The following is a 72,089-nucleotide window of genomic DNA, read 5'->3' as shown; positions in this document are numbered from 1 at the left end:
TTCTCGCTATAAATTATAGAACATTTATACGATTGGTACTTTGGTTGGTATGTTTTCATCCATCACTGAAGCGGTTAAATATGTTATAAGAGTGATGCGCCATGTTGGCTCTACACAAATCAAGCATTTAGTATGTTGAATTTTTTGAATGCATTTAGTATTATGTTTTATTTATGTTTAGATGTTACATATAAAACTAGCTAGCAAAGCTCAAGGCTTGTAGCTTGGCTTATAACTCGTTCGATAAAATCTTGAATTAAACTAATAAAAAACTTGATTTAAAATGACATGGGCCAAACCAACTCAATCTTAGGCTTATTTAACTTCAAGCTCGAGCTCAAGTCAAGCCAAGCTGCCTCATTTAATTTCGAGTTCACACTCAAACCTATCCTGGCTCGACTTGTCTCGCGGACAACCTATTAATGGGTACAAAATCAAACTGGTGGCACTTTAAAGTGTTACAAGTTGAATTGTACTTGACCATTCTAAAACAAACAAAAACACTCAGATTTTTTGTGAAGTTTCCAGTCTTTTATTTTTAATAAAGCTTACGTTATCTCTACCAACAAGATTGATAAAACATTTATGCCATTCTTACCATTTCCACGCATAAATTGATTTTATATTACACCACACAACTTATCTAAAAATAAAGGCTAGTGGAAAGAATTTTGTGAAGATGCAATGAATTAAGTAATACAAGACAAAAGAAAGGAGACTTAGGTGGAGTTGTTATAATTACATTTGTTTTTATTAAAGCATGTGTCCAAAAAAGCCATTAAGACTAAACACCAAGGGTTGAATTTGTAACAATACCATAAAATCAAGATTACCTTACTATAATAATATAGTGGGCCCCACTTGCAAAAGTTTATTTCGGCCGCCTGCTTTGTCGCCTCCGTCCACCACCGTCGTTCATCACCCCCTTAAATTCTCTCTTTCTCTCTCTATTTTTACTTCTGGGTTTCTCTTCTTTCCTCTTATTATTATTCCTTCTTAAATTTCACTCAATTTTATAATATAAATATAAAATATAAAACTTGCAGGTTTTAGTCTTTTAGGGTTTGTTCTTGTTTGTCGAAATTGCCGCGAAAATTGAAGGAAATACAAAAGGGGTTTGTTTAATTTTGTGTTTGTGATGGCGGGTAGTAACGAAATCAACGCAAATGAAGCTAAGGTGAATATTATTATTATTATTATTATTATTATTATTATTGTTGTTGTTGTTGTTGTTGTTGTTGTTGTTGTTGTTGTTGTTGTTGTTATTATTATTATTATTATTATTTTTTGATCATATATAAAATTTATTATTATTGTGATCTGTTGTGTTTCTCTGGTTCCTTTTGTTTTTGCTTGTTATGTTCCTCCCAAAATGGTTAACTTTCTTTTGTTGATTGTTTGTGTTTTCTGATTGACGTTTTATTTTTTTTGTGGGTTTTTTGTTGACTAAAAAACCCATGATTTCACTGTTCTTTATCATTAAAATGATAAAAATTTTAATAATTTGTGTGAAAACTGAAAAATAATGTTTTTTATTTTATTTTTTTTGTAGAAAGTTGTTCCGTTGCATACATGGATCTTAATCTCAAATTTCAAGCTAGCATATAATATGCTCCGGCGACCGGACGGCACGTTCAACCGGGAGTTAGCCGAGTTTCTAGACCGGAAGGTTTCAGCGAACACGGTTCCGGTGGACGGTGTGTACTCCTTCGACGTGGTTGACCGGTCAACGAGTCTTCTGAACCGGATTTACAGATGTGCTCCACCGGAAGATGATTCCGGCCGGCAACTCGGTGCCGGAATTATAGAGCTTGAGAAACCGCTTAGCACAACGGAAGTCGTTCCGGTTATTATTTTCTTCCATGGTGGAAGCTTTACACATTCGTCTGCTAATAGTGCTATTTATGATACCTTTTGCCGGAGACTCACCGGACTTGTTCAAGGTGTGGTGGTTTCCGTTAACTACCGCCGGTCGCCGGAGCACCGGTACCCGTGTGCGTATGAAGATGGGTGGGAAGCCTTGAAATGGGTTCATTCAAGATCATGGCTTGTGTGTGGTAAAGAGTCCAAAGTTCATGTTTATTTAGCTGGTGATAGCTCCGGTGGTAATATAGCGCACCATGTTGCGCACCGGGCTGCGGTTTCCGGGGTGGAAGTGCTCGGGAACATATTATTACACCCGTTGTTCGGCGGTGAGGAACGGACCGAGTCCGAGACGAAACTTGATGGGAAATATTTTGTTAAGTTGCAAGATAGGGATTGGTATTGGCGCGCGTTTTTGCCTGAGGGCGAGGATAGAGATCACCCCGCGTGTAACATTTTTGGTCCTCGCGGTTCAAGTCTCGCGGGTGTTGAATTTCCGAAAAGTCTTGTGGTGGTTGCGGGTTTGGATCTTGTTCAGGATTGGCAATTGGCGTATGTGGACGGGTTGCGTGAGTCCGGGCAAGATGTTAAGCTTTTGTATTTGGAGAAAGCGACGATCGGGTTTTATTTCTTGCCGAATAACGAGCATTTCTACACGTTGATGGAGGAAACGAGGAACTTTGTTAGAAGCGAGTGAAGAACGCGACGAAGCGATAACACAGTCGTCTGACATCATTAATTACTATTAGTACTAATTATCTTGTGAGATTGAACCGATCAGTGATCGTGATCGGTTCGTGTTTGTTGGATTATAATGTGGGAGTTCATGGTAAGAAATCCCTGCATAAATTTAAGGTTTTACTAGGTTGCTAAGGGAAGCTAACTTTGAAGAACAACAATGGTGGTCTTTTGTAATAGTACTAAGTATTATTATTTCATTTTGTTGATCTATATTACAAGTATATAGTTATAAACGTTTATTATGTTGTTGGTTTATGGTTTGATCTTGAATCTTGTACCAACCTAGTTAGATTACTTGAAGCTAAAGGTGTTTGATTTTAATACGCCAAAAGTTATTTGGGCCTAAACTTATCATTATGACGACTTTACTAGAATCACATGTGTGGTATTAAATTAATGTATTTCACTATTCTGCGCTTATTTTCTCTCAAATTTAAGTGAGGGTTCTACAAAGAAAAGATATTTATAGAACGTTATAGATTATTGAAATATCAAGAAAGTTCGGTCGTCCAGATATAAATAGCTTTTTATGGCCGAGCTTTCTGAAATAAAAAGTCAGTCTTCGAAATGTGGGTTTTATTTAAAATTGGTGACGGAGCAGGCCACCATGCGTTATCATTTATCTGTGACCAATTTTAGAAAAAACCCACATCTCGAAGACTCACTATAGTAACAAACCCCTGACTCACGCAAACTTTTTGATATGAACGAGGCTCAAACCAGTAATCTCCGTCAGAAAAATTGCAAAGGTGTGGCTTGATTTTTATTTTTTTTATTATCTGTTTATTTTTACTTTTCTTTAGTGTGATGCTATGTTGGATAAATATTACGCCTACAAGATATGTGATGATGCATAACTGTTTATTTCCGTTTATGTAACTTTTTATTTCCATTGTAGCATAAATGCATGTCTCACGCGATTGACTTTATGCATCATCTTTTCACTTTTCACTGGTATATAACAGGAAAATGTCATTCTATGACGAATAGGACTATATATCATCTTTTTTACTTGTGTATATTGCATGATAAGATAAAGTCTTTTGTGACAAATAAGAGTGAGAGGCAATATTTCTAGTTATGTGGCAATTTCATGGGGCATTTTGTTATGTTGCATAGTATTTGTTGGACGTGATGCAAATTAGTAAAGTACGTGAACAATACTAATGATGTATGATTATAAATTGTCACACCAAGGACTACCTAAGCTAGTCAATGTATATTTTCAGAAATAGAGGAAAAATTATTACAATAATCCTAAAATTTTCTTTGCTATTGTTTTGTGTAATAATAATAATTAGATATTATTAAACAATAAATAAATTGTTATTCATAGCGAACGTTTATTTGTTTAATGATATTGTTTGCATCTTTGTGTAATTTGGAATTGTATTAATGATGATTACATGTATTATTAGCCGAAATGCGTGCGTATGCATAATCAAATAGTACTGATCATATCTAAATATACTATTAAAACAAAATTATGTGGACACATGACACCATTCTAGGTGTTTGGTTTGCTGATTCACAAGCAATAGGCCAGTACCTTTTAGACCACGTGTCTCGACATGTGAACCATTAGTCTAGTTTCATCCAACAACATCAACACGTTGATGTATATCGCCAAAACACTCTTGTGTTGTATTCTAGCGTTATTTATCTTTCAATTTCCTTGATGGGACAAAACAATTTGTGTCGGTGAACTAACGACATGATAGGAGGGCAATTACTACAAAACAAGGAGTTGTGCAACAACTACGAAACCATAGATGTATGGTTTGTCTACATTTCGCATTCACCATTAGCTTTATTATGAATTAGATTTTACTGAATATGGATATTTTTATTGTTGTACGAAACCATCTGTATGTCCAAATCTTCAGTTGCAAGTTCTTTTAAAACGGAGGTAAGAAACCCAACATTATTTAATTAATAACTTATTATTTTAGCTCGACATATGTCAGTACAAACAAGGGTTCCTTATGAAGTTGAACCATCATTCTTTTAACCTTGTCTTCTTTCATGGTAACGATAAATGTATTAATATGATTTAATGCATTTGAGCCTATGATGTTGGTCAACTTTGTTCTACATAAATTTTGTTATTGGGACAAATCCAAATTGCATTACCAAAGTTTTTCCAACTATTGAATTTGATAATGGGTGTGCCTAAACAAAACGTATTTGGATGATTATGATGTATGCAAACTTATATATGAAGTTACATACTAAAAGTTATAGAAAAAACAGAATGGTCACACTTATGATAAAGCTTAACTACTGAAGAGGTAGGTCCCAGCAGAACCCAGTTGGACCCGCAAGACTCACCTTCAACAGGGACGTCTGCGCGGTTGGACACGCAAGACTCACCTTAAACAGGGACGTCTGCGCAGTTCGACCCGCAAGACTCACCTCGAAGAGGGACGTCTGCACAGTTGAACTCGCAAGACTCCCTTAAAAGAGACGTCTGCGCAAAGACCAACTGGATCCGCAGGACCAACCATGCTCAGAGACGCGACGTCCTTACGCGCAGTACGCAAGCTGCTCCCGCAGGAAACGCCTCCCAATGGTCGACGTACTCCGCCTATTCCCGCAGCTACGGATACTAGCCATCAGGGAAGGCTACCCGCACAGCAAGGCTACACGCACAAGGCACTAACTCTCAAATAATTCAGTTGTCACCTGAAGAGGAAATGAGCAAGCCGAGAAAACTCCCGCCCAAATGAGCCAGTCCGTACATTACTGGAGGATCTTTTGTACTGTACCTGTCAAGGTATGGACAAAAGATCTGACCAAAGCTGCGACAGCTCACTGTGATAAAGGAATAGTACACAGCCGGCCTGGTCACTATCAGCCGCTGCCTACTCACCAACCCCTGTCACTATCAGTCGCTGCCTATTCACTAACCCCTGTCGTAGCACGTGCATAGCCTGCAGTTGGTGGGAAAGGAATAGTACACAGCCGGCCTGGTCACTATCAGCCGCTGCCTACCCACCAACTACCAGCATGGCACGTGCGTAGCACACAGTTGGTAGAACAGGAATATACTATTCAGCCGGCTGTACCTGCTTGGAAATGTAAGGCCCCGTTACCGGTAACCCTACTTTCGTGTTGGATTTACTCATAAACACAGTTCTAAATATCAGAGTTAATTAAAAACTTTACGCGGAATATAAAACTTCCATAAAACATTACATATCAATTCATAATCATGTCTTTAAACATTCCTCTTGTCTTTCAAAATCAAAACGTAACTTATAAAACATATCGGATCTTCAGATGCCAGGCTTTAGTCTTCTGCCATGTGTTCTCCACTCAAGCCAGCTGTCTCATCCTACTCACCTGCGTGCATACTAAAAGTCAGCTACGCTGAGTGAGTTCTAGTTAATCATACACTACCATACAATACCTTGTTACATACATACGTACTTAACCTCATAACTTTCTTTCGTACACACATAAGTACTCATACCTTCATTCTTACTTACATACTTTCTTTCTTACTTACATACTTTCTTTCTTACTTACATACTTTCTTTACATTCATAATCATACGTTTTAAAGAGCCTTTCGCCCTATAACCTCACAGATATTATAAGGGTCTGGTCCCTAACATCACAGATATTATAAGGGTCTGGTCCCTAACATCACAGATATTATAAGGGTCTGGTCCCTATCATCACAGATATTATGAGGGTCTGGTCCCTATCATCACAGATATTATTAGGGTCTGGTCCCTAACATCACAGATATTATTAGGGTCTGGTCCCATGTTTTCGAATATTAGTAGGGTTCGATTCCCCCTTCGTTACCATACAACCATACAACCGTCATTTCCTTCTTTTATTAACTTTCTTACGTTCATACACATAAACATACATATCATACTTGCCATATTTATAACGTTACAACCTAACAGTACGTGCAATATCCGAAGATCGTTCACGAACCATCAAGCAATCATTCATACATATCACATATATCACCTATGGCATACACTTATCACTTTGGATAGGTGTATTAACAACACATCAAGTATGCACACAGCCCCGAAAACATAACAAGGAATGGGGCTAGAAACTCACCTGGATCCTGTTACGCTCGCCGTTGATTGTAATTCCTTTCTTTAACTGGGCTCGGCTAACTGTATAATATTTACACATATCAATTACTACTACTACTATTACTACTACTCATTTTCGATAACCGCCTTAACACATTTTCCATTAGTTTTTTTTAATTTATTTCATAAACGAACTTCACTTCAGGCGAATCTTGGAAACAACTTGGTTCTGGCTTGATTCGATCGAATAGGGACATATTCGATCGAATCTGAGACACACTCGATCGAACTAGACACACACTCGATCGAACCAGTTGGGAAAACTCGTTCGGCTTGGTTCTGGCTTGATTCGGTCGAATAGGGACATATTCGATCGAATCTGAGGCACACTCGATCGAACTAGACACACACTCGATCGAACCAGTTGGGAAAACTCGTTCGGTCGGACATGGCACTTGTTCGATCGAATAGGAACTCGTTCGGTCGGATATGAAGCTCATTCGGTCGAATAAGATGGAGACCGTTCGGTTGCTTCCCTATTCGATCGAATGGACTGATTCGGTTGACTCATTCGATCGAATAAGTCTGATTCGACGCCTTCAAGCTGGGCGACGGAGAAACCTACGGGTTTTCCAGATTTTCCAGATTTTTGACCCAAAATCGAAGTTTTTGACATGGAAATGTTCGGGATTGAAAGGGCTATCGATTCCCAGTGATTTTAAACATCAAAAGTTGCATTTTGACACCAAAACAAGACGGTTTTTGACCCGAAAACTCAAGTTACGAAAATGGGAGTTTTTGCTCGATTTGAGGCCGAAAATGGTTATGAAAACGGATGATTTTCGAGAGGGACTTACCAAAAACGATTAGGAACAAGATTGTGGACTCGGATTTGTGATTTGAGAACTTTCTCTCTCTAGCTTCTCTCTCTAGAATTGAGAGTGTTTGGGTGCGGGAGTGAAAGGGAGTTAGTGAAATGGTATTTTGGGCTCGGGATGGGTATTTATATCTCTCGAGCCCACGGACCCAAGGCCCATTCTCATTTAACCCATCTTACGTAATCTAAGCCCATGACCCGTTCCTTTCTCGACATTAAATAACTAAAACGTGAAATTACTAAACATAACTTTCTTTTATTTATCATATAAAAATTTTAGGATGTTACAAGTCTTCCTCCCTTAAAGAGGTTTCGTCCCCGAAACCTAACTATTACATAAACAAACTAGGGTAAAACTTGCGCATCTCATCCTCGACTTCCCAAGTAGCATCTGATCCCTTGCGGTGTTTCCATATCACTTTGACCAAGGGTATAATCTTGTGACGAAGCTGCTTCTCCTTGCGATCAACGATCTTTATCGGTTGCTCGATGTAGTTCAATTGTTCATCAACCTCGATGTCCATTAAGGGCACGTGAGACGTGTCATCAGCTAGACACTTCCTCAGATGAGAAACATGGAAGGTTGAATGAATTCCTTCTAACTCATCGGGTAAATCCAGTTTGTAAGCTACTTCACCCACACGTTTTACAATCTTGAACGGTCCAATGTACCTCGGACTCAACTTTCCTCTTTTCCTAAAACGGATAATCCCCTTCCAAGGCGAGACCTTAAGCATCACATAGTCGCCAACGTTAAACTCAATTGGTCGTCGCCGCTTATCCGCATAAGACTTTTGTCTGTCTTGAGCGGCTTTCATTCTTGCTTTGATCTGATCGAACTTTGAAGACGTTTCTTGAACCACTTCTATACTTCCCATTTCCTTCTGACCAATCTCACCCCAACACACCGGGGTTCTACATCGTCTACCGTACAGCATCTCAAACGGTGGCATACCAATACTCGAATGGTAACTGTTGTTATAGGAGAACTCTGCCAGATGCAGATGATCATCCCAACTTCCACCAAAATCTAAAACGCAAGCACGTAGCATATCCTCAAGGGTTTGGATCGTCCTTTCAGACTGTCCATCGGTTTGAGGATGATACGCCGTACTGATGTTCAACCTCGTCCCCATAGCTTCATGAAATTTCTTCCAGAACCTCGAAGTAAACCGTGTATCCCTATCAGACACGATCGATAACGGTACTCCATGCTTGGTTACAATTTCTTTAATGAACAAGCTTGCTAACGTTTCTGACGAGATGGCCTCTCGTATGGGCAGAAAGTGAGCACTCTTGGTCAAACGGTCCACAATCACCCAGATGGTATCATGTTGCTTAGCTGTACGAGGTAGCTTAGTTATGAAATCCATGGTGATGTGTTCCCATTTCCACTCAGGTATCTCTAGCGGTTGCATCTTCCCACAAGGCTTTTGGTGTTCGGCTTTGACTTGTAAGCAAGTTAAGCACTTACCAACATAATCCACTACATCGCTCTTCAATCCTGGCCACCAGTAATCTCTTTTCAAGTCTTGGTACATCTTTGTAGCTCCTGGATGGATTGAGTACCTTGACTTATGAGCTTCATCTAAGATTCGACTTCTAAGATCACCATGGCGTGGGATCCACATACGGTCGAACCTAGTCTTAACTCCATGAGTGTTTTCCATCAACTCATCTTGCTGGCCATAAATCCTTTCCTTCTTTACTAACCCTTCATCTATTAACACTTCTGACTGCACCTTGATGATTTCTTCAAAAAGACTTGAGTTCACAATCAGCTTGTATGACTTCACTGTTGCAAGGACTTCCTCATTCTTACGACTTAGCGCATCAGCAACCACGTTAGCTTTACCGGGGTAATACTTAATCTCACAGTCGTAATCCTTTATCAATTCTAACCATCTTCTCTGCCTCATGTTCAGTTCTTTCTGCTCGAAGAAGTACTTTAAACTCTTATGATCGGTATAGATAGTACACTTAGTGCCGTACAGATAATGCCTCCATATCTTAAGAGCATGTACTACAGCTGCTAACTCCAAATCATGCGTCGGATAAGTACTTTCATGGACCTTCAACTGTCTGGACGCGTAAGCTATCACCTTCCCTCGTTGCATCAACACGCAACCTAATCCTTGATGCGAAGCATCAGCACAAACAACGAAATCCTCGTCACCATCGGGTAGAGTAAGGATTGGAGCTTGCGTGAGTCTCTTCTTCAATTCTTCAAAGGCTTCTTCTTGAAATTTTCCCCAGCTGAATACTATCGACCTTCGGGTCATACCGGTCAGCGGTGCGGCTATCTTGGAGAAACCTTCGATGAATCTCCTGTAGTAGCCGGCTAACCCTAGGAAACTTCGTATATCAGTCGGATTTTGCGGAGTCTTCCAATTCGTTATCGCTTCAATCTTAGCTGGGTCCACGGTAATCCCTTCAGGATTAATCACGTGACCTAAAAATTGCACTTCTCTTAGCCAGAACGCGCACTTCGAAAACTTGGCGTACAACTTCTCTTTCTTCAGTGTCTCCAATACCTCTCTCAGATGCTCAGCATGGTCAGACTCGTTCTATGAATAAATCAATATATCGTCAATGAAGACGATAACCGACTTATCCAACATCGGCCGACACACCCTATTCATCATGTCCATAAATGCTGCAGGAGCATTTGTTAGACCGAATGACATTACGAGGAACTCGTAGTGTCCATACCGCGTTCGGAACGCTGTCTTAGGGATGTCTGCCTCCTTCACCTTCAGCTGATGGTAGCCTGATCTGAGATCTATTCGTGAGAACCAACTTGAACCTTGCAGTTGGTCAAACAGATCATCGATCCTTGGCAAAGGATATCTATTCTTTACCGTAAGCTTATTCAACTCACGATAGTCTATGCACATTCTCATACTTCCATCCTTCTTTTTCACAAACAAAACCGGTGCGCCCCACGGAGAAACACTCGGTCTTATGAAACCTTTATCGAGGAGTTCTTGCAGTTGTGACATCAATTCCTTCATCTCGGACGGTGCTAGACGGTAAGGCGCTTTCGCGACGGGCTGGGCTCCTGGTATTAAATCTATCTGAAATTCTATTTCCCGCTCCGGTGGCAGCCCCGGAAGATCCTCAGGGAATACTTCTGGGTAGTCGCGCACAATAGGAACATTCTTCATTTCTTTCGTCTCGGCCGTAGCGTTGACAACATACGCCAGGTAGGCACCGCACCCTCGCCTTAACAAACCCTCGGCTTTTATCATCGAAATGACATTAAGTCCATAACTCTCCTTATCACCATAAACCGTCACCGCACTACCATCCAATGACTTTAACCTTATCATCTTACTTTTACATACTATCTGAGCCTCAAACTCAGACAACCAATCCATACCCAAGACTACATCGAACCCTCCTAAGGCCATAACATACAAAGTAACAGGGAACTCATGTCCCTCTAACTCTATCTTACAATTCTTCACCATTTTTGTTATTTTCACCGAAGTGTCACTTGCGGTTTCTACTACAAAAGTTTCAGACACTCGGCAGCCTTTCATTTTAGCTAGTTTACTAAACGTCGTAGCTACAAAACTTCTATTCGCACCAGAATCAAATAATACAGAAGCGGAAACATCGTTCACTAGAAACGTACCTGTGACGACATCCGGAATCTGCCTGGCTTGTTCCTGGGTCAGCATGTAGGCTCTAGTTCTGGGCCTAGCTTGATCGGCATCCTTCTTTCCACTACCTCCAGCTACACCTTCAGTGCACTCCCTTGACATATGGCCTGTCTTGCCACATTTGTAACATGCTGGCTTCGCACTGCACTCATTGGCATAATGCCCTACCTTCCCACACTTATAACAGGCATTCGACCCCATTCTGCATTCTCCACCATGAGCCTTTCCACATTTGAGACAAACATTAGAACTTTTACCCCACTTGCACTCACCACCATGCCTCTTTCCGCAGGTCTTACACGATCTCTTCTCCCACACTTTTTGTTTCTTATCCCTGGAGTTCCATAACTGAGTACCGGGTCGTTTAGCAGGAGTGACCCCTTTCTTCTCTTTCTCTTCGTCCCTTTCCACCCTATCATCCGCGGCCACGTCAGCATAGACCATTTCCGCGAGTCCAACAGCCGAATCAAAAGTAGCAGGTTGAATCGCCCTGACTAACATGCGGACCTTTTGTGGCAACCCCCTCACATAACACTTGATTCTCTTGACCTCAGTGTCAACCATGTCAGGCACCAACCTAGATAGTCGGTTGAACTCCGTGGTATACTCACGATGCGTCATCATACCGGCTTTTAAATTCTGGAACTTCATCTCCGTTCTTTCAACCTCGGCATCTGCACAGAACTTCTTCATTACCAACTCTTTCAAATCTTCCCACTTCATCCCTTTGATCTCTTCACGGGTCTTCCTCTGCTCCACACTCTCCCACCAATACATAGCCTCATCTATGAATGACTGAGTAGCATAGCCCACAGCTTGGTCGGGACGGCATTCGCTAATGCGGATAACCTTGTCCATAGCGGTTATCCACTGGAGAGTAGCGATTGCGTCTCCTAAACCAGTCAGCTTAGGCGGGTCACAACCTTTGAAGGACTTATAGCTGCACCCACCTTGTCCTCCTCTCCTATCATCGACTTTCACAGACTTATCCCCACTCGAGGCCCCTCTTTCACCTTCCCCATCCCTTCTACCATCACCACCCGCTCCTTCAGCAGTTCGTTCACGGCTTCCAGCAGATCCTTCGGGATTCAGGTTCTTCACAGCAGCAACTACAGCCTGAACAATGGCTGCTTGAACTGCAGGGCTAAGTTGAACTTCCTCGTTGTTGTTCTGGTCTCCTCCAGCTGCGCTTCCTTCATCTTCGGTGTGGGAAGCTTCTTCTACCGAGGGTTGCCGGACAAGACGAGGCCTGCCACGACGTCCAGTGCGACCCCCAGCTTCAACAAATTCTCCAGCTCCAGCCATCAGTATCCTATATGAGAAAACACAAACATCATCACTCAAGGAACTATCTAGTACAAGGATAGTAAGGCTAACAGGTAATAACAGTGGCCAGTTGTGATTAGCTGATCACGTTACTTTCCGTGTCCTATACACTTCCCTTTATGAGTCTATTTGTGCTGGTTCTACTTAAGCAGTTTGTCAAATCAAACAATCAATTATTCCTATCCCTGACGTTCACATATCTTTCCTTTCTCATTAATATATATCATTTAATCATACACCTTACCTTCACTGATCTTGCTTGAGCGACACACGGCATTCTTGAACTGGCATCTTCTTTCCTTTCTTACTTAAATCCCATTCTCTGATCGAGTCTAAGCATGTAGGATGCTTAAATCTCTCGAACTTTGCTCTGATACCAACTTGTAAGGCCCCGTTACCGGTAACCCTACTTTCGTGTTGGATTTACTCATAAACACAGTTCTAAATATCAGAGTTAATTAAAAACTTTACGCGGAATATAAAACTTCCATAAAACATTACATATCAATTCATAATCATGTCTTTAAACATTCCTCTTGTCTTTCAAAATCAAAACGTAACTTATAAAACATATCGGATCTTCAGATGTCAGGCTTTAGTCTTCTGCCATGTGTCCTCCACTCAAGCCAGCTGTCTCATCCTACTCATCTGCGTGCATACTAAAAGTCAGCTACGCTGAGTGAGTTCTAGTTAATCATACACTACCATACAATACCTTGTTACATACATACGTACTTAACCTCATAACTTTCTTTCGTACACACATAAGTACTCATACCTTCATTCTTACTTACATACTTTCTTTCTTACTTACATACTTTCTTTCTTACTTACATACTTTCTTTACATTCATAATCATACGTTTTAAAGAGCCTTTCGCCCTATAACCTCACAGATATTATAAGGGTCTGGTCCCTAACATCACAGATATTATAAGGGTCTGGTCCCTATCATCACAGATATTATGAGGGTCTGGTCCCTATCATCACAGATATTATTAGGGTCTGGTCCCTAACATCACAGATATTATTAGGGTCTGGTCCCATGTTTTCGAATATTAGTAGGGTTCGATTCCCTCTTCGTTACCATACAACCATACAACCGTCATTTCCTTCTTTTATTAACTTTCTTACGTTCATACACATAAACATACATATCATACTTGCCATATTTATAACGTTACAACCTAACAGTACGTGCAATATCCGAAGATCGTTCACGAACCATCAAGCAATCATTCATACATATCACATATATCACCTATGGCATACACTTATCACTTTGGATAGATGTATTAACAACACATCAAGTATGCACACAGCCCCGAAAACATAACAAGGAATGGGGCTAGAAACTCACCTGGATCCTGTTACGCTCGCCGTTGATTGTAATTCCTTTCTTTAACTGGGCTCGGCTAACTGTATAATATTTACACATATCAATTACTACTACTACTATTACTACTACTCATTTTCGATAACCGCCTTAACACATTTTCCATTAGTTTTTTTTAATTTATTTCATAAACGAACTTCACTTCAGGCGAATCTTGGAAACAACTTGGTTCTGGCTTGATTCGATCGAATAGGGACATATTCGATCGAATCTGAGACACACTCGATCGAACTAGACACACACTCGATCGAACCAGTTGGGAAAACTCGTTCGGCTTGGTTCTAGCTTGATTCGGTCGAATAGGGACATATTCGATCGAATCTGAGGCACACTCGATCGAACTAGACACACACTCGATCGAACCAGTTGGGAAAACTCGTTCGGTCGGACATGGCACTTGTTCGATCGAATAGGAACTCGTTCGGTCGGATATGAAGCTCATTCGGTCGAATAAGATGGAGACCGTTCGGTTGCTTCCCTATTCGATCGAATGGACTGATTCGGTTGACTCATTCGATCGAATAAGTCTGATTCGACGCCTTCAAGCTGGGCGACGGAGAAACCTACGGGTTTTCCAGATTTTCCAGATTTTTGACCCAAAATCGAAGTTTTTGACATGGAAATGTTCGGGATTGAAAGGGCTATCGATTCCCAGTGATTTTAAACATCAAAAGTTGCATTTTGACACCAAAACAAGACGGTTTTTGACCCGAAAACTCAAGTTACGAAAATGGGAGTTTTTGCTCGATTTGAGGCCGAAAATGGTTATGAAAACGGATGATTTTCGAGAGGGACTTACCAAAAACGATTAGGAACAAGATTGTGGACTCGGATTTGTGATTTGAGAACTTTCTCTCTCTAGCTTCTCTCTCTAGAATTGAGAGTGTTTGGGTGCGGGAGTGAAAGGGAGTTAGTGAAATGGTATTTTGGGCTCGGGATGGGTATTTATATCTCTCGAGCCCACGGACCCAAGGCCCATTCTCATTTAACCCATCTTACGTAATCTAAGCCCATGACCCGTTCCTTTCTCGACATTAAATAACTAAAACGTGAAATTACTAAACATAACTTTCTTTTATTTATCATATAAAAATTTTAGGATGTTACAGGAAACCTACCTTCGGCTATAAATACTCCAACACCTTGGAACGGTATTATGATCTCATACCATCATATATGCTCTAGTCATTTCTCTTAATATACACTTATATTCAAGAGCAATCTAGTCTGATTCTCACGCCGGAGGGTGGTCACAAAGAGGTACCCCCCCTTCTCAGTGACGAGCTCACGGTGTCTGTTTTGCAGGTCATCTGAAGAACAACCATCTTTGCCGGACCTAATCCCTCGTGGGAAACATCTACTTAACCCCCAGATTATCCGTAATCTGCCCGGGGTCAATTAGTGTTTCTTCATTGGCGCCATCCGTGCATAAAAGCTAAAACTTATTATTTTTCAGTTTTTTCAAACTTCTGGAAAGATGGTTAAGGTTACTCCGTTGCCAAGGCCAACGAGTGACCAAGAAACCCCGGTAACCACAACCCCAGCTACTGGGGGGAACACCGGTGAGTACACAAATTTTACGAACACTACCCCGGTTACCCAAGCCGGGGCAAGTGCAGTAAATTTTACGAATACTACCCCGGTTACCCGAGCCGGGGCAAGTGCAGTAAACAATCCTTCACTGGGATTCATTGATACCCAGGTAGAAAGACAACAGACGAGGCTCCCCCGCCAAACACTTGAACAAGTTAAAGCGTGGGCGGAAGCACGTCAGAAGGAATTCCAAGCTGAGTTGGACGAACGCTTACGTTCCATCCAACAGGCTGACGAATTTGGAAGCACTCGACAACAGCTCAACATGAGCAGTGAGTGCGAGTACTCGGACTATGATCGGGAGGAATCCGACACCGACGCAAACCCTCGCCATAGGGCGAAAGGGAAGCGTAAGGAAACGGACTTCCAACCGAGAAGGAATTTCGAAGAAACCTTCAAACCAAGGAATGCGGGGGGAAACCCACGTGACTTCTCCAAAACCTTTAGACCAACTGCTGCAAATGCGGGAACGTCCTAGTTTGCAAGGGACATTGCGGAAGCAATCGCCCCGAGAAGTGCCAAACAGATGTCCAACATCGGCACTTATGATGGTATATCCGACCCAGACGATCATTTGAACAGATTCATAGCGGGGGCAACCGTCAGCAATTGGACGGAACCCACGTGGTGTTACATGTTCCAAATGACGCTTGTTGGGGCAGCCAGAGCGTGGTTCGACCGTCTACCGGTCCACCACATCTACGATTGGGCAGACTTCCAACAGAAGTTCAGCCAACACTTCAGTCAACAAAGAAAGTACACTGAAGAGCAATGGACGATCCTCAACTGCATCCGAGAGGAAGATGAATCTTTGCTAGACTTCATCACTCGCTTCAACTCAAAGAAGCTGAGTCTGGGCACTATTAGCGAAGATCTTGTTCGCGCTGCTTTCATCCAGGGCGCGAAAGATCCAGAGCTCATCCGCACCTTAACGGGTAAAGACGGCATGCCATCCACATGGGATGCCATCATGACAGTAGCCAAACGCTTCGCGGAAACGGAAAAGCAACTGGGTAGAGATCTTCCCCAGAGCACAAACCTCTACACCCAGAAAACAAGAGAAAACAACATCCTTACCGCCCGACTAAACAAAAAGAGGAAGCTAGGCATTTGGCAGTCAAGGGTAAACTTTGACACCTCATCCAGCTCTCGCCATCTGTTAGGCGGAAAGGATAACATGCAGTCGAACCGGAACTTCAGATGGACGCCACTCACCAAAAGCGTCACCGAGATATAAGCCACCGAGAGGCTCCCATGGCCAGAGGCTCCAATTATCCGACAGCGTCCAAACGCTGATCAAAGCAAATTCTGTAACTTCCACATGACAAAAGGCCACACCACTGACGAATGCTTAGACTTGAAGGACATCGTCGAAGCATTTGTCAGAGACGGGAAACTCACGCACCTCGTGGCGTAATGAACGCTGAGCAGGCTAATGCGTGTAGAACCCCAGTTGGGGAAAACACGAATGAAACTGCAGCCTCAATGTTGGAGACTACATCCTGCGTAAACAACGAGATTCCGAACCAAGTGCATATCGGCTCGAGAGGCTCGATGACACTCCCATCCCAAGAACATGGAAGGGAGCTCAATTACACAGACTGCATGTAGATCAATTCCAAACTTGTAAAGAAAAGGCCCAGAGCCACTTCTAATGGAAATGATTCTCCTTACCACATTGACGCTGATGGTCTTACATTTACACTTATGAACTTTCCGGACGAATATGCCGGTATTCACCGCATAAATATGGAAAGAGGTCGTTGCGTGTAGACGGCGGCAAAACCTGCATACACACAAAAAACGGTAAAAATTTCTAAGGAAAAGATGATGAAAACCTTCACGCAGGTCAGTTATAGGTAAAGGTTGGTCATCCCACTAAATGAAAGTGACGGTCCTACCCGCACAATCATGATAGAGGAAACTCTATTAACCTATTGACAACCGCGCGTCGACAGGTTAACTTATTCAAAAACACTTAGAAAATTGCTAAGTTAAACTAAAATATGCACGAGCAAGTCATATAACGTTTATAACGCAAATCAAAGATTCAAAAGTAAGTGGGACCATACCCCTTACCTTGGCAAACAAGTAACTATAAGACAGGTGCGGGTATAGTGTCAAGGCAAAACCCTTCACATACTTAGCACCTGCAGGGAATTGAAGCCAAGAATACCTCGGCAACCAAGTAACTATAAGACGAGTGCGGGTACAGTGTCAAGGCAAAACCCTTCACATACTTAGCACCCGCAGGGAATTGAAGCCAGGAATACCTTGGAAGTAAAGTAACTATAAGACGAGTGCGGGTACAGTGTTAAGGCGAAACCCTTCTCATACTTAGCACTCCGCAGGGAATTGAAACCAAGAAGGATCTTCTGAGCCATGCTTGCGGAAAGGGATATAACATCCCCGCATAGCGGGAACGTTGAGAACTAGATTGTTGGAAGCTCCAAGATGGAATTGGTTGTTTAACATAATTGATCACTATGTTTAAAACTACCAAAACCCCGTGGAGAATCTACACAAATGAAACTCAACGCTCCCGACTTGCGGGGAGATTACACACCTACCCGCATCATACCCAAATATCAAGCAGAACAGTGGGAAATTCTGCACGTGACATTAGGACTTCCGCGGGAAGAATCCCCATGGAAAACCTTAAAACTAAACCCTTTTCAAAACCCCTTGCTTAAGTCCAAAAGTTCACCTCACTTATTAACAATTCATGAGAAGAACATTGGACTGGGGGGACTTGAAGAGGTAGGTCCCAGCAGAGCCCAGTTGGACCCGCAAGACTCACCTTCAACAGGGACGTCTGCGCGGTTGGACACGCAAGACTCGCCTTAAACAGGGACGTCTGCGCAGTTCGACCCGCAAGACTCACCTCGAAGAGGGACGTCTGCGCAGTTGAACTCGCAAGACTCCCTTAAAAGAGACGTCTACGCAAAGACCAACTGGATCCGCAGGACCAACCATGCTCAGAGACGCGACGTCCTTACGCGCAGTACGCAAGCTGCTCCCGCAGGAAACGCCTCCCAATGGTCGACGTACTCCGCCTGTTCCCGCAGCTACGGATACTAGCCATCAGGGAAGGCTACCCGCACAGCAAGGCTACACGCACAAGGCACTAACTCTCAAATAATTCAGTTGTCACCTGAAGAGGAAATGAGCAAGCCGGGAAAACTCCCGCCCAAATGAGCCAGTCCGTACATTACTGGAGGATCTTTTGTACTTACCTGTCAAGGTATGGACAAAAGATCTGACCAAAGCTGCGACAGCTCACTGTGATAAAGGAATAGTACACAGCCGGCCTGGTCACTATCAGCCGCTGCCTACTCACCAACCCCTGTCACTATCAGCCGCTGCCTATTCACTAACCCCTGTCGTAGCACGTGCATAGCCTGCAGTTGGTGGGAAAAGAATAGTACACAGCCGGCCTGGTCACTATCAACCGCTGCCTACCCACCAACTACCAGCATGGCACGTGCGTAGCACACAGTTGGTAGAACATGAATACTATTCAGCCGGCTGTACCTGCTTGGAAACCTACCTTCGGCTATAAGTACTCCAACACCTTGGAACGGTATTATGATCTCATACTATCATATCTGCTCTAGTCATTTCTCTTAATATACACTTATATTCAAGAGCAATCTAGTCTGATTCTCACGCCGGAGGGTGGTCACAAGGAGGTACCCCCCCTTCTCAGTGACGAGCTCACGGTGTCTGTTTTGCAGGTCATCTGAAGAACAACCATCTTTGCCGGACCTAACCTCTCGTGGGAAACATCTACTTAACCCCCAAATTATAGAGGGGTGGTTATTGTGGTTTGCATATATTGGAAGGATGGTTGTGGGGGTAATGTTTAAGTAACGGGAGTGGGTGGGTGGGTGGAGCATGGTGAATCAAGAAGATAAAATGTGAAATGATTGGGGGAGTGAGGAAAAGATTGAGGTTGGAAATTATTGATTTTGATTTGATTTGATTTGATTTATCATTGTCATGTTTATCAAGGGTTTTAGTTGTTTTTTTACAAAAGGTGAGGATAAGGATAAAACAGCTTGCTTGTTTACAACACATGATTGAAAATGGGTTTTTAATTTATGAATTATGAAACAAACAGTTTTGTAAAATGTGAAATGATTGGGGGAGTGAGGAAAAGATTGAGGTTGGAAATTATTGATTTTGATTTGATTTGATTTGATTTGATTTGATTTGATTTATCATTGTCATGTTTATCAAGGGTTTTAGTTGTTTTTTTACAAAAGGTGAGGATAAGGATAAAACAGCTTGCTTGTTTACAACACATGATTAAAAATGGGTTTTTAATTTATGAATTATGAAACAAACAGTTTTGTTTTTCTTGTTATTTATCATATTATTTTCCTTTTATTAGGCAGATAGGGTTTAAACTTGCCCACTCTCTCTCCTCTTTTACTAATTGGATACTAAGAACATTTCTAGTGGATTTTTAATCTTCATTTTCAAAATTTAACTAAAAAATATAATTTTTTTAATTTATATATCATTTTCTAATAATCTTTCCCAACTCATTCTCCATTAACATCTCTATATTTTTTTTTTCTCTTTTTTTCATTTATAATACTAACTTCTAACTATTTTGTCTTATTATCATTTTCAATATAAATTGATTTTTAATATATATTTATAAAATGGTAGTTGGAAATTGAGTATTATGGCAACACTCTTAATTTGGAGGCTTCCTATATCATTTCACTAAAATTTAGAGATAGAGGTTGGAGATAAAGAATGAATTGGATTGATTATTTAGATGTTTTTTCTAAATTTTAGAAAAGAAGATGGGTATGAAAACCCTTTGAGAATGCTCTAATACATTAGTACCCTCTTGCACTACCCTATAAGGGGTGTTTTCATTAGTGAACAAGTACCCTAAAGGAGTATCCGAATGGTGATAAAACCATATCATTAGGTTACCGAAACAATAATAAATAAGAAAGGATAATTGATAGCGATTTAACCAATCGGTTCACTGACTCAACTGGCCGATCAATAATCTATTTGTTTAAATAGATTCAACTAGGGATGTGATTTTTTCCTGAATACCCGTACCCGTTCAATACTCGTACTTGTATCCATACTCGTCAATTCGGTACGGGTATGGGTACCTAGATTTACTGATTTTAGGGACGAGCACTTTCGGGTATAGGTACGGGTATCACGGGCACTCGGTACCCGTTAGGAATATGTAGGAGTTTTTATTGGGATATCTGAAACTCATAAATCTAACTGTGTTTTGTATTGGGATGATCTCAGACCTTCAAGCGGGCTTCTCAAAACCATTGATAATCAAAATATTAAGTGCTAACAGTTGTAATAAAACAAATCAAACCATAGTTCTCTTCTCTTTTTCTTCCAATCAATAACTAGTAACAACCACAATGCATGAATTTTATATTGTGGTTGATTTGATATTTTTAGTTTTAGTATTATGTTTTGGTTATTGTATTACGGTTTTGGTTTTGGTTTTGGTATTATTTATAGTTGATTATCGGTACCGTACAGGTATCGATACCGAGTTTAGTGGATATTTTTTTTAAAAAGAAAAAATGGTACCAAAGCGGATACCGTACCTAAAGTACCCGTGCCATAAATTCGCGTACATGTATGAATACCAAGATTTCCTGATTTTTTATACGAATATTTATGAGTATAAGTACATATACATTATTTCATCCCTTTGTTCAACCAGACAACATATGTAGCTGCTTTATGATCCAACTGGTTCAGTTTGAAAAAAATTGAAATAAGTTACCCTTAAGAGGTAAATGATTTAATAAAGGGCCATGATGACTTTAAATTCCAAAAATGCCCTCCATTGTAGACTTTTAACAGAGGCATGATTCTGAATGTTATTGACTATTACTTACAAGACACGTTTTATCGAAGAGAAACATTTTTCTATTAGCTGTAGTTTTTGTTTTTTCTTCAATATGGTTTCCGTAAACGACAATATAATCAAACCAATGGAAAACTATTCCAATTCAATTTTGTTTCTTAATGAGTATATTTCTATTGGTCTACTTTATTAACAGTGTACGTGTTCACATTTATATCTTACCTTCTTTTAAACAGCCAATGAATAAAGTCCACTTATTTAGGATAATCAAATAACAAAAGGCAAATTTCATACATTCATAGCATACAGTGTTAGTTGAAACCTATCATCTCCTGGTTTAGGGAGATATGTTGTAAGAATGCCCACTACAGTAAAATATGATAGGAATTGGATTCAAACTTAAGAACTCATAGCCTCTAATCTAAATACTTATTTTCTCTCCGATGCTAGTTGAGATAAAACTAACTGTATATATATATCTTACTTGAAACCTTATATTACATTTATATATTATTGTTTTAACTTGCATTTATTTCATTACGTGCTGTATTTTAAGTTTAACAAAATACTAAATAAACTGAACAAAAAGTATATTACTTGGATATACCTGGAGAACTTGATAAAAATAATATTTCTACACTTCTATTAGTAATCCAAGGCAAAGGTGATCATTTTAGTTATAAAAACGTTCATAAGACCTTGTGTAGCGAGGTGTTTTCCTATCCAAAAGCCCCCAAAGCGTCGGGAAGCTTTGGAGGGGGGGGGGGGGGGGGATGTGATTGGTGGATTTGTTTTTTGTTTATTTCGTTAATGAAATATAATAATAAAATAATAATATGATATCGATTTAAACGAGCTCCATCCATTACATCTATTTTAACCAAAACACTCTATGCTGACGTGACGCTACATGCTGCACAACGTCCCCAAAAAGGCTCCATCCAGTACATATGGTCTAACACAATTGTACGTATTATTGACTGAGAAATGCAGAAGCCCCTAGTACATTTGGAGGTGGTTCTTTGAATGATTACGTAACAGGTCCAGCTTCTAACTTTCACTGGTTTGATTATATTCTATTACTTTATTTATAAATTCATTTATTATGCAATTCATATAGTTCTAAAGATATAAGACTTATGAAATGCAGGTGTCCATATGTATACATATGTGATATATTTTATTAACACTATTACTTCTACGTGTAAATGCAAATATGGATTGGAATAATTAATATCAACTAGTATTTTACTAACATAATTATATATATTAACTTTTCTTTAGACATATACACTCAAAACAAAATTTAGAAATAAAATTATACAATAAGATTAAATTGAATTGAATTGAATATTGAAATTGAAAATCTATGATTTTGTTAGATGGTAAATATTCATTCAATGATATTAGTTAAGAATGTGTTGTGTAGTTAATATGGTCGGTCGGTCACCATTCACACCCATATGATTATATTCCCATTTAAATATTCGTGCCTTTGATTCTTTGTTTCCCTTTTGGTTTATAAGTGGAACAACATTATATTCTTACAAGCTTTTTATTTTATAATTTAATATATAAATGAACTAATCAAACTAAATTATGTAAGATACCGACAAAACAAATGAAATTGTGAGTTTTAGCTGCACAAAAAATTCAAGTCGTAAAACTTATCAAAACTAAAAAAAACTTTTAAATTATGATAAAAAGAAATCATACTTTCATCCAAATTTTGCTTTCTAGCATCTCAGTTGAGTACTATTACATGTGGATTATAGAGTTGTTATGACATTTAGAAGTATATTAAAGTGATTATCCTTCCTGTAATCATTCCATGATTTCTATCTTGTATTATTTCTATATAAAACAATGATACATTATAGTTTATTTAGATAACAGAGAATACTCCTATTCAATACAACTATACAAGACTTAGTTTTTCTCTGATTTGTTGGTATCATGTTATAAAATTACAACTCATCATTTGTTTTGACAAAATTTTGAATTTTGAATTTTTATATTAATTCGAAGCATTTTTCATAAGACTACAGAAAAGATATACGCTTATGCCTTTTCTATGAACCGGAAATTGACAGCCCAATTTCAGCGCAGGCCCATCTGGCTCAACAGTTTCACACGCCGATTTGTAGCAGTAGCCCAACAAATCATTCATCACGTTTCAGCGGCTCAAGGTGTCTCAATTTGAGCCTGGTCTCTTTGCACCTTGGCCTCGCAACGGTTTGGCCCACAGCTAGGCCCGTAGACTGCAGTCGAAAACAACGTCCAACGAACACTTCGCCATAAAGTTCACTTATGTTTGTTTAACTGATAAAACTAACAAACATGAACACTCATCTAGTTAAATGGATAAATTTGTCTCGTTTTGTTCATTTAAATTCATTTACATCAATATAGATTTGTTCATTTAAAACAAACAAACAAATAGCACACTCACCCTTTTGCATTTAAACCGATAAACTTAGCTTTGGATGTTGTGACCTTCTGAACAGAGTTTAGAAAATGGTGCATAATAATTTATCAGCCCATAAGAATCACAAATTTATTTTTAGTATGATTGTGCTTGCTATCCAAAAAAGAGGTGTGGCGCAATTTGTTGCCCGCTTACCTGCCACTTCATTATAAATCGTTTGAATGGTTTTTTTTATGAAATTTTATTTTCCTTCTCAAAATATAGTTCATTTATGTTTGTTAGTTTATGTTAATCGTTAATATATTCATATAACTTAGTCTTGTTTTAGTTACGTTTTAGGCTTAACACATTGTTCTTCACGTTACTTATAACTGGTTTTATAGCTCAACTATGTTCTTTATTTTACGTTCACTAACCGTTTGTTTATATAGTTAACAAACGAACACAAACATATCCATTTTTTTAACGAACAAGCACGGCCAATGAAAAGTACTCGAACGAACACTGATGTACTATTATTGTTAGTTTATATAACAACAAAAAACAGCTTATCAACAAACAATGGCGGTTCCTCTATCCAATCTCTCTCCTAATCTCCAAGTTTCCAAGCTCTGTTTAGGTTAGATAATCATTTTCCACATCTAAACAAGCATCAGTCGATTCAAATCTTCTTATCATGTTATCACAGGAACGATGACGTTTGGTGAGCAGAACTCGTTATCCGAATCCTTCAATCTTCTCGACAAAGCATTCGATTCTGGAATCAATTTCTTCGATTCCGCTGAAATGTAACCTAAATTCATTATCACTCTTTGTTTAGTTAATAATTTGAATCAATCGATTAATATGCTTTGAGATTTTAGGTATCCAGTGCCACAGCGTGCAGAAACTCACGGACGGAGTGAAGAGTACTTTGGCCGATGGCTTAGAGAACGAAAAGTACCTCGAGATCGTGTTGTATTCGCCACTAAGGTTATCGCATTCCTGATATAATAAGAATTTCATGTACAATGTGCTAGTTGTTTTTAGGCTTAGTTAAGTTATTTGTATCATATATAATAATATAAACTAAAAAAACGTGTGAATTAAGTAGTGTGTATACAAGCAGTGTAATTATGTAACTACATCGTAGTGTAAGTTGTATATATAATTACACTACTTTTTATTTGCACAATTAGCACGTTGATTCATGATTATTAAAAGCGATCAAAGCGCACGTCTAGGCGTGCAATTTTTAGGCGAAGTGGTGGTTTCTCGCTTTTAATGCTGAAGGCGCATATATATAGGTTCTGAATTTTTTGATTAGTTTTTGAGTTTTTTTTTTGACTTTTTTCTGATTTCTTTTTTAAATCAATAATTGATTGATAAGAATCACCTAAAAAATATGTCAACTTACGTAATTTACTCCAAAATCATCTATAATTCTTGATTCTGTATTAAATCATCTATAGTTAAGCTACATATATTTATTATATCATTATTTCAAAAGGTTTTAATTTTTTTTGTATTGGTTAAATGTTTTTAATTGTTAATCGTATTGAATTTTAATTATATATGGGGAGTAATAATAGTTTTATATATCTATTACATATATATTTTATTGTTTATATTATTCCACTTTTTTTTTCTCAGGCCCTCGCATTTTTGCGCCTAGGCCCTAGGCGATGCCTATGCGCCTTGAGTGCGCTTACCGCTTTTGACAACTATGCGTTAGTTTAATTTGTATTTGATCCAAACATTAAACAAATGATATGGATGTTGATTATCTAGGGATATAGATTGGAAGGAATTGATTCATCATTCATGTATGAAATTGATAAGCTCAGTTAGATGTAGGATAATTGGAAGGTGTGCTGCTCTATGTACAAACAGAAGCTGCATTTCTAACATGGAAAATTATGTTAATATTAAATATCCATTTTGAATGAGAATATTAATAAAATGAAGTTGACCTTTTCAGATTATGAAAATAGCGGTTTGACTTTTTTTTTTAAAATAAATTTTGATAATTTCAATTGATCACAGGTAGACATGTGTCACCAATCAATGTCGGATTACACCCATGATTAAATTTCTTGTGCCACGTTTTAGCTTTAAAAAAATCATTTTTTTAAATTTGTGGGGCCTTTGGAGCCAAAATGATCGAATCTGCTGCGCCAAATTGAAATATGTTGCGCCAAAAGACATTTTTCGTGGTCCGGTCAATTTGTAGTTTTAAAGAGTCAAAGGCTATTTTGTTAATTTTCTCGGTCAAAAAATGGATATTTTCATGATTTTCCACATGTTTATTGGTTTTAAATAGAAGTTGTAAGATTATTTCTGATTGCAGGTTAGTGGCCCTTCGGGGGCAAATGACCTGGATTCGAGGTGGTCCAACAAGTTTAGATAGCCGAAATATAAATGATGCTATCGACAATAGGTTAGTTCACATTAGTGCTAAATCTGATACTGCACTTGTTTCAGCTGATGTAACCGTTTGATGGGTGTTTTTTGTATATTGGAGAACTCATGCAGCTTGCTGCGCGCGCAGACTGATTATATTGATCTTTATCAACTACACTGGCCCGATCGGTTTGTATATTATCTTTTTAGTTATTTAAACACCTACATGGATTTAATTTCAGAATTATTTATTCTAATTTATGTCCTAAATTGTAGCTATGTTCCAATGTTTGGGGAAACTGATTATGATCCTGTGAGACAATACAATTCTGTTAGTATTGAGGAACAACTTGATGTTTTAGGAAGAGCAGTTGATGCTGGTAAGGTCCGTAATCATATCATCAAGTGGTAATGATAGATGCATCAAGTCTATATTGTATAATGATATAGGCTGTGAAAATATGTGTAGGTCAGATTCATTGGTGTTAGTAATGAAACACCGTATGGAGTCATGAAGTTCTTACAAGTTGCTGAAAATAATCCTGCTTATCCAAGGATAATATCTGTTCAGGTGGTGTTTCACTTTATTTTGACCCAACATTTTTGACCCACGATCCCTTTTGACTCATTATCCACACCCGCTGGGCCTGCTATGTAGCTACATCTAATGAGAATATATGCATCATCATTGTAGAATTCGTACAACTTGTTATGCCGACATTTTGATTCAGGGTTGGCTGAGTGCTGTCATTTAGAGAGGTATGTTTTGCATCGGTTACTATTGTAAATGTAGGGTTGACAGTCACGAGTGGGTTCATTGGGTCAACTCGAATTAGAAACATGTTAATTTTGGGTCAACTCAAATTATACAACAGTTCAATTTCAAGTTCCGGATCGATAATCAAACACACAAACTAAACGAATAACTCTCGTTTATATTAATCAGAAAATCTCACTCAAAAAACTGATTACAATATCTCAAACCCTAACTCGGTTTGACTCTTGATGAACCCTAACTCGGCTACACCTAGATGAACCTTAACTCGGTTACATCTCGTGTGTGTCTCTTGATTAACCCTAACTCGGTGACACCTCACACCCCCACACCATCTATAATGTCTAACCATGACTTGGTTTATATAGACTAACCTAACTTGCTAGCCAAGACATTACCAATTATAATTACAATACAATTAGGAAACATATTGTAATTAGGAAATATAACCAACTATGACCAACTTGTCAATTTTGGTCCCTCAAGTTCACTGACTTGTGACTTGGAGTCTGAAATTACGCTCAACACAATTTGGGTCTACTCAAATTATACAACCGGTCAATTTGGTCTTTAAACTAGTTAACTTAAAACGGCCCCAAACAGGGTAGTTCTGGCCAGTGTTCACCACTGACTTTGATGCTGATGTGGTTTTTGTGTAATAACTTATAGGGTAAGACTGTTGGCTTATAGCCCGCTTGCAATGGGTTTGCTTTCTGGAAAATATCTGTTACCCGACGGCGGTGCAACCGATGCTCGTTTGAATCTTTTCAGAGGCAGGTATTCAGAAGGGGAATCCAGATACAATATATCAAATCCCATCATTAGAGAAGCGATTAAAGTAAATCCAATCTCTTAGTTTGTTACATTTAATGGTTAAATATGTTTCATTTTCTTTTTTCCTTGTGATGGTTGAATATGTTGTATCACTTTCTGATCCAATAAAGTTTTGCAGGCATACATTTCTATTGCAGAACGTTATGGCATTCATCCGGTATCTCTTGCAATAGGTATGTACACCAAAAACTGCTTGATAGATTTTTGGGCTCGGCTCGTTTATTATTGATTAAATATGTAATTATTTATTTACACACACACACACAAACATATATATTTATATTTATATTTATATTTATAAAATTTATTGGGCAAATGCCATAAAAAACAACGTTTTTGTTTTTTTCTTGCAAAAGTCCCTCAACATTATTTTGCACATTAATGTCCCTCTACATGCTAGATTTGAACTATATTGTGAAATTCCTTAAACAACTAGGAACGGATATCCAAAATGTTTTAGAAAACAATTGGGATAAAAACAAATATAACTCACGTTAGAAAAAAATAAACAAGTAAGCAAAGCTTGAAGATGAAACAGAATGAGAAGGGCAGCCCGCGGACCACAAGAGGTCATTTTTTAGGCAGGAAATTAGGAATAGCCTATAGGGAATCAAATACTTGACTTAGACACCAGGGATAGCCAGACGTGGGGACGTATGATTGAAATTTTTTTAAAGAAATGGGCCAAATGGCCAGATCTAATGTCAATGGTGGGGCATAAGCTCGCTAACACCTTTATTCAATTAGAAGTACCTTCCACTGCTGGACCACTTCAACCAGATGTATCAGTTCCAAGTTTATTTTAATCACACTTCTGTTCAAAATTAACATGTAAAGGGACTAATGTGCAAAAAAAAATGGTTGAGTGACTTTTATGATAAAAGAGAGAAGGTGCGTTGGTTGTTTATAATATTTGTACATGTCTATATCAGTTTTATAAATATAACAATATATATATATATATATATATATTGTATGGTTATTTTATTATAATTTTATATTATATATATAGTATATATTTATTATATAAATAAATTTATAATATTTATACACATAATAGGTTAGCGAGCCTAGTGAAACTCGACGTTGGAAGCTCAGGCTCGTTTATTAATGAGCTCTAATTTAGGCCTGAGGTCTTTTAAGCTCACTCGTTTTGAGATTTTAAGAAAGCTGATCTCAAGTAGCTCATGAGTGGATTGGCTCGTTTGCAATTGTAGATTTGATTTGTTTACTTGCTTTTCATTATTTTGGGCAGCTTTTGTTTTGAGACATCCTCTTGTGAGCAGTGCCATTTTTGGAGCTACAAAATTATGGCAACTTGAAGAGGTTGTCAGTGCTTGTGAAGTGAAGCTTAATGCAGAGATCATGGCAGACATAGATGAGGTTCACTCAAGGTTTCCAAATCCCTGTTCCTGAGTAAACATTGAACTCATGGTTTTGTTAGTTGACCAATTTCACATAATGTTAGTCAAACAAGTTAGCGCCTTTTTTAGATGTTTGTAAATTAGTGACAAAACCGTACATTTAAATTTATTAAAATCACTTCATAAATCACATACACAATGCTATATCTGCTTCTTCTTATGGTTGGTCAAGTGACAAAAATGCTACATATATTTATTGTATTTTATAAAATATTAGTATCTGAATAGTATAAAAGGGGAATAATTTGAAGACCAGTCTTTGATAGTGATATTGTTGTCGAAACATTCATCATTATAATGAGGGGAATAACATACTTATCACCAGTTTATTTAAATAATTGAATCAATAATGTTTATTTTTAATACTATGAGAATTTTTTAGTATTTTACTCATTATAGGAAGATAAAGTTGATAAACAGGTTATTGTTAGATTATTAGTTTATTTAGTGTTTTGGTTGGATGTTAGGAAATCTGTCTTATGTGTACCAATAATTATAAACAGTTAAGAGATTACCAACAATCTCCTAGCATGGTAGAGACTGCAAACTTCTTACTTCTCCAGACTCTAGGTATTGATATTATTGTCTATTTGTCCCTTCTACTAGTTTGATTCACTCAAGAGTTTTGTAATATATTCTACAATGAAAGTCAGTAGAGTTTTGTAACTTATTTACAATAAAAGGCTCAGTTGTTTTTTTGTTCAACCTGTTGTGTTTGGTATGTTGATTTTTTAATGGAAAAAAAATAAATTGAAGACATTTGAGTGAATATGATTTAAGGTTTCTGGACTTTTAAAAACCTAAGTGCAAGTGTGGGTCATTGTAGAAAGCAATTTTTAAACACCAAAAGTGACAAGATTATCGCCTTATCGGGCCTATCTGCAATCAATCCAGGGTCGACCATTGACCCCCAAATGCAGTCTCTTGCTTCATTTTATCTTTATTTTTATTGTTGAACTGCTTGCTTATTAGTTATTTCTGGGTGAAATCTTCTAAATTTTAAAGCTTCTTGAAAATCAGGACTTGAAATATTTTTGGTTGGAAGAAGATTAAAAGAATGTGTACATATGATACCAAATCTTCGGAGTACAACTTTTATTAAAAGTAAAAGTCATTTTAAACCACCAAGCAAGGATAAAAAATTCAAAATCTTAGTTATTTTCATCAAAATCAAGTAAGCCGCAAAGGTGACGTTAGAGAACAAATTACAAACCAAAGTTATACAAAATTACAAATAAAGAATCTTAACCAATAATAAACCAACCACTAGTAAGTTCCAAGACACTATGTCTCAAGCATGTATAATTATTAAATAAAAGATTTAACTGTACAGGAGATGAGAAACCTTGAGTATTAGTATAACTTGGATTTACTTAAAGTTATGCAATCCTAGCCTGACGTAATTAACTATGTTTATCTAAAAGAGTCAAAATGAGCTAAAAAATGGGGTAATACAATTAAACTGGTTAAACAAATAATAAATTATGCGTTTTTTTACCTGATGTTAACAATAAATAATATATTAAATATATATGAAATTATTATTTTATTCAATAATACAAATATTTGTAGGTGTTCAATATTGGATTTCAAACCAATTAAACAAGAATCAAACAGAACCAAATTACATTATCCAGTATAACTCTCAGTCATATTCAGTTCGTTTAAAATAAACACCTCTTACTTTTATAATAATAATAATAATCATCATCATCATCGTACTCAGTATATCCCACCAATAGCAAAGCTATGGTAGGGTCTGAGGAGGGTAAGATGTAGACAGCCTTACCTCTACCCCATGGGGATAGAGAGGCTGCTTCCGGTGAGACCCCCGGCTCGATAGTAGTTTTGCATCAAGCCTTGGACATATTACATAAGGCACATAGCACTCAATCATCGGGACGCCGGCTGATTAGTGCATGTACCCTTGTCTTTCGGCTATCAAATAATAATAATAATAATAATAATAATAATAATAATAAAAGTCATTCCAAGTACTAGTAGAGGTGCACAAATCGGGTTTGGGTGTGACCGGGTATTGGAAATACCTGAGTCGGGTTCGGGTCCGAGTATTGTCTCTAAAAACCAAACCCTATGCACCGGGTTCGGGTCGGTCTAGAACCGGGTATTTGAATACCTTATTTTCGGGTATTGAAAAAATCTTATTCTCGAGTTTTTTTTGGGTTTTCTTCCGGGTATAAATTGGATTTTTTTAAAAGGTTGCATTTTTTAGGGGTATTTTCGGGTATTTTAAAGATATTTTTCGGGTATAGATTGAGTATTTGAAATACCCAGTTTCGGGTGTTGGAAACACCCGGTTCTGGGTATAGAACCGGTTCGGGTTTTTGGGAATTACAGGGCACAAATCGGGTCCGGTTCGGGTTTGGGATTTAGTACCGAAATGCATACCTTATCCGTACCCTACGGGTCGGGTACGGGAATTAAAAACCCGAGTATAAAAATTCGGTTCCGGGTTTTTATTTCGAGATCGTTTTTTTTTTTCACCTCGAATGAAAAAGCAACTTGTGTTTGAGAAAAAGTAAATAAATAGTTTAAACACCAGACGGATCCCAAACATCGGGAAGTAGCAGTAGCACACCATGTTATGTTACTTACTATTCAGTACAAGGACGTCAATCTTTGAAAGTAACTTCCTGAATCTGAATAATATATCTATTATCTAATATTCTGATCTTATTATTCCACTTTTTAGTGCGATTCCACCTGTTTCCTCTCATCAATTTCATCCTCCTCCTCCTCTTACCATGGGTTCAAAGCCATGGAGTCGACCAGCTCCCACTTATTATCCACTAGACTCATTTTGGGACACTGGTGATGACGCTCCCGGTCCTCGCTGCGCCCACACGCTCACTGCCATCGCGCCTACCAAAACTCAAGGCCCTCGGTTAATATTATTCGGCGGCGCCACTGCTATTGGCGGTGGACCTTCGTCTCCGGTCCCTGGAATCCGTAGCCATCCATCCTTCTTCATTAATTATTTACTTGATTTACTATAGTTTGTTTAATTATCCCCAAATTGATTGATTAGGTTAAATGTTTTAATTTTAGGGTTAGATGGTGTGACGAATTCTGTTCATGTGTATGATGTTCTCACCAGGAAATGGACCAGGTTACCTTTGTTGTTATTATTATTATTATTATTGATTTTGTTATAAATAGATAATTAATTGGTGAATAATATTCAGAATTCAACCGGCCGGGGAGCCACCGTCACCGAGGGCTGCTCACGCAGCAGCTGTTGTTGGAACTATGGTTGCATTTCAGGTGATTCAAGAGTAGATTTATGTTAAATATATATTAATCACACAATCAAATATATAATGTAATCCATTATTTTTACAATTCACAATGAAAATGTGTGTTGTGTGTGTGTATATAGGTGAGTTAACGTACAAATGAAATTAATGTGCTAATTGTGTAATTACATAATTACTCTACTCGATTCTCACAATTAGCACGCTAATTTCATTTGTATTTGATCCAAACCCTATATATATATAATTTAGGCTTGATAAATTTGTTGTGTTGGTAGGGTGGGATAGGTCCGGCTGGGCATTCGACGGATGATCTGTACGTGCTTGATTTGACCAATGATAAATACAAGTGGCACCGGTAAGGTGGTTAATTGGTGTGGTTAAGTTTATGTGTTTTTAAGGAGTTAGTTGTTTTTGTTGAGTGTTGGTTTGGTTTGGTTTTGTTTTGTTGTTTGCAGGGTGGTTGTTAGAGGAGAGGGGCCCGGGCCTCGGTATGGTCATGTTATGGATTTGGTAGCACAACGGTACCTTGTTTCCGTTAGTGGCAATGATGGTGAGTTTATCATGTCTATGCATGGGGTCCTGGTTTCATATCTGATTGTAAAACCGTGTCCCATATTACTATCTTTAGTATATTGACTTAGAATAATAACATCTTTTTGTTTTTTAGGAAAGAAAGTGCTTCCGGATGCTTGGGCTTTGGATACTGCTCAAAAGCCATATGCTTGGCAGAAACTAAATCCAGAAGGTGATAAACCTTCTGCTAGAATGTAAGTGCATAATTTAGTTGTGACTAACAGTATTCAAATGCCATTTGTCATATGAATTTCATGGCCTTTTTGTTTATCTATCCGTTAAATAGTCAAATAGTTCCTACCATCGTATTAGCCTTTTAAATATATGCTAGTCTTGATCAAAGATTACAATAAGAAAACAAACTTATCGTTACCAAACCAGACAATACCAAAACTAGAATTTTAAGGTTAAAACATACTCAATATAATTATACAAATGAACTTAATAAGTAAGAGTAAATCAGGTCAAATAGTTTTTAAAGTTACAAATGAAGTGTCAAGTCAACTTTGAATGTTTCAAGTTATAGTTTTTGAAACATCAATTACGAATGAACGAACATGTAACTGCATACTTTCAATAAGTGAATTAATGGGCAACCAAGATGTGTAATAAATTGCTGTATTTATTTCTTACGATTTGCAGGTATGCAACTGCTAGTGCCCGTGCAGACGGTATGTTTTTACTTTGTGGTGGAAGAGACATCTTAGGCACGGTATGTGTTACCTTTATCACTTACGTTTAGCATTGTCTTACTAATAACCCAACTTATAAATGTATTGGCACTATAATTTTCGATTTGAATATATGTTAGCACTGTATTGTTATTAAACTATATATATAACTTTGTTAAAACTATTGGTTTTGTGTGTGTATTCTTTGTTTTAAAATACGCAAATTAGGAGGGCATAATGCGTGGTGCGCACAATGTGTTGATGAGATCGCATCGCTGCAGTTGATGCGATGTGATTCCATGATGCATGTGTGATGCTGCTGATGCAACAAATTATGTACTTGACCAGTAACCGAACAAAATTGTACCATTGGTTTTCCAAATCTGATGAAACAGTTCTGGCCATCGACTGAACAAGTTTGATCATCAATTGACAAATCTGACCGTTGATTGAGCAATGGGTTTGACTATTTGAACAATTTAGGCCACAGAGTGAACAAATCTAACCAGAGATGATGAGAATATAGTGTTTAAAAGTCAAAAACATTTTTTAGTGTTTATATATAACAAAAGCCTCACATATGATCGCCTTTTGGGATTAAAACATACTTGAGTGCTACACATTTTATACCAGGTTTGTGTTGAATTTGCAGCCGTTAGCAGATGCCTACGGATTGCTCATGCATAAAAATGGTCAATGGGAATGGACACTTGCACCTGGAATTTCACCGTCACCAAGATACCAACACGCAACGGTAATTTATAATTATTTAATTTGTGTATAACTTGCGCTGAATCATAGTTACATAAATCGCTCACAAACCCACGATTTTCGTATTGGTACGTTGTGTACCTAATCGCAATTCGCCGGCGTTCCGGTCGCCGGAGAATTCGCGACTTCAAATTCCGGTACGTTTCGATCCCTAGCAACCTAAATCGCGATTCAATTGATGCTGGTCCATCGCTTTTATTGATTAAGAATTCGTGATTTTACTGAATTGAAAGAGGAAGACGAATATATAGATGAGGAAGATGGAGAAGAAACAGAGCGGCTGTAATGCAATCTTTGTTATTTAGGGTTTTAAAAGTTATAATTTAACATTAACTCCCTACACTTTCATCCTTAACATTTTAGTCCCTTAAATTAATAAATGTTTACATAAAAACTATTAAAAATGTAAAATTAGTTTGTGTATTCTAATAACTAACTCCCTCTATTCTCACCTGTTTACATTTGATCCTTAATCTTATATATTTATACATAAAAAGTATTAAATTAAATTTATAATGTATATAAATTATAAATAGCTAGTTTTTTATTTGGGTGCATCGAACCCAACTATATGGTACACCATACCGGTTCGTACCGAAATGAACCTACCCCCCTCCGTACCGAATTCGTCTAGCCTAGCGAACCGCGTACCCGAACCGCGTACCCGTACCGAAGCGTACCGCGATTTATGTAACTATGCGCTGAATATTAGTAAAGCTACTTGTGTATAGAATCAATTTGTCATGCAGCTGTAATTAGTAGTTATTTAATTGGTCATTGGTGTATATATCTCACCAGGTGTTTGTCGGGGCTAGATTGCATGTTACAGGAGGTGTTTTGAGGGGAGGTCGAGCAGTAGACGGTGAAGCAGCTGTTGCAGGTTAATTTTATTTTATTAATATTTTATACATATCATAAATTGTAATATAACTGATAATAAAATATATAAATCGTTTTCAACATGAATACATATACAGTTTTGGACACGGCTGCGGGTGTTTGGTTAGATAGACATGGGATGGTGACTTCTACACGCAATAGTAATAGCAAGGGCGGTCAAAGTCAACCCGAAGATTCTTCTTTGGAGCTAATGCGGCGAGGTAGGCATGCCGCTGCATCCGTTGGCGGCCGCGTGTATGTCTATGGCGGTCTTAGGGGAGGTAAGTTTAGTTCCCAAAATACCCTTTGCTCATCAAGCATGTCGTATGTGTGTTGCTGCTGTTGCATAATATTAAATTGTTTCATGTCTTGCAGATGTGTTGTTAGATGATTTTCTTGTCGCGGAGGATCCAATTGATTCTGATTCTCCTATGTTAACGTCTGAAACCGCCTCAAATGTGACGAGTCCGAGGGCTAACAGTTTAAGCCCGTTTGGTCGTATGTCTCCTGACAGTAGACCTGAGAGTCCTTCGTCTGGTGGTTTAAGGTTCGGCCTGCTTTTTCTCTTGTTCTTGTAAGTAGGGGTGTAAATGAGGCAAGCTGAGCCCGAGTTCGGCTCGTTTAGAGTTCTATTTGTAAAGCTCGGCTTGTGAGCAGTTTTTTAAGCTAGCGAGCCGACCTTCTGTAGCTAACGAGGGGTCAACTTGTTTACACCCTATAAAAGTGGCTAGAATAATGTTATCGGAATCTATTATGTATATTTAACATACTCCATCTATGACCTGTTGTAGGTTAAAGTTTGGTAGTCGTGTCATTTTTGACCCTTTCACTTATGCATGTGTCAAAATTGGGCTACTTTTTTTTTCAGTCTTAAACGAGTCAAACTTAAAACGATTTAGCTAACATGGGTCGAAAACGGCTCAACGTCTTTAATATTTTATCCAAAAATTACAATAATTTAGTTTCTTTTCAGTATGAACAAGGATTCTATGGACCGGCTGGCAGAAGCATCTGCAGCTGAAGCACAAGCTGCTAATGCTGTTTGGCAAGCTGCACAGTCACACGGTATGAACCCAGACGAAACACCCATTTCAAACGACCCACAGCAAGCAGAAAACAAATCAGCAAGTAGTGATGACTCGGAGAGAGACGTTAAACTTCACCCGAGAGCTGTATGTGTTTCTCAACCTTGATCTACTGTTTTACAGTTTCAAAAACAAACAAAACTGACAGTCGTCTATTAGTTTGGGTTGGTTATATCAGTTCAGTTTTGTCAGTCATTTCGGTCACGATTCAGTTAATAGATTTTATACACTGCAGGTTGTGGTTGCCAAAGAAACTGTCGGAAACCTTGGTGGTTTGGTCCGACAGTTATCATTAGATCAATTTGAAAATGAGAGTAGACGAATGATTCCTTCTGGAAACAATCTCTCGTATCCAACTAAAAAGTTCACGAGGCAACCGTCACCTCAAGGCTTGCATAAGAAGGTCAAACAACATTTTCATTTCACATATTTCTATTATGCAAATACTGAAATATTATTTGTTATTCATCTTTGCAGGTCATATCTACTTTACTCAGGCCCCGAAACTGGAAACCCCCCGCTAACAGGGGGTTTTTTCTCGATTCTTATGAGATCGGCGAGCTTTGTTATGCTGCTGAACAGTTATTTTTACACGAGCCTGTGGTTCTTCAATTAAAAGCCCCGATTAAAGTGTTCGGTGATTTACATGGTCAATTTGGGGATTTGATGCGGTTGTTTGATGAATATGGATTTCCGTCTACTGCTGGAGACATAACGTATGCTTAAAATCCAGTTTTCATTGTTTAAAACTTTAAATTTGTTGGATTTGAACTGGGCTGAAATTGACTCTTGTTAAACAGATACATTGACTATTTGTTTCTTGGAGATTATGTTGACCGAGGGCAACATAGCTTAGAGACGATTACTTTACTTCTTGCCTTAAAGGTATGCTTACAAGTTATAACCCTGGTTTTGATTTTTTATTTACTTTGTTTTTTTTTTGTTTTCAGATTCAGTATCCCGAGAATGTTCATTTGATACGTGGGAATCATGAGGCTGCTGACATAAATGCACTCTTTGGGTTTCGGCTTGAATGCATTGAGAGAATGGTAATAAGTGATTTCATGTGCCAATTTTGGATCCGTTTAGGGGTAACTGGGTCAAATTATACTATTAGGGGGTGTGCGTGGGTTGGTTTTTGAGTATTTGAAAGTGTTCAGTTTTGATTTTTTAGGTTTTTGGTTTTACAATGGGTTTGGTTCAGTTACGGTGTTACCATTTTTGGTTGAACGTTTTGGGCCAAAAAGAATGGCCTAGAATAATAAATTTTGACCTGAAACTTTAGGGGTAATTTTTTTTTTTTTGATAATTGATAATTCATTGATTACTTTACTACACCTTTAAAACTGAAATTTTTGATCCAGATTATTTATTAGTTTCTTATTGTTTAACTAAAATTCGGGTTTTCCAGTCTGGTTCGGCCTTTTCAGTTTTTGGTTGATAGCAAAACCGAAACCGAACAAGCTGTTGGTTTTTTTTATTGAGTTTGTTTTTTTCAGTTTTGTCACGTCTGTTTAGTTCAGTTATGGCTCAGTTTTTATTCATGCATGCCCCTACTCTATTTTTAACAGATCAAATGTCAAAAAGAATTAGACTGTTATTGTAATAATATTGATTTTGCAATCACATGAATGTACAAAATTCATAAAAGAAATATAAAAAGAAGGGTTTACGGTTTTTAAAATGTTTTTATGGTCTGTGTATAATGTTCAGGGAGAGAATGACGGAATCTGGGCATGGTCGCGGTTCAACCAACTGTTCAACCATCTTCCACTCGCAGCACTGATTGAGAAAAAGATAATATGCATGCACGGTGGCATCGGGCGGTCGATACATTCAGTTGAACAAATAGAGAAGATAGAAAGACCGATAACGATGGATACTGGATCTCTTATTTTGATGGATTTATTATGGCAAGCTTATTATTCATACTCTACTTTTGGTTTTACTTATGAAACCGTGTTTTGAGGTTTTCACTTTTTTGCAGGTCTGACCCTACAGAAAACGATAGTGTGGAAGGTCTAAGGCCAAATGCTAGAGGACCGGGTCTTGTCACTTTTGGGGTATGAAACTAATGTTTTTTTATGAATAAATAGGTCAATCCAAATAAAGTTTAAGGAAAGAGGTAAACTGGTCAAACGGGCGAAAAGTCACCCAAGTAGGGGTCAACTAAAAATCCGATCCAACCTGTTTCAACTTGGCAAACACATTATGTCTCTTATTTTGACCCGTTAATTAGTTCATTTCTGAAACGACATGAACCCAACACGAAATTCGTGAATCTGGGTCTGTTTTGTGTCGGACCCAACACTTTTGGCTAAATGGGTTGTGTTCAGGTTAACTTGGCGGGTTCACAAGTTGACCCATTTTAATCAATTATTTTACCTTTTTAAATGTGTTTTGCGTCATAAATTAAATTGGTTTGGTATTTTATGCTAAAACTTAACTTTAATAAGAAATTGACATATAAGACTTTATGATTAAAATGTAATTGTTTTATATTCACTTGCATTTTTGTCCTAAAGCTGTAGTTTTAAAGTATTAATATGCGAAATAAAAATTGGGTTAAACGGGTTGTTCTCGTGTCAACCCATGAATATATGTATCATGTTCTCAGGCTCATACATGTCATGGCTGACACCATTTTCAGGTTCATGTCATGTTCGGGTCAGATCAGTCAATTTGCCAACACAACCTGTTTAACACACTTAAGATTAATGCGTATATTTTACTTTTGCAGCCTGACAGAGTTACAGACTTCTGTAAAAGAAACAAACTTCAGTTAATTATAAGAGCACACGAATGCGTAATGGACGGGTTTGAACGGTTTGCTCAAGGCCAGTTAATTACCCTTTTTTCCGCCACTAATTATTGCGGTAAGCAGTTTTCGTTTAACAATATTTAACAATCAATTAAACGCAAACACGCTCTAATTATGGTGGTTAAATTATAGGGACTGCAAACAATGCGGGAGCTATATTGGTAATCGGTAGAGGACTCATGGTGGTCCCAAAACTGATCCACCCTTTACCGCCACCACTTTACTCACCAGAAACATCTCCAGAACATGTTCCAGATGACACATGGATGCAGGTAGATTTGATACGTTAAGGTTGTTAAATCAAATGTTGTGAATCTAGTTATTGAATTTATGGAATTTTGTTTGTTTTGGTGTAGGAGCTTAATAATCAAAGACCGCCAACGCCTACCAGGGGTCGGCCCCAGCCTAATCATGACAGGAACTCACTTGCATATATATGATTGGTGATATGATTTGGGATTTTGATTTAAGTTATATAATACACAAGAGATTAAGATCATATTTAGAGTACATAAGGGCTGTTATTTGTTAATAGGTTATTGTTTGTTTTTGATTGTTTGATAAAGTGATGATGAGATGGTTTGTGTCTCATAATATCTAGGATTTTTTTTCATGTGATTTGAATAGCTCCTACATTTAAAATGTGGACACTTAATCATAATCTTGGGATAGATGCTTAAACATAGTAATTAACTAATTTCACCTAAATGTAACATTGCAAGGCTATTTTATATGTTTAAAATCATAGCAGAATCATGGAGAATATATTTTTTCAAAAATGCTAGTTTAAAATCTTTTACTACCTCCACTATCAAACTGGATATATATACAAAAAAAGAAATTTTATTGAACTCAATATAAAGAAAATAATACAACTGTCATTTTGGCTAAATAAGGTAAAACCTACTATTCGGGTATGAGTCACACACACTTAATTTCATACAGATAAATAATGAGACTATACACACAATCACATCAGTAACTACCAACCTAACAACATTGTCAAAAATTATATGTATAACATGATGTGTTAGATACTTAGATTGGCAAGCGACTAATATGCCAGCAGACACCTTCAACAGATGTTTTGATATAATCACTTCAATTAAAATTTCAATTTTACAAACAAAACGCATTATTGCATAACCTTTAGGCCTGCTTAGCGCCTTTCCAAAGTAAACCTAAAAAAAACCTTTGCTTTGGGAAGTAAGGACCGAGTGAAAATGAAAAATGTCCGCTAACGCCCACGGAAGAAGATCTCTTTTAGATCAGCAACGAATGTCTTGTATCAAATTCTACAAACCAAACATATAATCACATAAAACAAAATTCCAATTCTAAGTAATTTTACAAACCTAACAAATAAAAACTAGAATTCAAATTCCATTTAACTGAATTCTAGCATACTAAACACCCTTTTAAGTGGTTAAATTGTATCCAAGTGGTTTCAAAACACCAAATCCGTTAGGGATCAACGTGTCACTATTACAGAATCAAAACTTTTAGGGTGTACAAATAACCTATGACCATCTAACAGCTATCTATATTGAACCAAACAAAATTCTCTAACTCAACCAACATATCTAATTGAATCAAACAACTTATAAGGTAAATAAATAGTGCCATCTCTTAAAAACACCAATAATACAACAATAATCAATATAAAAAAACATAATTTTTATAACTTAAGGCAAACAAAACTTGGGCTTTTTGAAACCAATAACATCTTCTAATGACAAAAAAACACAATCATACTCTGTTACCATTCATCTCCTCCCTGCAATCTTCAACAACGGCGAGATCATACCTTGTATTTCCTGCAAAGATTCTTGAATCCTGATCTCCTCCACAACCAACCGCTTAAGATACCTAACATAAACCTTCAACTCATCCGACCCATTAATATCATCCACTCGGTATTCCACAACTTTCTTCGCTAACACAATCAAAACACCTGCATACCTCGGCACCGTACAATACTTATGTAAAAACCCCAACAACAAACCGAGCTCATCCGTTCCCAAATTCAACACACATTTCATCAACTTCTTTCTCGACACCAGTTCTTCAATAACCGCCACTACGTTCTCAGGGTTTTTAGCCTGTAACGCAGACACCAAAGCTTCTTTATGATGAAACTTCTTTAGTAACTTATCATGTTCCGCAAGCTTCACTCTTTTCGGTCTCATTATCAAATAATCCCCTTTCGAAGGCTTCTCGCTTTGACCACGGCTAAAGTAACGAAAGTAAGACGGTCTTAACACCCTCTTTTCCGGCTCGTCTACTGCTCCAAAACCTATGTAATTCCCCCACTCGCCTTTAACCGGTTCAACCTTACCAACAGTCTTTCGTTTCCCGGCAAACAGAACCCCGTTAGCAGACCCAACTACACGAGTCGAACAATCGGGTGAGAACGCAACCGATGTTAATGCCGCAGGGTATCTTTTCGAAAACGTGACCTTTAACGTTGAGTAATCAAACACTTTCAAATACCCGTCTAACGAAACACTTAATATTCGACTTTGATCTGTGAAATTCGGGCTGTCGGTACCGATTCTACCCACGCAGAGCGACGTCACCGTCTTATTATGCTTTTCCATCGAATACAACAACTTCCCACCACCGATCACGTCCCAAATTTTAACAACGCTCCCACCCGCAGTCGCGATTAACCCACCCGACGGTAAATAAATCACATCCTCAACCGGAGCCCCGTGATTAACCGTCAACATTGACCCTTTATTAACCCGAACATCCCAAACCCTAACGGTATGATCATACGAACCCGTAACAAACATATCATCGCTCGCGGGCGACCCATCGCCACACCGAACATAATCCTTATGACCGATTAAATCATATTCCTTTACTCCCTTCACAATATCCCAATACTTAACTACGGCATCATCGCCACCGGATAACAAATGAAGCTTATCGACACGCGGGTACCCGACAAAATGAACCGGGCGTGTATGCTCTCTAAGGGTTCGGAGCGCAACCCGTTTTTTGACATCGAAGACTTGGATCGAACCGGAGTGTGAACCGGCGGCGAGTAATTGGCCGTCGGACCGGAAGGAGGCTGACGTGGCGACGTCTTTGAAGTCTTTGATGGTGGATTTGGGTTGGAGGGTTTGGGATGAGAAGATTGTGACGGTGGCGGAGTGTGTGGCGGCGAAGTGGTGTGGGTGAGATGGTGAGAAGGCGAGTGAGGTTATGGATGAGACTAGGGTTTGTGTTTCTTTGGGTCTGAAGGATTCCCAGTACTTGGTTTCTGGTGGTGATGATTTTGTGCTGGTGGGTTTAAGTTTGGGTTTCACGGCGAAGGTTTTTACGATGGGGTCTGATGGATCGTTAATCGCCATTGAAGGTGTTGAAGAAGAAGAAAACGCAGGCTGTTGGTTTAGGGTTTTAGGGTTTTGGTTTGATTTTTGTTTATATGATGAAGTATCTTTGGGCTTTTGTTATTTTAGCCTTTTAGTTTGAGAACTTGTGCGCCATGCTTGCGGTGCACGCATATAATGTATATATGTGTGAACCTTCGGGTGGGCAAAAGTAAAATTGCACTAATTTTAAAGTTATTTTACTAATCTCATGAAAATAACTTTAAAAGTGGCGGAAGGTTAATCAGGCATCATGTGGTGGCGTTGATAGCCGAAAGACAATGGCACATGCACCAATCAGCCGGTGTCCCGATGATTGAGTGCTATGTCCAAGGCTTGATGCAAAACTACTATCGAGTCGGGGGTCTCACCGGAAGCAGCCTCTCTATCCCTATGGGATAGACGTAAGGCTGTCTACCTCTTACCCTCCTCAGACCCTACCATAACATTGATATTGGTGGGACATACTGAGTACGATGATGATGATGAGTTTGAGAACTTGTAGTTTGGCCAATATATAGCGGTTGTCGCTTTTATCCGAAACCCAACCCAAAAAACACGTGTCTGAACCCGAACTTACCCAACCTGAAAAACACAAATCCGAGAAAAGGCTAACACAAACCCAAACCGAAGTAATTAGGGTTGGTTCTCGGGTTTGATTTATAAAATTTGGGTCAACCTGAATAAAGTTTAAGTTTTGAAATTAAATATATTTTTGGGTCAACCTGAATAAAGTTTATTGTTAATTTATGTTTTCAGTTTATTACTAACCGTAATCGAACAACCAAATCACACCCGATAGAAGACGATTATGGTTCGTGTTAGTTTTACTCTTCTTTTGGAATGTTTTATCAAGTAATATTGCTTTATTATTTGATTATTTTCTTACGGGCAAAGAATAACATGTGGTTTTAATTTTAACATTGTAGTTTTTAATTTTTTTTTTGTTTTTTGTTTTGTTTTCTAGGATACTCGAAACCCGATTAACTCAACCCGAAAAAAACCGAACCCGAAAGTCTGTGAGAGATTCGGGTTGGGTTTCGGGTCAAGATTTAAAACTTTGAAAGCTGAAGAACCCAACCCGAAAAACCCGAAACCCAAAAAACGAACCCGAAGAACACCCCTAGCCATAGTCGATTAGGGTTGTTCACGAATCGAACTCAAGTTGAACCAGGGTGGGATCGAGCTCGAGCTAGAAGTTAGTCGAGGCAGCTCGGGTCAATCTCCAGCTTGAAGTTACACGAGCCTAAGATCGAGCAGAGCGATGACCTGGCCAAGCTTGGGTCGAGATTGGCTCGATTACAAAATTGAGCCAGCTTGACTCATGTTGTTTCAAATCAAGTGTTTTAACTATTAATTCGAGTTTTTATCGAGTGAGCTATGAGCACGAGCTTTTTGAATAGCCCTATTAAGTCGATGTAGTGTAATCGGTTTCTGGTCGCAGTCCAAACCTGTGAAGAGCCTGATGAAGCCCGAGAATACCTGTCGGCTAGAATTTTTAATAAATTCTAATATTTTATCGAATTGCGTGGTTAGCTAAACATCATAAACGAATATAGAGCAATGATTCAATTTCAATCAGCACAAACTGGTTAAATTGGTTCACATCCATCTTTATCTTATGTTCATCATCAGGATTCGAAATGGAAGAAGGATGTTTATCTGGAGTTCACGTTCAGGCTTCCATCGGTTCGTGTTCGTCATCAAGTTCTTCAAATGACATAAACCACTCCAATCAACAAGCTCGGCATAAACTTGTAACTTGAATATATACGTTAGGGCCATCGAGTGCGCATTATGTAATCATGAATCCAAGTATGCATTTTGCTCGTAGAATGTAGTTTCAAATGGGTTCAAGTAATACCTCTTACAAAAAGAACAATTTTGAGCAACTTCAGTCTAACGAGAATTCGTTTCTTAATGATTTTATGACCATAGTTCATATGTATGATAATCAGTGGGATCAGAAATTTATCAGATATGACGTCGAAGAGAATACAAGTTTTTCGATATATTTGCAAGGTAGAAGCTTAAATACATCTCTAGTAGGCTACAAGCCCTTTGGTGTGTACTCTTTTTATTGATATTCATAATTTGTTACAAAACGTATACTAGGCCCGGCGGGGACCTGCAGTATACTAGGCTGCTCGAGATAAGATCTGTTAAATCGGTACAAATCCGACCCAACCTGCATATCCAGAGTAACCGAAAACCAATCCATCACTTAATGGTCCCTTCGTCTCAGGTTTTGATATTTCGCATTTTCTCTCTCATTCTCAGGCCGGTCCAAGTAATTAGCATCATTATAAACTAAACTAAAAAACATGATAACTAATATAAGAGTGAATCCACTGACTCAACTCCTTGTACCCACAATCATGTAGCAGATGAAGTAGTAATTGATAAACCAAGCATAAAATCACAATCATGCGCAATTCAAACTAAAATAAATAACCACGATTAAAAGTCGAGTATAAATACACAGACATGCACAAAACACAGATAAGAATGTGCATACACGATTATGGTCAACCCTCCCATACGCAAACCATGTACCTCTGTCACCACGCCACAACCAACAAACCTGATTGGTTGAACCAAACATCAAGACGCAAGACCAATAACTTCAACCAGATGCTGCCATGGATTCTATTAGGAGCTGGTAACCTTCAGGTACGGTTGCCTGTGCGCGAACGCACCCGGCTAATGCTGGAACATCAGAATTCACATCAAGAAACCTTCCTAGTAACAGCAGTAAATGAAAGTCAGATATTCTCTTCACGAAAGGAAGACTCTTGGTACGATCCAAATGGGTCTTTAAGGTTCTCATTGTGATCACTGTGTTTCGATTTTCAACTGGAAATGTTGATGATAGCGGACCCTGCAAAAGAAGGCGTGTTAATAATACAGAAACTTAACTATATGAATAGTGTCCGTGTGTGATTCTGTTTGAAGTTGCAATACTAGGTTAATAAGATGTTTAGACCTGTAAACGAACCAAACGTTCAGTAAACTGTTCGTGAAACGTTCGGCGGGAAGTTCGTTAATGTTCGTTTATTTAATATACGAACGAACGAACATGAACAAAAAATTTGTGTTCGTTTAATTAAAAGAATGAACATGAACGCATGTTTCATTCGTTCATTTATGTTCGTGAACGTTCGTTTGTTTATTTATTTATGTTCATTTATGTTCGTTTACATATTAATAGAAAATAATTAAATATTTCTTAACGAGCCATCTAGTTAATGGTTTTCACTTTTCACATACTAAAACTTTAAATTTACATTTATTATAACAAAAACAATCATATTTTGAATATAAAATCGTACATTAAATTTCCTTTTTACATGTAAATAAATTTTGGCATAAAACACCTAACCAATGATTTACTATATAAAACATTTTGAAAAAAAATGAAAAAATGGGTTGCTAGTTGACCCAAAACACAATCCGTTTAGCTAATGGGTTCGCGGGTCCTTCCAAAAAAACTGATGTAAACCCATTTATATCGAACCCAAACCCGAGAATTTCGTGCCAGCTTAGTGTCATGTCAGAAATTCACGCCCCTACTTAAAGGCTACTCGTCTAGCTTTATGTTAACAGATATTAGTGAGGCGCATAAGTTTTTTCTAACGGATTCTATGGTTACCTAAAATAAGCCTATTCTTATATAAAACATTACCGAAACAAATATGCAAACAAAGCAATAAATGATCAAATAAAACATCAAGAACCTGATGATCAAAGATCTTGACAACGACAAGAAAGAAATCATTATCCACCTCCCTAGTATCCTTCCCACCAACCACCACATCCTTCTTCATCTTCGACAGCTTCGGGTCCGCATCCTCCGCAACCTCACTCTCAAACCACCCATCGTTAAACAACTTCACACACAAATCACTCATCTGAAACGCCTCGAAATGCACATCCGCACCACCGTCCTCATTCACCTCCAGCTTCACCACCACAGTCACCCACTCCTTCAACTCACTCTCCGCCTGCAACTCCACCGCCTGCAAAACCTCTCTATTCGACAAAGTACAATCCTTTTTCGTCTGCCCGATCGTTTGCGTAAAAATAAACCCCAATTTCCTCATCCCTAACCCCAACGCAATCGCTTCCACGATCCTCTCCTCATCCTCATCCCTAAACAAAGCCAAATTCTCCTCCGTCCCTTGCTGCGGCGGCTCGTAAATGAAATCCACCTCCAGTTTCCCATCATCCGACACCGTCCCGTACATAAACCCGCCCCGCTTCACCGCAAAAGCCAAACTTTCATTCACATAATGCTGAAACCCGTTCGCAGCGTCTCGATCGAACGAAACCGAGTCGCAATTAGGGTTTTCTTGGCGGGTAATTCGCATTTGTTTTGCAATTAAATCATCCATGGTCATCTTCCGGCCGAATGATCCGGCAGGGGCGAATTTAGGGCCGGCGATGGTGCGTTCACCGTCGTAGGAGAGGAATATTATTGAGCCATGGGTGATTCCGAGATTGGAGATTAGGGTTTGTGGGTTTGACATGTCGGTGAATTGGGCGATTTCGGATGGTGATTTGGCGAGTAAGAGAGATTGGTTTGTTGATATGGTTTGGTTATTGACTGGGACTCGGAGTTGTGATTCGATTAGGATTTTGAGATGGGCGATTGTGATATTGGGGCTGTCGATCTGTAATCGTTCGATTCCGTCGCGGCTGCGGATTCTGATCAACATACTGTCGTGGGATTTGAATGATGATGGTGAATTGATTATTATGATGGTGATAATAATAATATGTTGAATGAGTGATGGAAGAATTTGAAGAAGATGAAGATCTCTTGGAGAAGAAGAAAGATGAAGGAAGTGAGTTTTATACTTTTATTATTATTATTATTATGCGATTGATGAAGTGGTGGTGGTATTCGTGTTTTGTCAAGTTAAGAATCATAGGAGTGTTAAGTTTGGGCCAAGTTTTTGTTTGGGCCTTGGTTAATATTTTTAGTTCATTTGAATTTTGAAACCCATGTTTATTTAAGATGTGATTTTATATGATGATTTGATTTTTGATAATGGAAATTGTAATGAGAGGGTGGCTTTATGGAGTTATACTCGATTCTTTTTTTACATCTCAGTATCTCACCGGGCAACAATATCTCCATCAGTGTGGCGACTCACACATCAATTAACGTCTGGACGATATTGATATTGGTCTTGGTTTTGGATTTGACTAACGCATGCACCTTTGGGGATGACCTAATCCTCAAAGGGAGCTTGTTGAGCATTTTGACCGTCTGAAAGAGATTAAGATTGTTGTTGTTGCAACGTGCTTATCTTACTCTTACATATTTTAGTAATACTATTGTCGTCCACTAGGTAATAACCATATTGAAGACTTGCTTCAATGGTCCCTGTTATTGGAAAGACTTCCCTACGTCAAATCATGGTTGACTATGTTAAGCACATATTTAATACTTTATTAGTGTATGTGCATATTTAATTTTATATCATTAATATTGACTAAGCGCATAAATGTGCAAGGGCATTATAAGTGGGCATCTCACCATAAAGGACACTATCTACACATCATTAAACGGCGTCGTAGTTTATCGGTACATTAATGACACTATGAGGGTTGTGCACACATAATCCTCGAGAGTGGCAAACACGTATAAATGGACCAAAACTTGATGCCACTAATGATTTTCACATCATCGTATCATACTCTCCATTCTCTTCATCGTGAACACTGTAGAAACTTTGTAATTTTCTTCAAAAATTTTCCATAGCTTGAAATTTGTTTAATAGCTAACATCGTATTCTTTTGTTGTAGAATGAGGAGAAGAGACATGAACCACTATTTCCGAGCCTTTTGAGAATATACACATACAAAGGTCAATGGGAGAGTCTTTGTCTGAACGACATTTCCCTTTGTGTAAAGGTGCATGAAATGGTCTGTTTATAACCAAAATCAATTATATTTTTATCTGATTAGTCACTACATAGCGTTCGTGTCATCACTCGTGGCAACTATCAGGACTTTTATTAACTAGCATTTAAGTTGCCGGATTTTTCATCAACGAACACTTGAATATTTGTTCTTCCTTAAACCAAAATAAAGGTAATGAGCGACTTAGTAAAAATTATGCTAATTCGAATCCTGACACGGCAGCCGTTGATGACCCATAAATATGGTTGGAGAGTGTTAGAGGCCGGAAGAGGCATCTTGATATATGAACTAGAAGTGGTTAAAGCAAAAAACATGGAGGTGAAGACACCAAATGTAGAGGCGATGGTACATAACCGGGCATGAGACACGAAGGTGGATAGGCTAAAGAAAGAGATAGAGTCCAACCAACGGATGATGAATTCGCATAGACGTAGCATGGAAGATCTGCTAAGTAGACAATGTACAGTCATGATTGACATTTCCCCCTTCCGAACTCTATCTCTTGTTTATCTAGATTTATTTTATATATATATAATTTTAAAAATATTTTTTATTCTAATTAGAGTTTTTTTTTTCACAAATCAGGATATATATTATACTACGTTTTGTAATTGTTTGCTTCTAAAATTCATGAATTATTTTTTATATGTTTAGGAAATTCAATATATTTATTATCACTATTTATCAGAAAAATGAATATTACTGACAGATTATCAAGATAATTTTCATCGGTAATGTCTTTGTTGACAAGTATTCCGTATTCAACAGAAAACATCTAATGACAATGGCTACATTGTAAAAATAGTCGGTAAATCGTCGCTCGATCATAGCCTGTCAGTATCCGTCATAAATCAAATTATCCAAACCCTTATTTTCAAATTAGCAACATATTTTCAAAGGATGAGATCATGACTGAAATTCATTAGTTTTGTTGTTACTTGTTACAAATTACTATAAAACAAAACAAAAGTCAAATCATGCACGGAAACACTTAACATGTATGCAATATATCAATCGGAGTGCATAATATTTATTCATTGACGTGTCTTGGTATTTTATATATATATATATATATATATATATATATATATATATATATATATATATCATTAAATCATAAGAAAATGAATTATATATTATATTCTGGTAAGCAATTACATCGTATGCCTTTAATCATTTGCACTTGAGAAATTATGATTTTACTCATTTTACATGAAGAAACAAATAAATATAAACAGAAGCAACCTTTTATTAATAGATCTATCTATATAAAGAAGCCAAACAAGCCTCCCAGAATTTTCTATCATTCTCTATTTGATTTGAAGGATCATGAACACAATTTGATCTCCATTGTTGCTTAGATGAACACATTAGCTTACTCTGACACTTATTCTTGTTCTTGTCATCATCTTCATCATTATCAATCTTTATAAGTGTATTTGCATATTTAGTTTTATATCATTAATATTTACTAAGTGCATAAATGTGCAATGGTATTATCGGTTGTATTGCAACATAAAGGACACTATGTACACAACATTGAACGACGTCATGGTCTATCGCTACATTAACGACACTATGAGGGTTGTGCACACATAAGCCTTGAGAGTGGCAAACACAAACAAATGAACCAAAAAATTTGAATGTAACATCCTACTTTCAGTTATTATAATAAAAATAAATTTCGTTATTTCATAGTGGGTCGTTATCGGTTTAGATAAATAGAATACGAGTTGGGCCAGTGCTGGGTAAATGAATATGGGTTATGGACTTGGGTTAGGAAAGAAAGAAGGAAAGACCATGGGCTTAAGCCCATGATCCATAAATATATAAACCCTTAATATCCATTTAATCCTCATTCACACATATTCCATACACCACCCAAAACACACACTTAAGATTTCTCTCTAGTTCTTCCTTATCTCTAGCCAAAATCAAGAAGGAAACCGAGTACCGTTCCGAGGTAACGATAGTTTAATATTGTATGAGCTTAACCCGTTAGATAAAGTTGCGAAACAACGATCCGACACCGTTAAACCGTTTAAATCACGAGATCCAGGTGGAATCGGGTATAAACCGAACCTATGATGAGCTTAGGGATCACCCTAGCTCAGATCTGGATCGAACGGGGCGAAAAACGGTGAAAAACGAGTTAAAAATCGTTTTTCCGGTGAGTTCGCGTTTTTCCGGCGGCCTTCCGGCAATGACGGCGCCGGAAAAGTAGTACGAGATTAAGGGTATGTCAGGGAATGTTCTGACATTCCCTGACCTAACCCTAGTTCGCTAACGGGAATTTTGCGAATTAAGGGTGATTCGTTAAGTAGATTCGCTGAGGAAAGATAACGAACTAGCCTTAGTTCGTGTCCTGATTCGTTAAGGAAAAGATAACGAATTAACCCCCCCCTTTCGTTATAGCCATTCGTTAAAGGAGATAACGAATTAGAAGGTCCAATTCGTTACTTGAACTAATTCGCTATGTGGACTGGTTCGTACGAGGACGGATTCGTCAGAGGTCCAGTTCGCTAGAGGGCTCAGTTCGTTACAAATGACCAGTTCGCTAAGATAAGTCAATTCGTTAAAGATTGAATAACGAACTAGAGAGTTTAATAAAATGACAGAACAGTCCCTGGACTTAGAAAAAGAATGAATTAATTACAATTCACTCCTTGAACTTTGAGTTAGCAAACTAATTAATGATTCGAAATTATAATGGAAAATGTGTTACGACAGTTAATGGAAATAAAATTTTTCCAAGCTGACCTGGCAGCTCGATCCCAGCCAGGGGCTCTGCCCCTTGGACCCTGCTAGGGGCTGCCGCCCCTAGACCCCGCTGCCAGGGGCGCTGCCCCCGGACCCCCGTTCGTTGTGGGTAGTAGCTAAGACTAGAAAGATGATATGAGTAGTGGTAGTTAATTGATACATGTAAATATTATACAGTTAGCCGTGCACAGCTCAAGAAGGGAATAACGATTAACGGAGAGCGTAACAGGATTCAGGTGAGTTTCTAGCTCCATTTATGTGCTATGTTTTCGGGGCTGTGTGCATACTCAATATGTTTGTTAATACGCTTATCCTAAGAGATAAGTGTATGCCTTATGTGAATAATGTGAAATATATGAATGATTGCTTGATGGTACGTGAACGATCTTCGGATATTGCACGTACTGTCAGGTTGTAACGCTATGTATAAGGTAAGTATGATATGTATGCTTATGTGTATGAACGTGATAAAGTTAATAAAAGAAGGAAAGGATGGTTGTATGGTTGTATGGTTACGAAAAGGGTACCGAGCCCTAATAATACTCGAGGTATGATGTATGGTTGTATGGTAACGAAGAGGGAATCGAACCCTACTAATATTCGAGAACCAGGGAACCGAACCCTACTAATATTCGAGGAAAGAGGGTACCGAGCCCTAATAATACTCGAGGAAGGAGAGTACCGAGCCCTAATAATACTCGAGGAATGTAGGGTTTAATGCTCTTTATAACGTAAGATATGAAAGTAAGTTAATACAAAAGAAAGTATGAAAGTATGAAAATATGAATGAAAGAATATAAGTTTATGTGTATTGTATAATGTATGATTAACTAGAACTCACTCAGCGTAGCTGACTTTAAGTATGCACGCGGGTGAGTAGGATGAGGCAGCTCGCTTGAGGAGACACGTGGCATTGAATAAGAGGCTGGCATCGGAAGACTCAAGACGTTTAAGTCTAATGTTTTGTTTATTTTGAAAAACAAGATGACGTTTTAAGACAAGATGTGTTTTGTTATGAAATGTTTTATGAAAGCTTTTATGTTCCGCGAATGTTTTAATTAACTCTAATATTTAGAACTGCGTTTATGAGTAAATCCAATACGAAGGTAGGGCTACCGGCAACGGGGCCTTACATTGAAGGTGCTATTGATTTTCACATCATCATATCATACTCTTCATTCTCTTCATCGATCGTGAACAATTTAGGAGCTTTATAATTTTCTTCAAAAAATTTTCAACATTTGAATTTGTTCAATAACTAAAATTGTATTCTTTTGTTGTAGACTGAGAAGAAGAGACATGAGCCACTTTTTGCGAGCCTATTGAGAGGACGCACATAAAGTGCCCAACGGGAGAGTCTTTGTCTGAACCAGTGTTTCCTTGTGTAAAGGCACATGAAATGTTGATTTGTTTTGTTAACAGAAATTAACTATATTCTTATCTGATTAGTCGCTATTTAGTGTTAGTGTCGTCACTCGTGGCAACTATCGGGGCTTTTATTAACTAATATTTGTATAATTGATGTGTTATATTTATAGCATTTAAGTTATCGGATTTTCATCAACGAACACTTGTATCTCTGTTTCATTAAACCACAACAAAGGTGATGATGAGCAACTCGGTAAAACTTATGCTAATACGAATCCTTACATGGCAGCTATTGATGACCCATAAATATGGGTGGAGAGTGTTAGAGGCTGGAAGAGGCAGCTCGATAGATGAACTAGAGTAGTGGTTAAAGTAAAAAAACATGGAGGTGAAGACACAAAATATAGAGGTGATGGTACATAACCGGACATGAGATATGAAGGTGGATAAACTAAAGAAAGAGATAGAGACCAACCAACGGATGATGAATTTGCATAGACGTAGCATGGGAGATCTGCTGAGTAGACGATGTAAAGTCATGATTGATACTGCTCCCTTCTAAACTTGTCTCTTTTTTAGCTAGATTTTTTTTATATATATATAATTTTAAAAAAGTTTTTTTTATTGTATTTTGTTCTAATTAGAGTTTTTTTTGTCATGAATCATGATATGTATATTATATCTACGCCTTGTAATTGTTTGTTTCTAAACTTTTATGACTTATTTTTATATGTTTAAGAAATTCAATATATTTATTATCATTATTTTTTGAAAGAATGAATATTACCGGCAAATTTTCATCAGTAAAGTCTTTGTCGATAAGTATTTCGTATTCTATAGAGACCGTCTAATAACAATGACTACATTGTAAAAATAGTCGGTAAATCGTCGATCAATCAGTCTCAATCCGTCAAAAATCAAATTATCCAAACCCTTATTTCAAATTAGCAACATATTTTTAAACGATTAGACCGTGACCGAAACTCATTAGTTTTGTTACAAATTACTATAAAACAAAACAAAAGTCAAATCATACACAAAAACACTTCACGTGTATGCAATAAAAAATATTATATCAATTAGAGTGCATAATATTGATTCATTGACGTGTCTTGGTATTAAATATATAAAACATCAAATCATAAGAAATTGAAATATATATATATATATATATATATATATATATATATATATTTTTTTTTTTTTCTTCTTTTGGTAGGCAATTACATCTGATTCCTTTAATCATTTACACTTGACAATAAAGTTATCCAGAAAATATGATTTTACTCATTTTACATGAAGAAACAAACAAATAAAAACAGAAGCAACCTTTAATAGATCTTTCTATATCAAGAAGCCAAACAAGCCTCCCAGAATTTTCTCTCACTCTCTCTTTGATTTGAAGGATCATGAACACAAGATATCCATTGTTGCTTAGATGAACACATTAGCTTACTCTGACACTGATTCTTGTTCTTGTCATCATCATCAATCTCACCATCACCTATATCACCACCATTGAAGAAACACTAATCGACCCCGGGCAGATTACGGATAATCTGGGGGTTAAATAGATGTTTCCCACGAGGGGTTAGATCCGGCAAAGATGGTTCTTCTGATAACCTGCAAAACAGACACCGTGAGCTCGTCACTGAGAGGGGGGGGGGGTTCCTCCTTGTGACCACCCTCCGGCGTGAGAATCAGACTAGATTGCTCTTGAATATAAGTATATATTAAGAGATTGCTAGAGCAGATATCAGGTATAATATGTAAGATACAAGATTGTATATGATAAGACGAGATGATCATACCATTTGGGGTATTTATAGCCGAAGGTAGGTTTCCAAGAAGGTATAGCCGGCTGAATAGTATTCCTGTTCTACCAACTGTGGCCTACGCACGTGCCATGCTGGTAGTTGGTGGGTAGGCAGCGGCTGACAGTGACCAGGCCTGCTGTGTACTATTCCTTTTCCACCAACTGCCGGCTATGCACGTGGTATGACAGGAGTTGGTGAGTAGGCAGCGGCTAATAGTGACATACAGTACAAGAGCATGCTGCTTGCCATATTGTTGTCAATGAGCTGTCGTATCTTTGGTCAGATCTTTTGCCCATACCTCGTCAGGTACAGTACAAAAGATCTTCCCGTATCGTACGGACTGGCTTATTTGGGCGGGAGTATTCCCCCTCCCGCCTTTGTGCGGGATTGTTCCCGGCTTTGCTCATTCCTTCAGGTGACAACTGAATTATTGAGAGCTAAGTGCCTTGTGCGTGTAGCCTTGCTGCGCGGGTGGCCTTCCCTGATGGCTTGTATCCGCAGCTGCGGGAACAGGCGGGGTACTTCACCATTGGGAGGCATTTCCTGCGGGAACAGCTTGCGTACTGCGCGTAAGGACGTCACGTCTCTGAGCATGGTGGGTCCTGCGGATCCAGTTGGTTTCTGCGCAGACGTCTCTCTTCAAGGTGAGTCCTGCGGGTCCAACTGGGCTCTGCTGGGACCTACCTCTTCAAGTCCCCCCAGTCCAATGTTCTTCTCATGAATGTTTAATAAAGTGAGGTGAACTTTTGGACTTAAGCAAAGGGTTTTGAAAAGGGTTTAGTTTTAAGGTTTTCCATGGGGATTCTTCCCGCGGAAGTCCTTATGTCACTTGCAGAAATTCCCGACTTTCCTGCTTGATCTTTTGGTATGATGCGGGTAGGTCTGTAACCTCCTCGCAAGTCAGGAGCGTTGAGTCCCACTTGTGTGGATTCTCCATGAGGTTTTGGTAGTTTTGAACATAGTGATCAATAATGTTAAAACCACCAATTCCATCCTGGAGCTTCAAACAATGTAGTTCTCGACGTTCCCGCTATGTGGGGATGTTATTCCCGTTTCCGCAAGCATTGCCCAGAAGATCCTTCTTGGTTTCAATTCCCTGCGGAGCGCTAGGTATGTGAAGGGTTTTGCCTTGACACTGTACCCGCCCTCGTCTTACGGTTACTTTACTTCCAAGGTATTCCTGGGGTCAATTCCCTGCGGGTGCTAAGTATGTGAAGGGTTTTGCCCTGACACTGTACCCGCACCCGTCTTATAGTTACTTGGTTGCCAAGGTATTCCTGGCGTCAATTCCCTGCGGGTGCTAAGTATGTGAAGGGTTTTGCCTTAACACTGTACCCGCACCCGTCTTATAGTTACTTGGTCGCCGAGGTATTCTTGGCTTCAATTCCCTGTAGGTGCTAAGTATGTGAAGGGTTTTGCCTTAACACTGTACTCGCACCTGTCTTACAGTTACTTGGTTGCCAAGGTAAGGAGTATTTTCCCGCTTACTTTTGAATCTTTTTGAATTTTTGAAATTCGAAGAGTTGGTGAAAGGATAAGAACAGTCCAAACTGTTGAAACGTCGTGCGACGGTTTCTTCTGACTGTGTCAGGACGTGCAGGAAGTTATGGTGACGTGACAGTACATGGTCATTCCAGACGCTTTTTCAGGCGCGTGGGCGCGATTTTTCGGGCGCGTGGCCGCGAAATTAATGGCACGCGTCCTTTCAACAGCTGTTGCCAGCTTGCTTTTTGCCACGTGTCATAGTTTCATTGCACCTGCGATTTCTCTCTCTTCCGCATTAAATTCATCGCATTGATTGCGATTAGTATATAAAGGGGGAGAGGGTCCTTTGTAATCCACACTTTCACTTTTCTCTTCATCTTCAAACGATTTCCGGCGAATACTCACCTTTTCAGTCGAGCATTCTCTTGAAATCGTTCTCTTCTTTCATACCTGCAAGATGTCTTCTCACGATCTTGAGGCTACAGCCCAGGAGGCTGGGGTGTACGCCGATGACAAGAGTACTGCTGGCGAGTGCCAGTGTGCTCTGCCTGTCGATCTATATCAGTACATCGTCAGGAAGTTCATGCTCGAGTCTTTCGAGCCTGAGTTTCCTGAACCTCATCAGACGGTGTATGATGCCCCCAGAGGCAAGATCGGGGTATATGCCGCATTCTTTGTCTATGGGAATCTTAGGTTCCCCTTGACGAAGTTTGTGTACCGTGTTCTGGAGAGGCACGGTGTACACCTGACCGAGGTACACCCGATGGCGATCGCAAAGATTCGCCACTTCGAGTGGGTGTGCCGGATTCTGGGCGTTGAGCCCTTCGTCGACCGCCTGATGACCTTCTACTCTTGGAGGTGCATCCAGGGGTGGTATACTCTGATAACCCGGATCAAGGGTTTGAAGATTTGCGCAACCGAGCGCAGTCTTCGTTCATAGAAGCGGGAGTTCTTTTATATCTCCGCTCGCGCCATCCCCCTTGCCATGAAGTTTAAGAATGGGCAAGCACTCCCCAGCCTTCACGCCTCCAACTACCAGGAGGCGGAATGGTTCTCAAAGATTTCCCGAGTCCAATCTCCGGTTTACCGCTTTGCGGAGTCCGGGATGGTGATGCTCGGGATGAGCCGGGTGTGGAAGGATGCGGAGGCGCAAAAGATCCCGATCGTCCTTGAATACGGTTCGAACTCTGTCCCTTACGGTATGCTCTGTCTTCTTTGTTTATATAGGTTTGTCTTCTAACTGTTTTTCTTTTATTTCAGAGGGGAACGACTTGCAGTCGCTCCTGCATCCGCGGGAGGCTGATAGTCCCGCTCGGATGGGTACTCGCGCTCTAGATGAGAACGAGTTGCCCATCCTTGAACAGACAGCGGATCGGTTCGTGGAGGTCTACCCGCCAGGCCACGAGATTCTGAGCGCCCGGCGGCCAGGTAAGGCGTTATTCAACCCTAGACCCCTAAATGCTGAAACCTCTGCTGGAATTCCTCTAATCTTGTGTTCTGATGAGGAATCCGCAGATGGTCCTCCGTTGGTGCGGAAGAAGAAGGCTGCCTGCGGGAAGGGAAAGGCGAAGGTGGCCTCCACTGCCGATCCGGTGCCTCGGTCTGATTCAGAGACCGAGAGCGAGGAGGTGGCGGGGAACCCTGGTGGTGATAGGACCACTGCTCCGGAGGCTGCGACTGTCACCTCCGGAGAGCCCAGGATGACGACGGTGAGCGGCGTAAAGAGGCCGGCTCCATCGGGTTCGTCCCCGCCTGTCCGCACTTTTAGGCTCAAGAAAACCCGTAAGTACAAACTTCCTTTATTTTTGACTTCATAGCTTTCCATCATTAATACTTATCTCCTTTGTGCAGGCGTAGATGCTACCGCATTCCAGGGTGGAGCGGGGAGGAGTACCTCCGGACCCATGACGGTAGGCTTGGTCAGCCTACCTGAGGCGACGACCCAGGCGGCTGCGCCTGCTTCAGTTGGTTCAGTTGCTCACCCAGTTGAGCCAACTGTTCCAACTGTAATGACATCACCGCCGGCTGTCAGTGCCATATTTACTGAATCTTTCACTGAGCCGGCGGTTACATTTTCTGCGCATTCCGCAGCGGCGACCACGGTTGTGAGTTCACCTCCGGTGAGTTCACCTCCGTTGGTTTCTACCGCGGCGGCCTTCATGCCTCCGACGTCGGCAGCTACAGCCGATCCTTCAGGTATGCTTGTGGCTTCTCGCCAACCTCTGCCTCCTTCCTATCTGCCTGACCTCTTGGATGGATTTCCCTTGGGTTCAGGTGATGGGTTTGGCGGCTATCGGCCTGTTGTCGACCCTACAGGTGCGTAGGGTTCTTTTGGCCTTCTTTTTTTTTTTTTTATATATCATCTTTTCCTAACTGCTTTTTGTTTTTTGCAGTGTCGGATTCCAATGAAGTGTATGTTCCACGATGGAACATCCGCCGATGAACAACCCTTCGCACGCCTGTGGAGTGCGTGGAGTGGGCTCGTCACGCAGCTCCCAGCGGTGCGTTGGGGGAAGCTATGGCTAGCTACCAGGAGGGTATGCTAACCAATGAGCTTCGGATTCTCCTGGCCCGGATGCAGCCGCGCGTCGAGCTGCTTTGTCGTGAAAACGACAAGTTAAAAGCAGCTCGCATCCAAGAAGTAGCTCAGGCGCGGGCTGTCCGGGAGGAGAACAAGAGGCTTACCGCAGTGGCTACGGAAAAGGAGAAGGCCTTCAAGGCCCTCGAGGTTGAAGTTCAGGCCCGTCTCGAGGCCCGTTCCAAGGCTGCCCAAGCTGTTAACGAACAGCTTCGGCTGGCTAAGGAAACTGCACGGAACGCAACTGAGAGGGCCACCAAGGCTGAAGCTGTTGCTGAGCCTCTATGCCTCGAGAATGAGGAACTTAAAGCCAAACTAGAGGCGCTCCAACAGGCTCATGATGCCTTGGCGATGGAAGACGCCAAGAAGCTCCAAGAGATCTTGGACCAGAGGGGGGTGCTTGACCATACTGAGCGGAAGCTAAAGGGCGTTGAAGAGGCTGCGGCTAAAGAAGTGTTGCTTGCCAACCTCAACAAAAGTGAAGCCGAACGCGCCCGTAACCAAGCTCAAGCTGCCCTCCAGGAGGCTCTGGTTGCCAAGGAATGGCTTCTTCGAGAAGCGTTGTCTCAGGTAAGCTTAGCTTCATAATGTCTTCACGCTTTTCTTTGTAAATAGAAAAGGTTTTGATACTTGTATATTTTTTTTGTAGGTTGTACATCGAGTCTTCACGGACACATCATACGACGATGCCATGAGCGCAGCCCTCAACGCTTCTCATGAGGATGGGGAAAAGGCCGGCTTCCTGCTAGGTCTAGGGTTCGTTGAGAAAGGCATCCCGCCTTCCAACTTCCCTTTGTATGATGTGGATACTGAAGCTGTTTATGACCAAGCAGTGAATCAGTATGCCGCCTTCCCGCATCCGGTGGTGGAGAAGGTGAACGAAGTTGCTGCTGCTGATGATGGGCTAGCTATCCTTAAAGCTTTCCTTGAACCGCCACGCTCTACTGATGGTGCTGGTCCAAGTGGAAGTGGTTCTGAAGCTTGATCCTGAAGATCCCTTCCCACTGTTAGGATAGGTTTAGCTTGTATAGATTTATATTCTTGTAGGCGGGTAGTTAACCGGCCATTCTTGTAATGAATATTATGAAATATAAATCTTTGTGCGGGTAAGACCGCTACTTTCACTGGATGACTTGCTTTATAAACGTTATATGACTTGCTCATGCATACTTTAGTTTAAATTAGCAATTTTCCAAGTGTTTAGAATAAGTTAACCTTTGAACGTGGTAGATAATAGGTTGAAGTTTTGCTTGCTCTTTCGTGATTGTGCGGGTAGGACCGTCACTTGCATTTAGTAGGATGGCTAAACTTTACCTATATCTGACCTGCGTGGAGGTTTTCCTCATCTTTTTAGAAATTTTCTAAGTGTTTAGAATAAGTTAACCTTTGAACGTGGTAGATAATAGGTTGAAGTTTTGCTTCCTCTTTCGTGATTGTGCGGGTAGGACCGTCACTTGCACTTAGTAGGATGGCTAAACTTTACCTACTTCTAACCTGCGTTGAGGTTTTCCTCATCCTTCTGTTAGAAATTTTCTAAAGTATTTTGAATAAGTTAACCGTTCGACGCGCGGTTGTCAATAGGTTCGGTTTCCTCTCATGATTTGTGCGGTTAGGACCGGTACTTTCATTTAGTTGGATGACCAAAGTTTACCTATGACTGACCTGCATGAAGGTTTGCCGTTTTTTGGGTTTATGCGGGTTTTTCCGCCTTCCCCACGCTACGACTTTCCACGTAATTATGCGGTGAAAACCGGCATATTAGTGTTGAATAAATTAACCGTTCGACGCGCGGTTGTTAATAGGTTAGTGTTCAGTTTCCTCTATCATGATTCGTGCGGTTAGGACCGGCACTTTCATTTAGTGGGATGACTGAACTTTACCTTTAACTGACATGCGTGAAGGTTTGCCGTTTTTTGGGTTTATGCGGGTTTTGCCGCCTTCCCCACGCAGCGACTTTTCACGTAATTATGCGGTGAAAACCGGCATCAGTGTTGAATAAATTAACCGTTCGACGCGCGGTTGTTAATAGGTTAGTGTTCAGTTTCCTCTATCATGATTCGTGCGGTTAGGACCGGCACTTTCATTTAGTGGGATGACTGAACTTTACCTTTAACCGACCTGCGTGAAGGTTTGCCGTTTTTTGGGTTTATGCGGGTTTTGCCGCTTTCCCCACGCAACGACTTTCACACTTATGTATGCGGTGAAGACCGGCATATCCGTGTGGAAAGTTCATAAGTATAAATGTAAAATCATCAGCGTCGATGTTCTAAGGAGAATCATTTCCATTAGAAGTGGCTCTGGGCCTTTTCTTTACAAATTTGGAATTGATCTACATGCAAACTGTGTAATTGAGCTCCCTTCCATGTTGTTGGGATGGGAGTGCCATCGAGCCGATATGCACCTGGTTCGGGATCTCGTTGTTTACGCAGTATGTAGTCTCCGGCATTGAAGCTGCAATTTTATTCGTGTTTTCCCCAACTGGGGTTCTACACGCATCAGCCTGCTCAGCGTTCATTGCGCCACGAGGTGCGCGAGCGTCCCATCTCTGACAAATGCTTCGACCATGTCCTTTACGTCTGTGCATTCTTCAGTGTTGTGGCCTTTTGTCCTGTGAAAGTCACAGTATTTGCTCCGATCAGCATTGTGACGATGTCGGATTATTGGAGCCTTTGGCCATGGAAGCTCCTCAGTGGTGAATATCTCGGTGACGCTTTTGGTGAGTGGCGTCCATCTGGAGTTCTGGTTCGACTGTACGTTATCCCTTCCGCCTAACCGATGTTGCAAGCCGGATGTGTCAAAGTTTACCCTTGACTGCCAAATGCCTAGCTTCCGCTTTTTGTTTAGTCGGGCGGTAAGGACGTTGTCTTCTCTTGTTTTCTGGGTGTAGAGGTTTGTGCTCTGGGGGAGATCTCTACCCAGTTAACTCTCCGTTTCCGCAAAGCGTTTAGCTGTTGTCATGATGGCATCCCATGTGGATGGCATGCCATCTTTACCAGTTAAGGTGCGGATGAGCTCTGGGTCGTTCGGGCCCTGGATAAAAGCAGCGCGAACAAGATCTTCGCTAATATTACCCAGACTTAGCTTCTTTGAGTTGAAGCGAGTGATGAAGTCTGGCAAAGATTCATCTTCCTCTCGAATGCATTTGAGGATTGTCCATTGCTCTTCGGTATACTTTCTTTGTTGGCTGAAGTGTTGGCTAAACTTCTGTTGGAAGTCTGCCCAGTCGTAGATGTGGTTGACCGGTAGACGATCGAACCACGCTCTAGCTGGCCCAACAAGCGTCATTTGGAACATGTAACACCACGTAGGTTCCGTCCAACTACTGACGGTTGCCCCTGCTATGAACCTGTTCAAATGATCGTCTGGATCAGATATACCATCGTAAGTGCCGATGTTGGACATCTGTTTGGCACTTTTCGGGACGATTGCTTCCGCAATGTCCCTTGCAAATTTGGACGTTCCCGCCTTTGCAGCAGTTGGTGTAAATTTTTTCGAGAAGTCACGTGGATTTCCACCTGTGTTTTTTGGTTTGAAGGTTTCTTCAAAACGCCTTCTTGGTTCGGAGTCCGTTTCCTTACGCTTCCCTTTCGCCCTATGACGAGGGTTTGCGTCACTATCGGATTCCTCCGAATCATCGTCCAAGTATTCTTCGAATTCCTCAGGCTGTTGGAGTGAACGTAAGCGTTCATCCAACTCAGCTTGGAATTCTTTTTGACGTGATTCCGCCCACGCTTTGACTTCATCGAGTGTTTGGCGGGGGAGCCTCGTTCTTTGTCTCCCTAACTGGGTATCGGTGAATCCCAGTGAGCGATTATTTACTGCACTTGCCCCAGCTTGGGTAACTGGGGTAGTGTTCGTAAAATTTACTGCACTTGCCCCGGCTTGGATAACCGGAGTAGTGTTCGTAAAAACTGTGTAGTCGCCGGTATTCCCCCCAGTAGCTGTGGTTGTGGTTACCGGAGTTTCTTTAACCATCTTTCCAGAAGTTTGAAAAAACTGAAAAGAAATGAAGTTCTAGCTTTTATGCACGGATGGCGCCAATGAAGAAACACTAATCGACCCCGGGCAGATTACGGATAATCTGGGGGTTAAATAGATGTTTCCCACGAGGGGTTAGATCCGGCAAAGATGGTTCTTCTGATAACCTGCAAAACAGACACCGTGAGCTCGTCACTGAGAAGGGGGGGGGTTCCTCCTTGTGACCACCCTCCGACGTGAGAATCAGACTAGATTGCTCTTGAATATAAGTATATATTAAGAGATTGCTAGAGCAGATATCAGGTATAATATGTAAGATACAAGATTTTATATGATAAGATGAGATGATCATACCATTTGGGGTATTTATAGCCGAAGGTAGGTTTCCAAGAAGGTATAGCCGGCTGAATAGTATTCCTGTTCTACCAACTGTGGCCTACGCACGTGCCATGCTGGTAGTTGGTGGGTAGGCAGCGGCTGACAGTGACCAGGCCTGCTGTGTACTATTCCTTTTCCACCAACTGCCGGCTATGCACGTGGTATGACAGGAGTTGGTGAGTAGGCAGCGGCTAATAGTGACATACAGTACAAGAGCATGCTGCTTGCCATACTGTTGTCAATGAGCTGTCGTATCTTTGGTCAGATCTTTTGCCCATACCTCGTCAGGTACAGTACAAAAGATCTTCCCGTATCGTACGGACTGGCTTATTTGGGCGGGAGTATTCCCCCTCCCGCCTTTGTGCGGGATTGTTCCCGGCTTTGCTCATTCCTTCAGGTGACAACTGAATTATTGAGAGCTAAGTGCCTTGTGCGTGTAGCCTTGCTGCGCGGGTGGCCTTCCCTGATGGCTTGTATCCGCAGCTGCGGGAACAGGCGGGGTACTTCACCATTGGGAGGCATTTCCTGCGGGAACAGCTTGCGTACTGCGCGTAAGGACGTCACGTCTCTGAGCATGGTGGGTCCTGCGTGTGACATCTGCCCTGATCCGACCCGACCCAGGTACCCGTTTCTCTGACCCGATCTCTTTCTTTTATTATGTAATATTTATACTTATATTTTACTTTTAATAATAATATATATTTTCCTTCCCGCCTCTTTATTTCTCTTTCTTTCCGCCGTCCCTCTCCTTCTCTCTTTCCGCCTTCTTTTCCCTCTTGTCGCCGTCCCGCCCTTAAGTCTTGTTTCCCTCTTTTTCTTCTAACTCTTTTGTTCCTTCCCGCCTAAGGTTGTCTGCGCAGACCCCTTGCAAGGAAGCCTGCGTGAAGACCACCTGTTTCAGCGATACGCGAGACGAACTCTTCTCGCAGCGCGCTAAGAATTGTAATTCTTCTCGCAGCGCGCTAAGAACGGTAGTTCTTCTCGCGGCGCGCTAAGAATCGTAGTTCATCCCTCGACGCGCGAAGAATTATAGTTCTTCCCGCGGCGCGCTAGGAATTCTAGTTCCTCCCGCGGCGCGCTAAGAAATGTGATTCTTCCCGCGACGCGCTTAGAAATGTAGTTCTTTCCGCGACGCGTTAAGGTTGTTTCTGTCTGCCTTCGCGCTCGCGCTCTATTGACCTTCTGTGTCTGCCTTCGCGCCTTAGCCTTCTCGCGCTAAACCCTTTGAGTTTCTTCTGTTGAATCTAGCCGTTTGCTTTTGTGTTGTCTTATCTTTTGTGCTGTTGACCTAATCTGCTTTATGTCTGAAAAGTTACTTTCGGCGCAGCATGCGCACCAACCCCATTGGTTGGCAGATAAAGTGACTGACATTATCTTTTGAGATCTGCTTTTGCCATGCTTGACCAGTACCTTTATCTGACCCGCCCATGCTTTTTACTGTTAACCTGTCAGCTTTATCTTGCCCCCTGCAGCTGCCATATCTTTTGATATCTTTTACTTGCTTTTGATATCTTTTGTTATCTTTTGTTTTGTCTTGTTCTGTTTGTCTTGAGATCCTTTCCCCTTTCTAGGGATTGTGTCTCCTAGGGTTTTCTCTATAAATAATAATAGTAATATTTTCTTAACACTACACACACAAAACACTTAATCTCTCCTGTTTTCCTTGCTCTCTGCCGCCTCCCTCTCTGCCTCCGTCTTCCTCCCTGTTCTGCCCTGCTTTTCCGGTAATATATATATATAATAATTTACTTACTAATTATGCTAACTTATAATCAAGACTTAACCCAATCATTAAAACAATAATCTTATTTATAGGTTAACTTGTGCTTGTTTAAAGTTGGTTCTTGCTTTATCTTACACCGCATCGTTTATCAAGTGAGTAATCTCGTACCTAATCCCTTTTTGCTTTTAATGTTTTGGGATGTTCATGTGTTCATACAAACTTAGAGTCTTAAACTTGTTTATGAACTTTAGTCGCGCAGTATCCCATGTGTTGAGGACGTAGACTTGGCTGTTTATTTGTATGTGTGGATCATTAACCGTCTTGTCGGTCTATTCCGCAGTTTTCATGGTACCATTAGATGAACACGGGAGAACTATCGTTTATGATTTTCTCTTTTGTATACACATGCACAGTTTGTCTTGTTTGTGAGCTCAATTGTGAGCACTGGCAGTCTTATGAATCTTAGAGTTGGTCCCGATCAGATTACACCCTTGTTGAAAACCAGACATACACATGTTGCGCGCAGATTTATTGATATCTATGTATTGTATTAAACTTGATTTCTCACCAACACGCAAGTGTTTGACGTTTATTTTAACACATGTTCAGGTTTGCAGTAGCTGTTTTGGAGCTTGTGGACACGTAGGACGTTTTTACTTTTGGACCTAGATTAAAATGTATCAAGACAAGTTATTGCTGTTCGAATATTATGATTTATAATATATTAATTTATGTTGGTTTATTTATATCTTGTGTTTACCCTGCGCCTGCGCGAATGAATGTATTTATTAAATATTGACACCCAATAGTGTCACGAGTAATGAAACAATATGTGGCGCCCCGATGTATAATCCGCCTTTGGTCGGGGTGTTACAGATTGGTATCAGAGCTCGTTGACTTTAGGATAGGTGGTTAGACGTAACGGCCTAGAATACCTAAGAGTCCCTTCTCGCGCATGAGAGAAATCTCATGTTTGCGCGCTTATTGTTAATTACTCGTTATTTATGAATATGCTCGCGCTTACGCAGTATATGATTTTATGTTTTATTTCGCGATATTTCGATTTTTGTTGAATTTCGATTTTTATTGATTTTTCTTACATATTCGTTTGTTGGGTTTGAAAATCCGAAAAGTCATGGTGATACATGAATAGTTGATTTTCAATTTCCATTTACGATTATGTTCTGAGGTTGGAGACTTGAAAAGTCATGGTGATACATGAATTGTCAACCTCCAATACTCATTTTCTTGTGTATTTTATATTGAAGATTGAAAAGTCATGGTGATACATGAATCGTCAATCTCCAATACTCGTTTGCTCGTATATTTTAAATTGGGAATTCGGAAAGTCGTGGTGATACATGAATTGTCGATTCTTGATTCGAATTTGTTACCTTTATTAAGTCTGCATTTAGGGTCATTTATTTTACTTTAACTTTTGACTGTAACTGACTCCGTGAAACCAAGCTTTATAAGATTAAAACTTTGCGCTAAAACCAAGATATTAACTAAAATTAAAATTTTTATAGAATGCCTCCGCTATCTCGCCGATTTCAGAGAAGAGAAGCCTCGCGCATGCGTAGACAGCAACGTTCCCAGGAAATGGCCGCCGCAATAGCCCAAGCTTTGAGCCAAAACAATACCAACACCTCTAGTTACAACATTAAATCCTTTAACGCGGGTAACCCTCCAAAGTTCACAGGTCTTGAAGGAGCCACCGTGATGCTCCAGTGGCTTGAGAAGATAGAAAACACTTTCCTCAGACAGACGAACCCTGTATGCTTCCAGTGTCCTGGAATCCAGAGCGCTTACATGGTGGAATGGAGTAGCTCATGCGCGTGGCGCAGAAACTGCTTCCAGCATGCTCTGGGAGGAATTTAAGGATCTCTTGACGCGAGAATTCTGCCCTCCCAACGAAGTTAAGCGCTTGGAGGAAGAATTTTGGAATCTTAAGCAATACAGCGGTGAAGCGCGCGAGTACGCGACGCGCTTCCATGAACTAAGCCTGCTTGTCCCTCACCTTGTTACCCCTTCCCGCCGAGCAATCGAGAAATTCCTTGGGGGTCTCCCCATGGAAATTCAAGATTCTGTATGGGCCAGAAACCCAGTAACCCTCCCTGACGCTATTGAGTTGGCCGCTGTGCTCAGCGACAACCATGTCAGAGCAGGAACCTTGTTCCTGCGGGGAGCTGAGAAGACCAAACCCACCAAAACTGCCCCTGAACCAACAGAAACCAAACCAGAACCCTCAAACCGTAACAACCTCAAGCGCAGGCGCAAGGCCTATGCGCTTACCAACCCGCCCATTGCCCAGCAACCCATCTACCAACCCCCAGTTTATGCGCCTAACCCACTGACAACCTACCCAACACCTCCTGTAGTCCATAACTATGCCTTAACCAATCCCGCACTCCCTGCCCCGCCTCCTAAGAAACCTTACACAGGAAACCATCCCTTTTGCCCAACCTGTAGATTTCACCACCCAACCCAAACCCCGTGTCGACTTTGTACCCGATGTGGCCGCGCTGGTCACCTTGCAGAAAACTGTAGAGTCCTTCTCGTCAATCCAATTGCGCCAACACCACCAGTCTACCCGCAGAACCCACAACCAACCTACCAAAACCCACGACCCAGGTCGTGCTATAACTGCGGTGATCCCAGTCATTTCCGGAACGCGTGCCCGAGACTACAAGTTCAGATTACACAAGCGAATCCGGTGAACCAGATTTCGAACCAAGTGACGCGTGGACGAGCTTTTAACATAACCGCGCACCAAGCGCAAGCGAATAATGACGTAGTTAATGGTACATTTTTGCTTAACGGATTTTATGCTTCTGTACTTTTTGATACTGGCGCCGATCGAAGTTTTATCTCTCGCGCCTTCGAGCAGAAGCTTGCGCGACCGCGCAACGATTTAAAAGAAGATTTTTCAGTTGAATTGACTAACGGTGAAACTATTTTAATAAACTCAGTGATTAAAGATTGCACGCTTAACCTTAACGAAAACGATTTTCTGATTGACCTCATCCCTATGCCTCTTGGAAGCTTTGATGTTATTATTGGTATGGACTGGCTTTCGCATAATCGCGCCGAAGTTATTTGCGCCAAGAAGTTGATTCGCATACCTCGAGAAAATGGTGATCTTCATATTTACGGCGAAAAACCCTCCAGTGGTCTTAAACTTATGTCTTGCGCCGAAGCCCAAAGACTCATGCGGAAGAAGTGTATTGCATTTCTAGCCCATGTGGTTAAACCTGCTGAAGAAAAGAAGCTTCGCGATATCCCTGTTGTGCGTGATTTTCCTGAAGTTTTTCCTGATGATCTTCCTGGTATCCCTCCCGCTCGTGAAGTCGAGTTCCGTATTGATCTTGTCCCTGGTGCTTCCCCAGTAGCTAAATTTCCTTATCGTCTTGCACCCGCTGAGATGCAAGAATTGGCCAGCCAACTTCAAGAGCTGACTGCTAAAGGATTCATTCGCCCTAGCTCTTCGCCCTGGGGTGCTCCGGTGTTGTTCGTTAAAAAGAAAGATGGATCGTTTCGCATGTGTATAGATTACCGCGAGTTGAACAAACTCACCATTAAAAACCGGTATCCCTTACCGCGTATTGACGACCTCTTTGATCAACTCCAAGGTGCCTCTTGTTTCTCGAAGATTGATCTCCGCTCTGGCTATCACCAGTTGCGCATCCGCGATGAAGATGTTCCGAAGACTGCTTTTCGAACTCGTTATGGCCATTTTGAATTCTTGGTCATGTCCTTCGGTTTAACCAACGCACCCGCCGTTTTCATGGATCTAATGAACCGGGTGTGTAGGCCTTTCTTGGATAAATTCGTGATTGTGTTTATCGATGACGTTCTGGTGTATTCTAAGACCAAGGCCGAGCACGAGCAACATCTTCGGTTGGTGATGCAAAAGCTTAAAGCTGAGCAACTCTATGCTAAGCTTTCCAAGTGCGAATTCTGGTCTGATGAAGTACAGTTTCTTGGTCATGTTGTCAACAAGATGGGTATTCATGTCGACCCATCCAAGATTGAAGCAATCAAGAACTGGATTACGCCATCCACTCCTTCTGAGATCCGTTCCTTTCTGGGCTTAGCTGGTTATTACCGGCGCTTCATTTCGAACCTCTCGAAGATCGCTTTGCCTTTAACAGCTCTAACGCACAAAGGTAAACCGTATATTTGGGGCTCGAAGCAAGAAGAAGCCTTTCTGACGCTCAAGCGATTGTTGTGTGAAGCTCCTGTCCTTGCGCTACCTGAGGGTAATGATGATTTTGTCGTGTACTGCGATGCCTCCAACCAAGGTCTCGGTTGTGTTCTTATGTAACGAGGCAAGGTTATCGCTTACGCATCAAGGCAACTCAAGGTTCATGAAAAGAATTATACAACTCACGACCTCGAACTTGGTGCAGTTGTTTTTGCCTTAAAGATCTGGAGACACTACCTTTATGGTACTAAGTGTATCCTTTACACTGACCATAAAAGCCTTCAGCATATCTTTGATCAAAAGGAACTTAACATGAGGCAACGCCGATGGAACGAACTCATCAGCGATTACGATTGTGAGATCCGGTATCATCCTGGTAAGGCTAATGTGGTAGCCGATGCGCTCAGCCGAAAACCCTGCCAGCTTAACTGTATCTTGCCGCGCACCCAGCTTCACTTCGCGCCGATTCAAAGCAACCTTGAATCGCGTATTCGTGACGCGCAGCGCGCATCCATCAGTAATGGTAACCTTCGCGCCGAGTTAGCGTGTGGCGCGGAAGCGCATTTTGTGCCTAATCTGAGTGGAATTCTCTGCTATCTCAATCGCATCTGGATTCCCTTTGATGAGAATCTTCGCGCTGATATCCTGAGTGAAGCGCACAAATCTCGGTATTCTATTCATCCTGGCGCTGATAAGATGTACAAGGATTTGCGCATTACTTATTGGTGGCCCGGTATGAAGAAGGATATTGCTGTGTTCGTAGCTAGATGCCTGACTTGTTCTAAAGTAAAAGCAACGCCCATCTGGTTTGCTCGAACAACCAGAAATTCCTACGTGGAAATGAGAATGTATAGCGATGGACTTTATTACCAAGTTACCTTTGACAGCAAGCAAACATGATAGCATTTGGGTAATAGTGGATCGATTGACTAAGTCTGCTCACTTTCTGCCCATTCGTGAAAATTACCGTGTTGAGCAACTCGCGCAGCTTTATGTCAAGGAAATTGTCTGCCGCCATGGTACTCCTTTGAGCATCATATCCGATCGCGATGGCCGTTTTATATCTCGCTTTTGGAAATCTCTCCAATCTGCGCTAGGAACTCGCTTGGACATGAGTACGGCATATCATCCCCAGACTGACGGTCAGTCTGAGCGAACTATTCAAACTCTTGAGGATATGCTCCGATCTTGTGTTCTTGATTTTGGAGGTAATTGGGATTCACACCTGCCTTTGATCGAGTTCTCTTATAATAACAGCTATCATTCCAGTATCGGTATGGCCCCATTTGAAGCACTTTACGGTCGTAAGTGCCGCTCCCCGATTTGTTGGAGCGAAGTGGGAGAAACTCAAATCACAGGACCCGAACTTGTTCAAGAGACAACCGATAAAATCGCCAAGATCCGTGATCATCTGCTGACTGCCAGAAGCCGACAGAAGAGTTACGCAGATCGTAGGCGGAAGCCTCTCGAATTTCAAGTTGGTGATCTTGTTCTCCTCAAAGTGTCGCCTTGGAAAGGTGTTGTCCGCTTTGGGAAGAAAGGTAAGCTTGCTCCTCGATATGTTGGACCATTCAAGATCATCGCGCGTGTGGGAAAAGTTGCCTACAGACTTGACCTGCCACCCGCGCTCAGTAATGTGCATCCAACGTTCCATGTATCCAATCTCAAGAAGTGTTTAGCTGACGAGAACCTTCACATTCCACTTGATGAAGTTCAAGTTGATGAAACTATGCATTTCGTTGAGAAGCCTGTTGAAATTATGGATCGCGAGGTTAAGCAAACCAAGCGCAGTCGCATCCCTATCGTGAAAGTTCGCTGGGAGTCCAAGCGCGGAGCCGAGTTTACATGGGAAAGGGAAGATCAAATGAAGATCAAGTACCCGCACCTGTTCTCTGCGCAACCTACTTCGAGATAAATTTCGGGACGAAATTTCTTAAAGTAGGGGAGACTGTGACATCTGCCCTGATCCGACCCGACCCAGGTACCCGTTTCTCTGACCCGATCTCTTTCTTTTATTATGTAATATTTATACTTATATTTTACTTTTAATAATAATATATATTTTCCTTCCCGCCTCTTTCTTTCTCTTTCTTTCCGCCGTCCCTCTCCTTCTCTCTTTCCGCCTTCTTTTCCCTCTTGTCGCCGTCCCGCCCTTAAGTCTTGTTTCCCTCTTTTTCTTCTAACTCTTTTGTTCCTTCCCGCCTAAGGTTGTCTGCGCAGACCCCTTGCAAGGAAGCCTGCGTGAAGACCACCTGTTTCAGCGATACGCGAGACGAACTCTTCTCGCAGCGCGCTAAGAATTGTAATTCTTCTCGCAGCGCGCTAAGAACGGTAGTTCTTCTCGCGGCGCGCTAAGAATCGTAGTTCATCCCTCGACGCGCGAAGAATTATAGTTCTTCCCGCGGCGCGCTAGGAATTCTAGTTCCTCCCGCGGCGCGCTAAGAAATGTGATTCTTCCCGCGACGCGCTTAGAAATGTAGTTCTTTCCGCGACGCGTTAAGGTTGTTTCTGTCTGCCTTCGCGCTCGCGCTCTCTTGACCTTCTGTGTCTGCCTTCGCGCCTTAGCCTTCTCGCGCTAAACCCTTTGAGTTTCTTCTGTTGAATCTAGCCGTTTGCTTTTGTGTTGTCTTATCTTTTGTGCTGTTGACCTAATCTGCTTTATGTCTGAAAAGTTACTTTCGGCGCAGCATGCGCACCAACCCCATTGGTTGGCAGATAAAGTGACTGACATTATCTTTTGAGATCTGCTTTTGCCATGCTTGACCAGTACCTTTATCTGACCCGCCCATGCTTTTTACTGTTAACCTGTCAGCTTTATCTTGCCCCCTGCAGCTGCCATATCTTTTGATATCTTTTACTTGCTTTTGATATCTTTTGTTATCTTTTGTTTTGTCTTGTTCTGTTTGTCTTGAGATCCTTTCCCCTTTTCTAGGGATTGTGTCTCCTAGGGTTTTCTCTATAAATAATAATAGTAATATTTTCTTAACACTACACACACAAAACACTTAATCTCTCCTGTTTTCCTTGCTCTCTGCCGCCTCCCTCTCTGCCTCCGTCTTCCTCCCTGTTCTGCCCTGCTTTTCCGGTAATATATATATATAATAATTTACTTACTAATTATGCTAACTTATAATCAAGACTTAACCCAATAATTAA

The 72,089-nt window shown here is 40.2% G+C and overlaps 4 protein-coding genes and 1 pseudogene across 5 annotated transcripts; 3 read left to right on the top strand and 2 right to left on the bottom strand.

Annotated features, from left to right (window-relative positions):
• Positions 1 to 1,012: 1,012 nt before the first annotated feature.
• LOC143564228 (gibberellin receptor GID1B-like) lies at positions 1,013 to 2,857 on the top strand. The gene is made up of 2 exons (XM_077051570.1): positions 1,013 to 1,177; positions 1,553 to 2,857. Exons 1-2 carry the CDS (start codon positions 1,139 to 1,141, stop codon positions 2,558 to 2,560), a joined length of 1,047 nt encoding a protein of 348 aa, XP_076907685.1. The 5' UTR covers positions 1,013 to 1,138; the 3' UTR covers positions 2,561 to 2,857.
• Positions 2,858 to 24,355: 21,498 nt separating this feature from the next.
• Positions 24,356 to 29,425, top strand: LOC143564227 (uncharacterized; annotated as a pseudogene). The gene is made up of 11 exons (XR_013140820.1): positions 24,356 to 24,454; positions 24,524 to 24,623; positions 24,699 to 24,807; positions 26,165 to 26,254; positions 26,350 to 26,406; positions 26,494 to 26,602; positions 26,687 to 26,788; positions 26,912 to 26,976; positions 27,662 to 27,830; positions 27,945 to 27,999; positions 29,082 to 29,425. The product of XR_013140820.1 is annotated as an uncharacterized LOC143564227 (transcript).
• Positions 29,426 to 31,991: 2,566 nt separating this feature from the next.
• On the top strand, positions 31,992 to 39,981 carry LOC143564226 (serine/threonine-protein phosphatase BSL1-like). The gene is made up of 21 exons (XM_077051569.1): positions 31,992 to 32,220; positions 32,320 to 32,380; positions 32,457 to 32,535; positions 32,804 to 32,883; positions 32,984 to 33,078; positions 33,196 to 33,295; positions 33,744 to 33,813; positions 34,425 to 34,526; positions 35,342 to 35,423; positions 35,521 to 35,703; positions 35,798 to 35,969; positions 36,396 to 36,594; positions 36,743 to 36,910; positions 36,985 to 37,223; positions 37,308 to 37,392; positions 37,458 to 37,556; positions 38,221 to 38,420; positions 38,495 to 38,570; positions 39,248 to 39,383; positions 39,461 to 39,600; positions 39,685 to 39,981. Exons 1-21 carry the CDS (start codon positions 32,016 to 32,018, stop codon positions 39,766 to 39,768), a joined length of 2,655 nt encoding a protein of 884 aa, XP_076907684.1. The 5' UTR covers positions 31,992 to 32,015; the 3' UTR covers positions 39,769 to 39,981.
• Positions 39,982 to 40,966: 985 nt separating this feature from the next.
• LOC143564223 (protein SLOW WALKER 1-like) lies at positions 40,967 to 42,705 on the bottom strand. Its single transcript, XM_077051567.1, has one exon. The coding sequence runs from the start codon at positions 42,688 to 42,690 to the stop codon at positions 41,095 to 41,097; it is 1,596 nt and encodes a 531-aa protein (XP_076907682.1). The 5' UTR covers positions 42,691 to 42,705; the 3' UTR covers positions 40,967 to 41,094.
• Positions 42,706 to 45,078: 2,373 nt separating this feature from the next.
• Positions 45,079 to 47,559, bottom strand: LOC143564224 (NPL4-like protein 1). Its single transcript, XM_077051568.1, has 2 exons — positions 46,446 to 47,559; positions 45,079 to 45,589 (listed from the first exon to the last, which is right to left on the bottom strand). The coding sequence occupies exons 1-2, from the start codon at positions 47,424 to 47,426 to the stop codon at positions 45,335 to 45,337; spliced, it is 1,236 nt and encodes a 411-aa protein (XP_076907683.1). The 5' UTR covers positions 47,427 to 47,559; the 3' UTR covers positions 45,079 to 45,334.
• Between the last annotated feature and the right edge of the window lie 24,530 nt (positions 47,560 to 72,089).

The sequence above is a fragment of the Bidens hawaiensis genome, unplaced genomic scaffold, assembly GCF_021521415.1.
Source record: "Bidens hawaiensis isolate Kalapana, Puna unplaced genomic scaffold, B.hawaiensis_p1.1 tig00021834_1, whole genome shotgun sequence".
Taxonomy (NCBI): Eukaryota; Viridiplantae; Streptophyta; class Magnoliopsida; order Asterales; family Asteraceae; genus Bidens; species Bidens hawaiensis.
This window is presented reverse-complemented; position numbering and strand designations above follow the sequence as displayed.

Coding starts and splice junctions, on each gene's coding strand:
- LOC143564228 (XM_077051570.1), top strand. CDS start 1,139: ATGGCGGGTAGTAACGAAATCAACGCAAATGAAGCTAAG. Junction 1,178..1,552: donor TCAACGCAAATGAAGCTAAG/GTGAATATTATT, acceptor TTTTTTTTGTAG/AAAGTTGTTCCGTTGCATAC.
- LOC143564226 (XM_077051569.1), top strand. CDS start 32,016: ATGGGTTCAAAGCCATGGAGTCGACCAGCTCCCACTTATTATCCACTA. Junction 33,814..34,424: donor GAAGAGACATCTTAGGCACG/GTATGTGTTACC, acceptor TTGAATTTGCAG/CCGTTAGCAGATGCCTACGG. Junction 38,571..39,247: donor CGGGTCTTGTCACTTTTGGG/GTATGAAACTAA, acceptor TTACTTTTGCAG/CCTGACAGAGTTACAGACTT.
- LOC143564223 (XM_077051567.1), bottom strand. CDS start 42,690: ATGGCGATTAACGATCCATCAGACCCCATCGTAAAAACCTTCGCCGTG.
- LOC143564224 (XM_077051568.1), bottom strand. CDS start 47,426: ATGTTGATCAGAATCCGCAGCCGCGACGGAATCGAACGATTACAGATC. Junction 45,590..46,445: donor TCAAGATCTTTGATCATCAG/GTTCTTGATGTT, acceptor CTTCTTTTGCAG/GGTCCGCTATCATCAACATT.